Here is a 60,948-nt window from a genome sequence, read left to right as displayed (position 1 = left end):
TGGTTTTGGCTCAAAATTTGGAAGGTAACTATAGATCTAGAATCTGTGTACCAAATCTTATCTGTCTAGCTCTGTTCGTTTAGTAATTATCGTGTTAACTTATTTTCGAGCAGACGAACTTCGTCTTAATCACTCTCTTCCACAAAATTTACTCAAAAATTGATGGAAATCCGCACATTTCGTTTCAAGACCGTATTGTTACGAATCTGTGAGGCGGCTTCCCAGCATAGTCGGTTCCATAGGAGGTCCTAGAGCTTGGCGACCCTTTGGCGACGAATTTGGCGACTTTGGCGCCAAAATAGATTATACTCGAAACATCGAAAATTTTCCCGATCCATCCAGTAGGAACCGAGTTACGCCTCGAACGTTCCTGATTGGTTGAGAGGCTTCTAGCCCCGCCTCCTGAGACCTATAAAAGGAGCTGCAGCTGCCGGAGAGTCGACGGTGTATTGAGCAGTGGTGGACCAGTGTTGAATTGAGTAGTCGAAGAGTAGTCGGAACCGATGGTAAAGAACTGGCCTTCCAGAGAAAAGCGGAGCAGCGACGGAGTGAAGCTAGTGCTGCACTAATCTGTGTGCTACTGTCTGTAGTAGAGTCTGTTGTATGCTGCTGTGTATACTGTTGTATGCTGCACGTTTCGGCTGAAGATAATCGTCTTCTGTGCTGTATATAGTTGTCGTCTTTGTGCTGTCCTGTGTGTCTTCGTGTAAATAAACGTCGTTGTTTTATTTTCTACTGCCGCCTGGTGATTGAGCGTTCTTCACACCATATAACCCCCACTATCCAAACGAACCCCGGAAATTTCGCAACAGTATATTAAATTTCGACCGTCTAGTTCAAGCCGTTTTTGAGTTATCTTTGCCACACACAAACAGAAATTTTCCAAAAATGTGTTTTTCGAATTTAGGGAGATCTAAAACGTGGAAGTTCTTCAACATATTGAATTCGAATTTTTTGACGATTAACAGACTTTCACTACACTACATCTATAAGAAAGTAAAATTATCTTTTCTGTGATACCAAATTTTTAACAGACAAATTAAATTTTTATTTTTAATCATTTTTTTTTAATTTAAACAATTTTTCCAAAATTTTATTTCACACAAAATAAAAATAAAATTTAATAATCACGAGCACGTTCTGTGTGCATGGGAAAAAATTAGCCTTTATCAATGCGTTGCCATCACATTGACAAAAGCTCAAATTAAAACATTAAGCTAACTTCTATTGCAAATAAAACTTAGAAAAGTATAAGTTTCAACTTTCGTCTTTCAAAATAACAAATCAACACAAAATATAATATTTTCTTCAAACATAAATAAAAGAAAAACATTTCTGTGAATTTTTAAAACATTTATATTATTAATTCAATAATTCTGTAGTATTTAAGGCAATGTGAATTATATATATACAGGATGTTCATTCGAATCGGATCCCAAAACCTTATTTCTAAACAGTTAATATTAGGCATACACATCTAATAGAAACAATTGTCTAAGCGAAGTAAAGAATACTATTTTATGTAGTTTGAGTCATTAAATGTTCCAAAGAATTATGAATTTTATATTTTTATACAGATTCTCAGCCCTATGAGGCATAATCAGCAAAATAATCTTGAAATATTTTAAGAAAAAGAAAAATATAATTCTATTGCTATTAAAAATGAATGAGTAAATTTAAAATCATTATCAGTAATGAAAATTTAAATATCACTATTTTATAAAATCTCGCAATATTTAAAAGAAAAAGTGTTTAGTTTCAATAAACAAAAAAAAAGTCTTTGCATTTATTGAAGTAAAATTGTTTCCGCTTCAATTTAAAGCTCTTATTTTACCGGAACTGACAGAAAATTAGAGAGATATTTAGCACAATGAACAGAACGGCCTGATGCATCAGTAATACTACTAGTTAAATGACTTTCACAATTTAAAGCTTAAAAATATTTTTCTGAAGGATTCCTTATATAAAATATTTAAGCGAGCATTTTAACGAACATTAATGACGAAGAACTGGTTGGCAAAGGCATCTATTATTAACAAAGTCAATTAAAATTAATTTCCTGTTAATTTAAATATATATATTTATTTGAAAGAAATTTTCTAGAAAGGAGTATTTATAACTTAATAATCTGAAAAATACTTCTTAAATTCTCCATCCATTATGTATGTATGTATATGCCCAAAATATTTCGGATTTGCGTTGACTATAAACGAGCAAATAAATTAAATTTTTAATGTTTTAAAAATATTTTAAATTTTATTTCTGATTTCCGTGTTAAAGAAAAATATAATTTAGAGAGAAAGATACTATTTTAGAATTAAATGGTTTAGATTAGATGGCAACTGGAATCGTTTTCCGTTACGTCAAAATGACGTGTTTCCTGTCAATTCTATTTTGCAAAGGTGATAGTGCTACAATTTATGTTCAGTTTATGTTCTCTAAACGTAAATTGTTTTGGTTCAAAAGGTTTCGGTTTCTTCTGTATAAGATTAAAATAATTGCGGATTTTTAAATCTCACTATAAATGTTTATTGATTTTGATTAAATAAGATATAGTGAAATATGACAAAATACTTCGCTTGTTACCAGTAAAAAAATTCTAATATGAAAGAGATATATCTTGATTATATCTTGATGTAGATCATTAACCGATAATTATAAAAGAAGATTCTTACCAACAAACTTGAAATTTAGAGTGTGTCAGGCAATTTCAAAAGGTAGCTCGTCTCCTCATCCAATGTATGTTGATAACAATAAATATTGGCAACAGTAATCCTATGTAATTACTTTAATCTTTCCCCTTCTGAATTCTTGATACACCAGATGCGATCCAATGACAACTCTGTAACGTTCAGCCGTATCAAAGTAATCTATCTAAATGGACATGGTGAAGCGAAAAACAGGATAAGATATTTACTAATTTAAGTTAAAGCAACTTTTTTATTGTTTCAAAAAGTAATTTTTAAAATAAAAAAAAATCAGTTATCCTCATATTTGGATTTTTTAAACTTCACTTTGATAACTCATTTCTTCTCTAATTAAAAAAAAATTAAGAAAATATAATTATTTATACAGCTATTTATACAATATTTATATAACTGTTTCTAAAGAACTTTTTTTAGCAATATGAGTTTACCAATCGCTATCTTTACAACAGCCAGAAAACCCTTAATCAAATTATACCTTTAGAGTTAACTATTTTTTTTTCTGTTGTTGATAATAGCCAAGACGACGCAACCAAAGTACAAAATCTCTGAACTAGCAACTGTTATCTGTATTTGTGACGAACGACAATAACAAGTCTTTGCTTGTATTTTATTTTACAATCGTAAATCACATATTACTATGAATTTAGAGAATCGGAAACTAATATTTAGTTTCAGTTAGTTAGACTGTAAGGACTCTTGTACGGATTTTAGTTTGTCATTGTTGAAATTAATATTATAGCAAAAGTTAAAACAAGCGTTGTAAATCCTAAAATACTGCATTGAAAAAAGTAGCAGATACTACGTCTGAGGCGATTAATGGATTCATTTCTTGATTTCATCACAATAAATAAAAGAATCCAAAATAGCTGCCATCATGGTAAAGGCCAAACATAATTCTGCAATTATGATATTAAATCCTTTCTTACAGTAGAAACTTTCTTTCATTATTACAGAAAGATTGGATGTTAAAAAAGTCAAATTTAGAACATAGTATCAAATTTTAAATCTGAAAATATAAATCGAAATTATAGTATTCTTATTTGATCATATCATGAATTATGATTCTTTGACGTTTTTATCACTATATCAATGATTTCCACTATTATTTTCATCAAGAATTCTTAAGTTCCAACCTGTAGAATTTCGAACAGATGAGAAAGCATGACTTCCCCATTGTTTACTTCCGTGTAACTTTTATGTACATCAACAATAAATTGAGGAAAATTTTTTACCTACTTTCCTTTTAGTAAATTATCCATTTTAAAATATCCTCTTATCGTTAACAAGCAAAATTTTGACCTTCAAGATGGTGTGAAAATATATCTTGTGAGATAATTTGCACCGAAGTTACTATTGTAAAACGACGAAATTTCCATTAAATGTTATTTGATAAAATATTTAACTTTTACATTTTGAAAAGTTGATGCAATTCTTTCTCTTGTCTTAAGTGAACAAATTTTTGCTGAATTCAGCAAAATTACCTAGGTGGAATAGTGGAACATACATAAATAAATCGGTACTGAATATCGAAGAAATCAGCGCCTTATTTTATTCAAAAGTATTTCTAATAACGCAATTTACAATAATAAGGATGGAATTTTCAACTATCCTAATAGTTTAGTTGATTAAATGTTATCTAGATCATACTGCCTTATGGAAATCCACAAATTAAGCTGATATTTGCAACTTATTAAACACAATTTTGATACTTTTCAAGAATTGCAATTGGAATAGATGGCGCTGCATGTACTCGATTTCGCTGTATATGATCTCTTATATTGTAAAATAACTTCATGTCAACGCTGAAGTTATTTGATTGCCAATCTAGATAAGTAAATGTTTATTACCTATTGTTGCTAGTGATGAATGCCAAAATATGTTTACAAATTGACACTCTTTTCTTAAAGAAGTGAGTAATAAGATATGTCGGCTGTCTGTAGGGACTGAGTACCCTTTATAAAGTAGTCTTGCTTATAGTAGACAGTGTTCTAATTTGGAACAATAGAATGAAATCCCAAAAAATGAATACTACACAGGTCAATAAATTTCCGAGGATACATTTCAAAAGCGCCGCGCCAATTTAACTTTGGGATCTCATGAATTTTGTAGGCATCTAAAATATATAGTCTAATAGTCTGGATAACATCCAGTTGATTACATGTTATTTAGATTATATGCTCATTTAAGATTGTCAGTAACTGGAAGACCAAGCTTCGCACTCGGCAGTTATTTTTAAAAGTTTTTTTTTCAGAGATTCGGAGATAGAGTTACGAATCTCATCTTGATACATATGAATATTTTTCAATCTTACCTACACATGAACTGGTCATTTAAATAAAAAAAATGATGAATGCACTTAGTTTAATATGGTATTTGAAACAATCTGCCATATTATAGCATTTATTTTACATTTTATACATCGTTACTTACATTTTTTTAATTTAAACAGTTTTACCATAGTGAGATTGGGTCCTAGATGGTGCTATATGACATTGTCAGCATGAGAGCAAGTAGGAAAAAGGCTTCAATAGTCATAATTTGTGTGTGTGTGTGTGTATAATCGCGTTTTTTCAAGAAAGGCACCTATATCAATAAACTTAAAAAGTAATACCTTATTTAATTTTAAAATTTGATCCAAATCATAAAAGCCTTTTCCGAGATACACGAGATAAATTTATTTCAGAGGTGGCGGCAGAGATTTGCCGACGGGGGGGCAAGACAAATCCGACAGGGGGGCAAGCATAATATCTCTAAATTGGCCGCAAAATAACTCATAATAATTAATTTGACATTTAATTAAAGAAAATTAAATATTATTTAACTTCTTTTTTATTCAGATGCTGATCCTTTTTTTCATTGTTAAAGCTTTATAAAGGTATTTATATATATATATATATATAAAATGGTTCTCAGTTTCTTTTACTAACCATCAAAAAATTGTCAATATTTGAGTCTATTTTTTTATGAGTCTCTGGAGATTTAATTTCTCTGCGATCTAATTTTAGAAAAAATATTGTCACATTCCATTCTAGATTGTAGTATATAGATAGAAACACATATTGCAACAGAATGACGTGTCATGCTAAATGAACAAATGCATATTCTTACTATTTTATATCAGAAGCTATATAAAATAAATGTTGGAAACAAAAGTTTTATTTAAAAAAACTCTTTTAGAAATACTGAATAATAAATAAAAAATATTCGATCTTTTCGTCAAAAACCGAATTATCTGCTTAGTCCCCTACCTAAAATATTTGTTAAGTAAGGATTACAACAACGAGCAAGAATTAAGATGTGTTTCGAATCCCAAGAGAATAAGTGCGCGTACTTAACAAAAATTTACTATAGTTCGGACACGAACAATATAGAATGCAGAAAAGATACAATGTGTTGTTTTTTTAAGAAGGCCGGAGAAAATATTTTATAAATATATGTACAAACATACTATTTTATGTAAGATATGAAAAATATTTTTATGAAAAACGGAATGCTTAAACATTAGTTCCCTCTTGTATTTATTTTTCTATATTTATTTAATCTTAAAAAAACCATTGCATTTTATTTGAAAAAAAAAATTAGATCTTGAGCATGACTTCCCCTATCTCTATTTTTAGGCATGCATTCTTATGGTTAAGTACTTTCTTAATTCGAAGTTATTTCAAGTTAATATTCCTACCAAAAGGTGAGTTTCATTCCCTCAACTGCACGCATTGGTTTTTCTTAACCCCTTCGTATACAACGGCGAGTCTAACTCGGGTATAGAATTATTTTATTTTTAATTTTAAATCTGCAATGAAGTGAAAGTATTGAGTAATTTAAAACGCAAAAAACTTTTGAAAATGTATCATTACTTCAAATGCCCTTATGTTTTTCAGGGGATTAAGATAACAATAATTGTCACAAATAAGATCTGGCATCTAATTAGGAAATAAAATAAGTAAATTCGTATGTCAAGGGTTAATGTGTTATTTATGAATATTCTAAGAATAACTATTTTAATCATCTCTTTATCAAGACATCTTTATTCAAAGTCGATTGAAAATTTAGAAGCATCTGAAATTATATACTTTTTGCCGAGAATAGTAATTGAAAGAAAGGTATATATAAATGATACGTTCTCCGACTATATAGTCATAATATTCAATGCAGAGTCTGAAGCATTTAGGCAGTAATTTATTTTTTTTAAAAATTAGTGCATACTTGGATAAACTCTTTTAGTGTAACTAAGAAGCCACACCAAAAATATTTTTTTTTTGTCGTCAACTGCAGTCGGTAATATTTCTTTAGTGTAATAATTGTAGCCTAATAAATTAGATTGAAAAGAAAATAGATATTTTACTGTTAAATCGATTTAATTTACAGTTATGCAATCTACTTACTCTAGTGATTTATAATGAATTCGCATAGTTTGGCTGCAGCAAAAGAACTCTTCTTAGCATGCATACTCACAAGAGTGTCAAAAGAAAACAGTAATTTTTTTAAAATTTAGTTTAACCATTAACTAGATTTTAGTCAGGCAATTCTCATAGTGAAATGAATAAATAAATTTATCAATTCATTTCTCAGGAAGTAAAAATTATATGAAAAAGATGACGATTAATTTTAGAGCTTGGATTTGAATTATGAATTTTAGAAAACAACTCTATCGTTGGACTACAACTCTATCGTCTATCTAATATAAAAGCACCAACTTCTCTATTAAGGTAATCGAAGTGTCCGATGAAGACAATTTTTTTTTCCATAATTTATGATAAAATTTTAGCCAAAGGATAAAGATTGTTCGGTAAAAATGTGACGTCGTATTCAATTGCCAGATTATTGATTATTCTGCTAAACATAGTATAAATTATATTCTGAATAAACATTATGACATTTAAATAAAATGATTGAGAATTTGGACTCGTCGACATCCATTTGAATTCTTAGTAAACCGATCAAAATTTTTTGACAAAATGAGGCATGTATTATTTCTTATTCACATGTCGACTTGTGGGTTATATCGCGGAAAGTAGCGCAAATTAAAAGCTTCATGAACGACATTTGAATCAAATGTCTGAAAATCTGTGGATATAGTCTTCGACATTCATCACATTCAGTTCATAGTCGGTCACCCAAAAGTTATCGGCAGAATGCGGCATCTTATTCATTTGTCGGATATATTGCCAAATCCAGTGCAAATTATAAGCTAAGTGAACAACATTTCAATCGTCTGAAAATCTGCAATTGCTAGCAAAATGAGAATATCACTTCTTCGATATCTTATTCACTCGTTATCTTGTCGGTTATATTGCCAAAACTCGTACAAATTATAAGCTTAATGAAAGGCATTTGAATCAGATGTCTGAAAATCTGCGAACTTAACGTCTTCGACATCCATTGCATTCAGTTCTTAGATCGGTCTATCAAAAATTGCCCGCAAAATACGGCATATTATTGACCTACCACCCTATCGATTATTGACCTACTGTCCAATAGATTTTGCCAAATATTGCCAAAACGCTTTAACCATTACTTGGATATTTCGATTGTTTACAATACATTAACTTTAAGGTTTATTTTAAATAATCATATTCGATAATGTTCAACTCTCTACAACCATAATGAAATGGTGAACACTTTTGCCGACGAAACTCTGGATTTCTCGCCGACGGGGGGCAATTGCCCCCCTTGCCCCCCTGCTACCGCCGCCTCTGATTTATTTATATGCAAGAAAAAATTCAAAGATATAATAGATTCAGTTTTGACCACGCAATAAATATAAAAAGATTAGTGCTATTCTGCCGTGATTTTAATACAGCATTAAATTAAGTATCAACAACAAATTCTTTAAAGATAGTCCGAAATTTGTTATTATTCGTTGTTCCTGGTTTAAGCAGCACATGGGAGGTTTTACAAATAGCATTCTTTCTCCGTTTTACAATATTCTAAATAAACTGACGTAATTTTGCCTAGCAACTACTCCGCACACCTGTAGTCCTTCTTTTTAGAACTCGTTTATATCGAATATGTAATAATTTATCAACACATGTGCTCAAATTTCAGATTTATGCTAAATACTTTGTCTATCTATTATTATTAAATCTTTACCAAGGTTATCTATTTTGCAGGCACGCTTTCCAGATAAGAGACTTTGATTTGTAAAAGTTGCAGGTGTTACTATTTTATCACATTTTAAACACCTGGAAATATTCTTTAATACGGCACTTACAAAAGACAATACAGTTGGGGGTTCGAATTCGCTTCAGTTTTTAGTTGGCACCCAGGTCGATTTGTCAAAAGGTAAGTTGATCGTCATACCAAATTTTTTTCAATTGTCGCCATTACAATTTTAATAAAATTTTAAATATAAATGAATTAATCTATGTGTAACTGCAAAATAAAATCTACAAGGACTACAATAAAATTTCAATTTATCCAAAAATTTGACTTACGTATGTTGGCTGTAAAAATGATTCTGTCAAGCATTTTCCCACTCTCTTAATTTTAAAAAAAAATTTAATATTAAAAAATAATGAATAATTAATATTACGTATTATTATTATTACCATTATGCATATTGAATACTATTTTTACCATTAATTAAACAGCAAAAATATGAATAAATAATTTAATTAGTATAATTAAAAATTATTATAAAAATTTCAATAAAATAGCTTATTTATTAAAAACCATAAAGAAATTTTAAATATATATGTATTAATCTATGTGAAATTGTGAAACAAAGTAAAATCTACAACGGGGACTACAATAAAATTTAAATTTATTCAAAAATTTGACTTAGGTATGCTGGCTGTGAAAAGAATTCTGTCATGATTTTTTAAAACTCTATTAATTTATTTTTAATTTTCAAAGTTGCTTAATTTCTTTTAAGTAAAAAATAATACATAATTAATACTATTATGCATGTATTATTTTTACTATTGACTAAATAATAAAAATATGAATAAATAATTTATTTAATGTAAATAAAAATTATAACTATAATAATTTAAATTTCAATAAAAAGCCTATTAATTAAAAACAATATAGAAATTTTAAAAAAAAATAAATGGATTAATCTACGCGCAACTGTGAAACAAAGTAAAATCTACATTAAATCTACTACAATAAAATTTCAATTTATTCAAAAAATTAACTTATATTGGTTCTAAAAATGATTCTGCAATAATTTTTTTAACTCGTTTAATTTATTTTTAATTTTTAATAATAAAAAAATAATACATAATTATTACTATTATATATATTTAATAATATTTTTAGTATTAATTAAATGGCAAAAATAGGAATAAATATTTTATTTAATAGAATTTAAAATAATAACTACAATAATAAAAATTTCAATAAAAAAGCTTATTTATTAAAAAAACAGTATAGAATTTTTAAGTATAATACTATAGTAAATATTCAAAATAAACAATTTTACGCAATTCATATCAAACATAATTTTAAAAAAATTTTGGTAAGTTAAATTTTTTAACGCTTTTTTGTTGTTGTTCAATCCCCAAGTGAATTAAACGTCTTAAAACTTTCATTTACAATAGCTGAAGGTACAAATTATAATGTATTTAAATAAAAACAAAAAAAAATTAGAGACAATTTTTACTTTTAATTTTGGAAAAATAAATTCGAATCATATACGATATTTTAACAGTATTTAAACAAACTATCAAAACAATCGGTGAAAAATTGAAATACTGATGAATTCCAATAAAAAACATTGATATTAGCTGTTATTCCATAAAATACACTATTTATGCATAAAGAAAGGTTCATGTTTTTACATATGCATAAAATCAATATGAATCCATGAAACCCTCTAGATTCAAGTATCCCTGCATTGGGTGAAAACTTGACTTTATGGATTTAGGCGTAAAAATAACGATTCGAAAACAATTTGTAAGTAATTTTTTTTATATAAAAACTAAATTTCAAAAACATCTATTTTTGACATTTACATATTGATATTGATTGTTGATATTAATTGTTTGGATTACCACATTGGTGGTAATCATTGCATCTGAATATCGATCTCAATCATAAAATGCATTTCATTTATCTGGCAACATCAAAACTACAGTAAAATATCAACTCTTATTTTATAAAGCTTTTATTTTGTGGGGGTCAAGTTTCGCGCCAATATTTCTCTTCCAATAAAACATTTTCTTTCATTCTTTTTGAGAACGAAATGTTCATGCAGATATTGGGGGAGGGGAAAAACAAAAAAAAAATTGGAAGCATCAAACAAATATTGATGTACTGTGAGCTCTCGAGAAAAGAGAAGACGACTCATTTGATTGGAGGAAAAGAGTTGACTAGTAGACTAATGAAACATCCAATGTACATTAGAATAGCAAAGAATACATTTAATTTTTTTATTGATAAAGGATGTAATAAAATTAACGCAAGATTTGAATTTTCACAATTCGTGCAGTAAAGTGTTGGCAATCCTATTAAAAAGACCCCATGACAGTTGATAGTTTAGGGTTAGTAAAACTGGAACATTGCACGATAGAACAACATGTTAATGCAAGATTTGAATTAAATAAAAGACAATTTTTTTCCCTTTAAATTGCAATATTTTTATAGAATCGTAAAATACACAGGAAAAGACTATTTACGGAATAACACATAGGGCAAATGGCCTCAATAATTTTGCTGACACGTACGCACTCTTGTCGAAAATTTCCATTGACCATTTTGCATAAATGTGACTGTATTTCATTGATTCAGCGTTGAATTTCCTCTTTCAATGCAAGCGTGCGTGTGGACTTGTTGGCGACGACCTTTGACTCCAAATAATTCCATAAAAAGAAATCTAGTGGTGTTAAATCAAACGATTTAAGGGGCCAATTCTCAAATTTTCGAATTGAAGCTGCCAAATTATTATTATTTTTGAAATATTATGCAACTATGAAAACACGTTGTTCTATCGTGTAACGATCCATTTTTACTAATCCTAAACTATCAGCTGTCAAATGGTTTTTTTTAATACGGCTGTCAACACTTTACTGCACGAAGGATGGAAAATCCAAACCTTACGTTAATTTTGATTCACTCTTTATAATCGTAAATTTAAATCGTAATCGTAATAATTGTAATCCTTTATAATCGTAATCGTTATTTAAAAATTAGTCACTGGAATTCTTGAATCAATGTAAAAAATTTTATTATGCAAATAAGAATACGCAAAAGAAAATAGAGAAGAAATTAGCCTTTTACTGTGATGATTCAGACAGTCAAGGAGCATCGAGGTGGATTTTTCTGTTAGGGGATACTTCCTTCTTAGAATAAAATGATGAACATGCAATCAGCCTTCTGGAGAAATTTTGATGAAAAACAAGCATCCATAATAAGTCATGCGATGTTGTGCCTTGATAATTGAGCAGGGCCACTGCTTGACCTGCATAACTTCGACCGGGAAACGGTATGTTTCAGCATATGATCTAAAAATCGTCCCTTTTTTGTGAAATAAATCAGGGTGATATAATTCATTCTCTAGATTAAATGAAAATGTTTAAAAAAAATTCTACTATAAATATATAATATTAAAAAGCAGTATTATGGAAATATTCATCGTCATCCAAATTTACATGTTAGGCTCAAAGCAAAATAAATAAAAAATAATAATTTATCTTTGTATCATTTTATTCCTGATGATAATTAAAAAACAAACAATTATTATTCTTATTTAGATACAAATTAATTCCACATTTACTGGATGAAATTGTAGAATACCCTTTGCATTTAGGATATTTGCACCGGAGTGACCCACCTACTTTTGGTCGATCTTCAATGTCCCCTCTCTTCTAAATTTCTCTACAAAAATAACTTCAAATAAACATTTAATAAAAATTTTTTCACCATACATTAGAAGTGAAACAACTACATAGTGATGCAAATTTCTTTCACATGGTTTTAGGAAGATTATTTGGGGTATTCGACATAGATTGCACAGAAAATAAAAGAAACACACACAAAAAAAATTCCTTTTCCATTCATTATCGCATTTATTAACAAAAGAAATCTCAGATTAGTTACAAAAAATATTCAAGATATGGCACGTTTTTTCCAACCACAACAAACAGCGGAATGACAAGCTCACACCCACTATAATGATTGCAATATCGGTATACAGGTATACCGGGATACCGAATACCGGTATTTTAAGCCATTTGTACAATTTTGTAATACCGGTATTCACAAGTTTAAATACCGGTTTTTTGGTATTTACTAGAAATTTTTTAAATGGTCTCCACTATATGTTCAGGGAACGCGAACATAGCAAAATAGTATATGTTTTTGTTTTTATGTTTCCCTCACGAGCGAAATTAATTGCTTAAATCTAAATTAGCGAAACATGGATTATCCCTTATTGTATCCATAAAGACTAATGGAGCAATAGTTATGAAAAAAGTTGGAAAGTTGATTGGTGCGAATCAGCGATGGTTCTATGCTCATGGAATTCAATTAGTTGTAATAGATGTATTATACCAAAAAAACTAAAGAACAGAAGAATCCAAATACTGTGGATATAGAAACCTCGGATTCCGACATTGAAGAGAGTAAGAATGATATTGACAATGAAGATAGTGACAATGTAATTGTCGAAGAAGATATTGCTAATGAGGATGAAATATTAACCCATCAAGAATTGATTCCTGTAATTTATAAAGTTCGAAAATTTGTTAAGATATTTAAACGTTCCCCTACAAAAAATGCCATATTACAAAAATATATACTAACAGAATATATGTTAATAATAGATTCTAAGACACGTTGTAACAGTTTACTCCTAATGATGGAACGATTTTTGAAGAAATCCAATCAAAAAAGCAATATTCGACTTAAAACTGTAAAATAATTTTTCAGATAGTGAAATCGACTTACTATCTAGAACTATATCAGCTCTACTTCCAATAAAACTGACTATAGAGGCATTATGTCGGAGAGATTTTAATTTATTAACAGCTAATGCAACAATAAATTTCATGTTGCAGTCATGAAAGAACAGCATACATCATTATCTGAAGAATTATATATTACATTGAAAAATCACACAGAAGAAAGCCATACCGAAATAGAAAATATCTTATGGATATTTACATAATTATAATGATTTTAAAAATGAAAATGAGAAAGAAGAAAAGAAAATAACCGATTCAAATCTGATTAAATTTATAGTAAACTTTTAAAAAAATTTTTACCCACAAATCTATCCACATTCGGAAGAATTCGGTTCAGTTACCGAAGATTATGATGACACTAATGTCGATAGTGAAAAGGAATTGTCTCTTGAACAAAAATTAGAATTAGCGATAAATAAGAAAAATTCAACGAACCAAAATACAATACAGAAATCAGCTATATCCAAAACCATCCGACGAGAAATTGATTTATTTGAAGATGAAGGATTTAGAGGTAAATACTTGGAAAAAGTGTATCGCGCATTGCTAACATATCACAAATTAGCGTAGATGCCGAAAGAGCGTTTTCGGCAATTTTTACACAAAATTACTTTTCAGGCTCAATGACAGTACAATTGATGCATTATGTTTTTTAAGATCACATTTCAAAAATTTGTCATAGTACCACAGACTGAATAGTGATATTTACACTTTTTTTGTGAATGAAATAAATAAGTTGTTCCTTTACTTTTTTGTGATTCTTTATATACTGTTATAAGTTCCATATTATTTTTTGTGATATTTACACTCTCTTTTAAAACTGGCAAATAAAACAAAGAAACCCCTGTGTTTTCTTTCTTTTTCTAAAATTTCTAATACCGGTATTAAAACCGGTATCCCGGTATTAAGATCTAAAAAATACTGAATACCGGTATTGAAATTTTGGTCCGGTATTGCAATCCCTAATTGAGACATATGATTTTTTTCGACACTTATTACACAATAGTCATGACAAAAAGTTGCCAGCAATAACCAATTGACAGTACACCTATTTTGAGTTCAATTTTTGGTTCACTAAATGTTGTGGTGGAAATTTCCATCGTCATTCAAAGAAGGGTTAAATTACTTAGAAATAAGATGTTGCGAATCGAATTTTAATTCGAAATGTGGCAAAAAAACATGAGATTATTTTAATTTATCATATACATAAAAGTATAGTTCAAGATGACAAAAAAAAAAAAAAAAATTAAATATTTATTTTTGAACCTCAACACACATTATCTTTCTTCTCTTCCCCCACACCTTTCTGTCAAATATACACACTCATTCACACCATTTAAATTCCTTAAATAGGATGTTTACCATAATTTAGTCTTTTAGCTAAAAATTATTAAAAAACTTTTTTTATTTAGGTTTCAAGATGACGGCTGTGGCAATACCATTTTTGCTGTCCATGCTCTTGGGGAGGACAATTGACTTGACAACATACCACATCGGCGGGGAGATTTATGATCACAATGAATATGATGAGGTAAGCAAATAGGAAAGAAGATAATACCAATTTCTTTCTTTCTTTAACATCTTCATCGCCAAATCTATTTAATTTAGACTTTATTTTTATTTTTCATTTAGCCTACAATTAGGGATGACGAATATTTTACGCGCGGTTATTACGTAACCAATATCAAAAAGTCACAAATACAAGTGATCAATACTTTTCAAAGAGGAGTGTGATTCAAATCCTTGATACGATCTTACTGGTGATATTTCGATTACAGGTTTTGGATCACGATAGAAAGAACAATCGATACGATATCACTGAAATTTACCGGAGCGGTGACTTTGCTGGAAAGTAACAATTGATACGATCTGTCCAATGAAAGCTCTCGAACATAACAGAAAAGGAGAAATCTGTGAACGGACCGGTTATTGGAATCATCGTATCACTGAATTGCATATCACTGAAATTTATCAGAGCGGTGACTTCACTGGAAAGTGTGAAGTCGCCGCTCCACTTCATGAGAGTAACCGGTCTTACTGGTATTCGTATGTGTTGATGCACTGTTCCATCAAATCGTTCTTAATTGCTTGTAATTTGACTTTGCATATATTCCATTGACTGCTGGCGCCATCTATTGGTAGAATATAGAACTAAAGTAAACAATTTAAAGAAATGACATTTATATTTAATTCAAATTTTTCAGAAAATGGTTTACGCCAATACAGAAATTAAATAAATAGTTTTGAAAAAAAATCAAATTTAAGAAGTAAGCTGAAATAGATAAATTAATTCAATCACACGTTACTTAAATTAGTAAATTAAGTATTGATTACAATTAATAAATTTTATATTTAATATTAAATAATAATTTTAAATTAATAATATGATTGAAATAACAGATATTTGGAACAAATATTTAAAAATAACAATAGCAAAATTATTTGTTATTCAAAAAATCGTGGATTATGCATCTCTACCTACAATGTCTTGTTTCATTGGTATGCTAACAACCAAAGATCTATATAAAGTTGCGATAAGATTGCATGCATTATTTTATGATCTCCACATTAAAATGTATAAAGATAATATAAAGTGTCGTCAGTCAACAATTGCAGCTTGAAAGAAAAGTACAGTACTGATATCTGACCAATATGTCATGGACGCCTGAAATGCAATTTAGAGTGTTAATTTTTTTTTTATTAAGAAAAACCTACACATTTAAAGAATTTAATAATTTTTTTTTGTTCAAAATTTCAGTCACATAATGTCAATGCCACAATCTTATAAAATTAAATTTCTTTTCAATTACCAAGTAGAAATCTGAAAAGTTCTTCTAACAGTCCACAGAGAAGGAGAAATAGAGGTCTCTCAGTCACTAATAAAAATTCGTTTAACATGGCAATCCGCAAAGACTGCAGCGCAATCTTTGTAGCAATTGGACCCAATAGGAAATACGTCAATCTAACATAAAGTAATTCTGACATTATATTGTCGTGGTAACCATGCAGATAATAAGTTATTGCTTTTGTTTTATTTTTGAACAAATATTATAAAATTCAACAATACATCATTTCCCATGATCCATTTTTAATAGACCTGCACAATAAGTTCTGAAATAGTATTTTTATCAATTTATGTTCCATTCTCGACTAAATCATTTTCCTTTCTTAAAAAATTAATGATAGGTTTGGAATGAAGATAGAAAGGAAATAATGTAATCACATTTTTGTAAGATAGTTAAAAGATTTTTTATTACTTGTTAAGCATTTACAACTTTAATGTTTTTATAAGTAATTGAATTATGTTTACTCTTTTTGAAAAAGTTCTTTCAGATATTTTTTTAACTTCACGTAATCACTTTAATTACTTAAGTTAATATTATACTAATTATTAGTATATTATTTTAACGTAGAGTATTTAGTTTTTGATAAATTTATATTTACTTTTATATAAGCTGAAAATATATTAAAAGTTAATTTTTTTTTCAACTTTGAAAGTAAATTACACTTCTTAAATTAATCTTGTAGCATTCTATATTCCAAATAATGCCAACACTAAACTGAAATGATCACAATTATCTCTAATAACGTTATTCAACAAAAATAACAATTAACAAAATAAGGAAAATAAATAACATTTCTAAATACTTATATTTAAAAAAACATTTCTAAATTTTTATAAACATTTGTATCAAAAAAACATTTTAAAAATTTATATTAAAAAATATTTTTAATATTTCTAGAAATTCTATATGGCAAAGTCGTTTGTGAAGTTCATGCTTTTAGTTAAAGAATTTTGTTAAATATAGATAACAACTTTGCAAATAAAAGCTGTAATGAAAAGGTTCAATGTTCTTAACTTTTAGCTGATGCAAATTTTAGGAAACTGCAACTGTGTGATTCAATGCCCCCCCCCTCCTCCCCCCAAAAAATGAATAAGGGCATATTATGAAACTTCAGTTGCCTTTTATATAAGTTACATTCAAAATTCATCCCTATTATGAATTAATAAGCAATTAAAATTAGTATTATTCCATGACCAATAATTTAAAAGACATTCATTGATAAGCAATTTGTCTTCCAAATTTAAGATTTGTATTAATAAATTTATATTAAATGAAGCTCAAATTAGTACATTTTGTTCCTTTTAATGTAAGATATGTTACGAAAAATTAATCAACGTATTATTTGAAAATTTAATTGAGTATAAAATCATTGATGGTTAGAACGGATATGACAGTTTTTTGGAGTTCCCGTCTCGGCTCGAGGCTATCTCCATATAAAAATAATAGTGGTAAATAATAATATATAACACGAGCCTTTCTTATATCCAGATCAGATTGTCAGAATTAAATATTTCAATATAAATATTTTTTTTTAATCAATGAAAACATTAATGTTTGAAATATCCATTCATATGATGAAAATTTGTTAAAAATTATTATATAATAATATTTAGCAAAAATTAAAACGCCACAACTATTTGATACCAAATTCATTTTAAGCATATATTCTCTAATCTGAAAGTATCCTAAAAATATTCGTTCAAAATATTCACAAATAGAACATTTTGGTTTCTTAACGGCTTTTTCATATTCCAAACATTTTCACTCAGTATTCGCATTCATGGTTTTGAAAACAATCAAAGCAATACACAGAAAAAAAAGAGAAAAAAATAAGCAAATACAAAACAAATAATATTAAAATGCCAATTAGTATGCAAAATATATAATATTATGCTTACCACGTCATTTCTGAGCCAGGTTTGATACCAAAAATATGCCTGTGATGATTTCGGTCTATAGTACTGAGCGCAATGATCGTTTATCAAACTCCTGAGTGAAAACACTGTTTCGCTCTCTCACTGTTATAGCGTTTCTTTCATATTAATGTCACTGACAATCAATTCAAGAAACAGGAGCCTCACTGGTATTTTAGCCATATATCTAATACAATAAAGACACACATTTATATTTTGCAAATTCTTGCTGGATAAAATATCCAGCTTCTTGCTATGGGAAAGTGCAATTCAAGCAAAAGTAGCATAGAAACATTGTTATTTTATTTATTTCTAAAATTGTAACTTTTAAAAAAAGTGGTATTATTAGAAGGATTTTTTTTTCTTATTTAAAAAAAATGCATCGATCAAAAAGAATTAATTCTATGTTTATTTTTCACAAGCATCCAGAACTTTCATTATATTTTACCAATGTTATGCGATATTCATATAGCTTTCAATAACTGAGAAATAAGAAAATTCAACCTTTTGAGTGATAGCAGCATCCTATTTTAAGAAATAATAATTAAGCCTAAAGATTAAAAAGGTTTATATGAAGAATTTCGATATATAAAAATAATAAATTGTCCTTAATTTTAGAATTTTTTCTTGAATTTCATTCTAACAATGAAAACCATGTTACAAATTGAGCAACAGATCAAAATTTAAAAATTTATTGAAATTTATGAAAAAAAAAGCACATTAATCCTATTGGTATCGTTTAAAAGATTTATTTGATTGAATTTGTTGTGTAAAATTCAATTTAAAGAGTTATGTATAAGTCTTTTATATGTCGTAATATTTTCGGAACTATATAACCAAAGAATATAAAAATTTTAATTAATTTATAAGTTAATTAACTTTTCTAATTTTAAAAGCGGTTAATGATTTTCCTTTTATCTCGAAAAGTAAATACACCAAGTTTAGTTTTTTTTAGTTTTAGTTATATTAACGTCCCGTTTGAAGCAACACTAGGGCTATTTTGGGACGGATCTCGTAAATTTTGAACCGCGGTCAGATGACGAGGACGACACCTGAGCTGGCACCCCCCTCTCCACTCCACACCACACCACACCAGCGGGAGGACGTTTGGTCAGGACGGATTTAACGTGCAACAGACCCCCTTGCACGACGGTTCTTCGGTGGAATCGGGTCTCGAACCTGCAACCCTCCGGTTCCGAAGCCGAGACCTTACCACCACGCCACCGCGGCCCCAGTAAATACACCAAATTTCATCAACATCGGAAAAAAGTTGTTGATTTGCATAAAATAAAATGTAAACAAACATTATCTGTATGTGCAGAGATTTGAGAAAACGAACCATTTTGAAGAGCCTGACCTCTCAACGTCCTATTAAAAACGTCTCACAGTTTGGAAGTTCTATGTTAATAAAATCGTTTCTGCAACAAATACTACTGGATACATTTTAGATATGAATTAATAAATTTTATATATATTCACTTTAGGTATTTAATTTAAATTTTGTTTCAGACTCCTCGGCACTACCTAAACAGCACCTACACTGTTTTACAAGAGAATGTTTTCCCTTATTCTCACATTGGGCTTCCAGCCGATATTGTTCTCAGAATCAAGTCAGACGATCTTCATTCTGCCTCGGGAGCACTAGGTTTGGATGGATTGCTCAAAGAGACGTCATGGAAATCGAATAGTGTAGTCATAGCCGTGACTTCTGCGGTGCAGACAGTAAGTAATAAATATTAAGGGTATTCATATTTATACAGCTTATGATGTCGAGTTCTCATCGAATACAAAACTGAGTGGCATAGGAAAATTTAAAAAAAAAAAATGTGTCAGGAAATCTACAGGATTACAAAGAGAAATCCAAATGTTGATTGCATTTCTAAACTTGATTGGGGAAAACACAAGCAGAAGTATTACTTAAATTTGTTAAATTAATAACAGTAAGACGTGGGAAACCCAGCTTCGATAAACATTTTTTTGTAAAATTGTAAATAAAATCTTATTCTATGTCTCGTTTAATATTATAAGTGAAATCTAGTTGAACTGCAAACACAGAATCCAATATGAGAAGAAAAATGCATGGGAGTTCGAAGCCCTAGCCACTACTCCATCTCTGATAAACTTATGCAGGTCATATATAGCCACACTATGTCAATATTTAATATTAATTTTTTTATAAGATTGCCTTTTTTCAGGAAAGACACCTATATAGATAAACTTAAAAAGCAAAACCTTATCTAAATATAAAATTTGAACCAAATCGTTAGAACTATTTCCGAGATACACTAAATAAATTTATATATACATTGTGGCAACCTTGTGGTTCGCAGCCGAGTAACATGACCACAATACAAAAGCAATTGCTCGAGTAGCGTAGCTGTTAACTGGCTTATAAGCTTTCACCACAGACTCTCCCTCCAGTGAGTCGGAAGTGAGACGAACGATATGGCTGTTGAGTGGTGATGTATTAGCTGTTGATTCTAATGCGCCTGTACCCATTTGAGTAGCACCAAGCGTTATGGCGAGCGTGTGTGGGTGAGTGGTTGCTGATGCTGTTGCTGCGTCAAGTGAATCTGACGACTTTGGGTTACTGTGGGTAGATGACGCCACAACAGCTGTACGAAGGTTCATCGTCCAAGGTCACCAATGTGGCGAATTGTGATGAGCGAGGATAGAATCTGGGACCTTGTGGTTTGCAGCTGAGTAACATGACCACAATACAAAAGCAATTGCTTGGGTAGCGTTGCTGTTAACTGGCTTATAAGCTTTCACCACAACATACAAGAATTGCTCGTTTAAAGTTATAAGATATGAAAATGCTATATTGTCATAAAATCAGCAAAGTAAAATTAAATGAAAGTTTACTTGAAGGTTTTATTACAACTTTCACTTGCCTTGGTGGCATCTGATCTTAAATGCTATCTCTGTCAGGCCTTTCAAAAATTGCCTAAGACATACAAAGGTTTGAAAAAAGCTGTTGTCAATAAAACCCATGCCCTCTAGCAAAACCACACCTCTACCTGTTAACTGATCAAACAACTCTCCAATAAACTGATGCTACTCAGTCTCATTGATAATTTTTATAAAATAATGATGCACTTAATGCTAGTTCAATCAACATCCCAAAAAGAACATAATTTCCTCACTTGATAGTAGGATATTCCAAGTCTCATGTATTCGCCGATCAGAAGTTAAAAAACAACGACTTGCTAATGCCCTTTTTCTCTCTTTCTCTTTCTTTGCATGAGTGAATAGGATGCGAGATTATCAACTAATGACGACACTTTATTGTTCTTTTGCAGATAAATTGTCCCAATATAAAGGGCGATTCAAAAGTCCATTAATATTTGAAAATTCAATCATTTACACAATAATGTAGGTAGAAAGGTAAAGACACAAGTGTTTGAAATGACATGGGGTTTTATTAAAATCAAAAAGTGCAAAAAATGGCCAACAGATGGCGCTTTATAAAATAACAAAAGCAAATATTAGCATAACAATTGATTTTTAGCGAATGCTATGTTCTTTATGACAAATACTCAACATATTGGCAATCATTCACCAGCAATCCTTGTAGTCCGGGATAGTGTTGTGAACAGCACTAAATAGCATATCTGTAGGTGTGGTTACAAATTGCCGCTGGATGTTGCCTTTTAGTATCCTTAATGAGATTGGCCGATCGCAGTAGACTTACAATTTCAGATAACCTTACAATCAATAATCAAACGGATTGAGATCTGGGATCAGGGAGGCAAGTAGATCGGAAGTGGCGGATTAGCACGCAATCCTCACCAAACTATGTTGGCAAGAGATCTTTTACACGTGTAACAATATAGGTGGAGTCCTAACCTGCATGAAAATCGTACCTTCCAGCAGGTGAGCCAGGCCAGAGATAATGCAATTCTGTAACATTCTTTTTTCCTTTTGATTTCCATAAAACTCCATGTCATGTGAAGTATATGTGTCAATTTTTACCTCTCTTCGTACAATATTTCATGAATTATTGAATTTTCAAATGTTAATGGACTTTTGAATCACCCGATAGAGAGGATGTAATTAAGAAATAGTATCTGGCCTACCTTATGCTTCATCAATACATGTGGGAGTTTTAACACTGTGGATAACTTTACACTGTTAATGAAATCTGTTACACTAACTTATTATTGACCATTGCTGTAGGTGCTCCGAGAAATAAAGAAAGATGCCCCACTGTTGGACAACTGGACAACCCGTACTGATTCCAGCCAGACCCACTACGTACATGCACAGGCCTTCGGGGGGTGGAGCAGCATTCTCTATCGGTTTAAGTGCAAGCATTCAGGATTGGAAGAAAAAGTGAGAAAACTTCTGACTTCCGCCTTGGGAGTCAGTGGTCCAATGGACGAAAAAGCTGTTGGTAATAAAAATCAGAAATCCTTCTTTATTGAATGATTATCTTAAGAATCCATTGCATGTCTATAGTATCTATATTTTATGGCCAATACAATATTTACATATAACCAATTCGATATGCCAATGCAGTTTTTCATAGAAAATGAGTCACTTTTAGCAACCAGAAATATCAATTTGTTGTTTTGTTCAACTACATATTCCAAGATATATTGCCTAGTTTGCAAAAAAAATTGTCTATTTTAAAGTATTAAAATAGAATGAATTTGTTTAAAATTTCGCTGCATTTTACGAGACTGAAAAATAATTTTAGGAAAACTGTATAAATTACTAGACATAACTTAACAAATAAAAAGGGGATGTGAAGATCTTATTTCAAAGAAAGTGTTAAAAAAATTCTATATTTTAGCTTAATTTCAACTTAGGCAAAAACATGCGACTTAATGGGTTGATGAAACAAACAAATTAGTTTGAATTTCACCATAACAATAAATACGCTGTTACGAATTGGGTATCAAACCTAATTTTTAAAAAATATTAAAAAATTAAATTTAAAAAAATTAAAGAATTAAAAAAAATATATATTGGAGAAAAAGATGTAATATAATGCATTTGGTGTCATTTGGAAGGTTATTTCATGTGATGTAATGTTTTCGGAAAATATAACTGAAAAGCCTCGGAATAATTTTTTAATTAAATTAACATATATTTTAATTAACTCTAGGAATTTGAAAAGTTTAGAGTGACCATCCTCTTTTCTTGAAGAGTTCTTGGGCCAAATTATGTCAAGATTAGGCAAAAACTATAGATTTACATAAAGGATACACAATCTCTCATCTTCTTTTGGATATTTTATGGATATTTTATCTTTTTATTTTTTTGGATTTTGCTCTATTTCCTTCAAGTCTGCATAGGTGTTTCTTCTGCAACCTTATGCCGCTTCTTCTAGGACAATTTTGTATAATTTATATTTTTAGACTATAATTTCTTTATTAATATTTCTTTCTTCGTGGCCACAGCGAAGAAAGAAATAATTTCGGCTGGGAAAACGGAAAGGTCACGAAAAAAAAAAAGTCATCCAATTTTTATGACAAAAAAAGAAAAAAAAAAGCTGCTCCGTATAATAATTTTAAAATCCCTTGAAATTCAGAAGCATGCAGTTAGAAATAATGGAAGACTGAAAAATAATAATATGGCAATGCATATAATCGAATTGAGGGATTAAAACTTCTAATTACTGTTAAAAAAAACAGAGCCCTTCAGCAGATAAAAATTAATCTACTACTATTTGACCGAAACAGTGGTTCTACTAGTAGAAACAGCTTTCATTGAAATTAAAGAATATTAAATTTGATGAAATCTCAAAATAAAAAAAAATACTGCATTTATTAAAATATTTATTATTAGTTGATTTTTAAGTATCTTCGTAGGAGTAAGTAAAGAACTTCTGTAAAAATAATTGTTGTTGTCAGAAGGTTGTCGATTGCCATTAATCTAATCGTTAAATATTAATCTTATGGAATAAAATCACCAAGGATTCATTCAGATTGAAATTTACAATTTTAGCGTCTTACATAACTCAAATGTACTTTTATAAAACAGGAAATCCATTAGACTGCCGCTCTCGCCTAGCGAACCGGTTTCGAATTTAGAAACCATTGATACTGAAGCTAATATAAGAAGTTACATGTATGCATAAAGAAAGTCCGATTTTGGTTTTAAGAAATAACTTTTAACTGATTAATCTCATTTTTACTCTAACCGAGTGCAATTAAATTGAATTTTGATTTAGTATTAGGAGCACCAATGCAATGCAGAAAAATTATTTTTAAATGATTTCACGGTTAAAAAATATTTGTAAAGATAAATTATAAATCAGATGCTAGTGGAAATTTTGTAAACTAAAAAACATGTCTACTCTTAGAAAAAAAATGTATCATTAAAAGCTTTTTTTACTAACCCTTTAAAGGGCCATTTTTTTCTAGTCATATTATGTTAAAATATTTTTAGGCTTGAAATTAGAATAAGAAAAGGGATTCATTTAGCTTATTAGATAAATTTACTTTGATTAATTAATTAATTTGGTTAATTAATAATTAAATAACAAATCAAGACGCATCATTTTGTCTGAGATAAAGAACTGAAGCATCTAAGTTTCTGACTTACTAAAAAAATGTATCAGAACTTATGCCAACCTACATAAATTCATACAAAGATTGATAAATTTGCTGGGGAAGCATATTTCCCATGGGCCTAGAAAGGGTTAAATTGAATTTTCCTAAAAGTCAGTTTTATCTATACTTAATCAGATAGAAGTTCTGGAGATTGAAGTGTTGTGTTATGTTAGAGAGCATTACAATAATTTCAAAATTCACCCATAACCTCTACGTTTATTACTAAGCCGATTGATTGGTATAAATTACTGACATTCTTTTTTGTCCTACGGTCAGTCTTGAAGAAAGGAATAATCAAACCCATTAGGATGTATGAATTCTGCCTGACTAAAAGCAAACAAATAAGAAATAAAAGTAGTTTAGCTGCAAATAATAACCAAATTATTCACTTAAAAGTGATATTTTTAAAATCACTCTTATTTCCAGTATATGCCTCAGGTTTTTTACAAATTACATTATATTAAGTGACTTTAATGTCCTTTATATCACCATTCATAAAATTGTTCCATTTCTTCAGGTTTATGGCAAAGCGCCCTGGCAGCACTGAGACAAGACGAAGAATTGAAGGATAACGTCAATGTGGAAGTACATGTGTATTCCAGTGTTCCACATTCTGAAGATATCACCTCACCAGACTCTATACTCAAGGCCATCAAGAAGTTTCCTGAAGATGTGGGTAAATTAGGAAAGCCCCTGTACGTGGAGTTGAAACCTTTGCATGACTTGAATCACAAATTCCCTATCGTGAGACCTGATAAGTAAGTTCACAAGCTTTCTTCTATTTTGAAATGGGTCAATGAAAATTCACATAAGCTTTATGTCAACTTTAAATTTTTTTGCGATTGTTAATTGTAGTGCTTATTCCTACTGTTCATTCTCGGATTCGAAAACTTTCTGCGCTTTTGCGCATGCGTTTGGATGAGTTTATTTAGTCAAAATAGGGTGAGAGGGAAGATGGAAAGAAAAGATTGTTACATTTAACAATGAGGTGAACTGAGATTATACACAACTTAAAAGATGTAAAAAAAGTGGGTAAATTCGTAAAATTGTTGGGAAAAGGTAGTAATTCAGAATAAAATACTTTAGAGCATACGTTTGGATGAGTTTATTTAATCAAAATAGGGTGAGAGGGAAGATGGAAAGAAGAGATTGTTACATTTAACAATAAGGTGAACTGAGATTATACACAACTTAAAAGATGTAAAAAAAGTGGGTAAATTCGTAAAATTGTTGGGAAAAGGTAGTAATTCAGAATAAAATACTTTAGAGCATACGTTTGGATGAGTTTATTTAATCAAAATAGGGTGAGAGGCAAGATGGAAAGAAGAGATTGTTACATTTAACAATAAGGTGAACTGAGATTATACACAACTTAAAAGATGTAAAAAAAGTGGGTAAATTCGTAAAATTGTTGGGAAAAGGTAGTAATTCAGAATAAAATACTTTAGAGCATACGTTTGGATGAGTTTATTTAATCAAAATAGGGTGAGAGGCAAGATGGAAAGAAGAGATTGTTACATTTAACAATAAGGTGAACTGAGATTATACACAACTTAAAAGATGTAAAAAAAGTGGGTAAATTCGTAAAATTGTTGGGAAAAGGTAGTAATTCAGAATAAAATACTTTAGAGCATACGTTTGGATGAGTTTATTTAATCAAAATAGGGTGAGAGGCAAGATGGAAAGAAGAGATTGTTACATTTAACAATAAGGTGAACTGAGATTATACACAACTTAAAAGATGTAAAAAAAGTGGGTAAATTCGTAAAATTGTTGGGAAAAGGTAGTAATTCAGAATAAAATACTTTAGAGCATACGTTTGGATGAGTTTATTTAATCAAAATAGGGTGAGAGGCAAGATGGAAAGAAGAGATTGTTACATTTAACAATAAGGTGAACTGAGATTATACACAACTTAAAAGATGTAAAAAAAGTGGGTAAATTCGTAAAATTGTTGGGAAAAGGTAGTAATTCAGAATAAAATACTTTAGAGCATACGTTTGGATGAGTTTATTTAATCAAAATAGGGTGAGAGGCAAGATGGAAAGAAGAGATTGTTACATTTAACAATAAGGTGAACTGAGATTATACACAACTTAAAAGATGTAAAAAAAGTGGGTAAATTCGTAAAATTGTTGGGAAAAGGTAGTAATTCAGAATAAAATACTTTAGAGCATACGTTTGGATGAGTTTATTTAATCAAAATAGGGTGAGAGGCAAGATGGAAAGAAGAGATTGTTACATTTAACAATAAGGTGAACTGAGATTATACACAACTTAAAAGATGTAAAAAAAGTGGGTAAATTCGTAAAATTGTTGGGAAAAGGTAGTAATTCAGAATAAAATACTTTAGAGCATACGTTTGGATGAGTTTATTTAATCAAAATAGGGTGAGAGGCAAGATGGAAAGAAGAGATTGTTACATTTAACAATAAGGTGAACTGAGATTATACACAACTTAAAAGATGTAAAAAAAGTGGGTAAATTCGTAAAATTGTTGGGAAAAGGTAGTAATTCAGAATAAAATACTTTAGAGCATACGTTTGGATGAGTTTATTTAATCAAAATAGGGTGAGAGGCAAGATGGAAAGAAGAGATTGTTACATTTAACAATAAGGTGAACTGAGATTATACACAACTTAAAAGATGTAAAAAAAGTGGGTAAATTCGTAAAATTGTTGGGAAAAGGTAGTAATTCAGAATAAAATACTTTAGAGCATACGTTTGGATGAGTTTATTTAATCAAAATAGGGTGAGAGGCAAGATGGAAAGAAGAGATTGTTACATTTAACAATAAGGTGAACTGAGATTATACACAACTTAAAAGATGTAAAAAAAGTGGGTAAATTCGTAAAATTGTTGGGAAAAGGTAGTAATTCAGAATAAAATACTTTAGAGCATACGTTTGGATGAGTTTATTTAATCAAAATAGGGTGAGAGGCAAGATGGAAAGAAGAGATTGTTACATTTAACAATAAGGTGAACTGAGATTATACACAACTTAAAAGATGTAAAAAAAGTGGGTAAATTCGTAAAATTGTTGGGAAAAGGTAGTAATTCAGAATAAAATACTTTAGAGCATACGTTTGGATGAGTTTATTTAATCAAAATAGGGTGAGAGGCAAGATGGAAAGAAGAGATTGTTACATTTAACAATAAGGTGAACTGAGATTATACACAACTTAAAAGATGTAAAAAAAGTGGGTAAATTCGTAAAATTGTTGGGAAAAGGTAGTAATTCAGAATAAAATACTTTAGAGCATACGTTTGGATGAGTTTATTTAATCAAAATAGGGTGAGAGGCAAGATGGAAAGAAGAGATTGTTACATTTAACAATAAGGTGAACTGAGATTATACACAACTTAAAAGATGTAAAAAAAGTGGGTAAATTCGTAAAATTGTTGGGAAAAGGTAGTAATTCAGAATAAAATACTTTAGAGCATACGTTTGGATGAGTTTATTTAATCAAAATAGGGTGAGAGGCAAGATGGAAAGAAGAGATTGTTACATTTAACAATAAGGTGAACTGAGATTATACACAACTTAAAAGATGTAAAAAAAGTGGGTAAATTCGTAAAATTGTTGGGAAAAGGTAGTAATTCAGAATAAAATACTTTAGAGCATACGTTTGGATGAGTTTATTTAATCAAAATAGGGTGAGAGGCAAGATGGAAAGAAGAGATTGTTACATTTAACAATAAGGTGAACTGAGATTATACACAACTTAAAAGATGTAAAAAAAGTGGGTAAATTCGTAAAATTGTTGGGAAAAGGTAGTAATTCAGAATAAAATACTTTAGAGCATACGTTTGGATGAGTTTATTTAATCAAAATAGGGTGAGAGGCAAGATGGAAAGAAGAGATTGTTACATTTAACAATAAGGTGAACTGAGATTATACACAACTTAAAAGATGTAAAAAAAGTGGGTAAATTCGTAAAATTGTTGGGAAAAGGTAGTAATTCAGAATAAAATACTTTAGAGCATACGTTTGGATGAGTTTATTTAATCAAAATAGGGTGAGAGACAAGATGGAAAGAAGAGATTGTTACATTTAACAATAAGGTGAACTGAGATTATACACAACTTAAAAGATGTAAAGAAAGTGGGTAAATTCGTAAAATTGTTGGGAAAAGGTAGTAATTCAGAATAAAATACTTTAGAGCATACGTTTGGATGAGTTTATTTAATCAAAATAGGGTGAGAGGCAAGATGGAAAGAAGAGATTGTTACATTTAACAATAAGGTGAACTGAGATTATACACAACTTAAAAGATGTAAAAAAAGTGGGTAAATTCGTAAAATTGTTGGGAAAAGGTAGTAATTCAGAATAAAATACTTTAGAGCATACGTTTGGATGAGTTTATTTAATCAAAATAGGGTGAGAGGCAAGATGGAAAGAAGAGATTGTTACATTTAACAATAAGGTGAACTGAGATTATACACAACTTAAAAGATGTAAAAAAAGTGGGTAAATTCGTAAAATTGTTGGGAAAAGGTAGTAATTCAGAATAAAATACTTTAGAGCATACGTTTGGATGAGTTTATTTAATCAAAATAGGGTGAGAGGCAAGATGGAAAGAAGAGATTGTTACATTTAACAATAAGGTGAACTGAGATTATACACAACTTAAAAGATGTAAAAAAAGTGGGTAAATTCGTAAAATTGTTGGGAAAAGGTAGTAATTCAGAATAAAATACTTTAGAGCATACGTTTGGATGAGTTTATTTAATCAAAATAGGGTGAGAGGCAAGATGGAAAGAAGAGATTGTTACATTTAACAATAAGGTGAACTGAGATTATACACAACTTAAAAGATGTAAAAAAAGTGGGTAAATTCGTAAAATTGTTGGGAAAAGGTAGTAATTCAGAATAAAATACTTTAGAGCATACGTTTGGATGAGTTTATTTAATCAAAATAGGGTGAGAGGCAAGATGGAAAGAAGAGATTGTTACATTTAACAATAAGGTGAACTGAGATTATACACAACTTAAAAGATGTAAAAAAAGTGGGTAAATTCGTAAAATTGTTGGGAAAAGGTAGTAATTCAGAATAAAATACTTTAGAGCATACGTTTGGATGAGTTTATTTAATCAAAATAGGGTGAGAGGCAAGATGGAAAGAAGAGATTGTTACATTTAACAATAAGGTGAACTGAGATTATACACAACTTAAAAGATGTAAAAAAAGTGGGTAAATTCGTAAAATTGTTGGGAAAAGGTAGTAATTCAGAATAAAATACTTTAGAGCATACGTTTGGATGAGTTTATTTAATCAAAATAGGGTGAGAGGCAAGATGGAAAGAAGAGATTGTTACATTTAACAATAAGGTGAACTGAGATTATACACAACTTAAAAGATGTAAAAAAAGTGGGTAAATTCGTAAAATTGTTGGGAAAAGGTAGTAATTCAGAATAAAATACTTTAGAGCATACGTTTGGATGAGTTTATTTAATCAAAATAGGGTGAGAGGCAAGATGGAAAGAAGAGATTGTTACATTTAACAATAAGGTGAACTGAGATTATACACAACTTAAAAGATGTAAAAAAAGTGGGTAAATTCGTAAAATTGTTGGGAAAAGGTAGTAATTCAGAATAAAATACTTTAGAGCATACGTTTGGATGAGTTTATTTAATCAAAATAGGGTGAGAGGCAAGATGGAAAGAAGAGATTGTTACATTTAACAATAAGGTGAACTGAGATTATACACAACTTAAAAGATGTAAAAAAAGTGGGTAAATTCGTAAAATTGTTGGGAAAAGGTAGTAATTCAGAATAAAATACTTTAGAGCAATTTTTATTGACTGTAATAGGCTCTACATTAAATTATGATGGAAAAATTGAAAATTTATGTTCTTAAAATTCGTTTATTTTTTTACAAAATATTAATAGTTTTTTGTATGTTAATTGTTTTTTTTATTTGTTATTGAATTCTTTGATTATATTTTGAGATTAACAACGATATACAAACTCTCACATTTTATAATATGATGCAAAATATTCTTCGTGCCACTTCTGAAAGTTTTGTTTCCGTTTGAATCATTCATATAAGCAATCAATATCCAAGTTTGGTTTAAAATAAAATATTTCGGTCAAAAACGACATGATACTCGGATACACGTGGAGAAAAGAGAAATGAAACTGAATGAGAAAATATCTAATGGACAGAAATCAAGGTCAAAGGATGACGAAGAATTGCGCAAATGCGCTCATCTTTCGGCTCCTCATCCCTGAGCAAAGAAGAATCGTCGAAAAGTATAGTCTCGGAATATTGAAACGAAAAATACATAATTCCGTTTATATTGGATCAATCATCTGTCATAAAAGGAATCAATTTCTTTATCTGTTTGCAATATGAAGGTAAAATAGTCTTTTGGAATAGTAGCAGTGGCTGAGGAACCACTTAATTCGTTTTCTCCCCTTTTTTTAGACTGTCACGTGACTTCCCTTTCCAGTCAGCAATTTTTCCACAGTAAACTTAGCTTAAAATAACATTCATTGCTTGTATACATTGTTTTACGTTCATCATTTTTTTGTGATGTCAAGTGGTGTGACAGCAAAGCGAAGGGTCAGCCGGATCCACTGATAGTTTTGGAAGTATCGAGAAGAAAAAAACATTCCTTTCTTTGGCACCAATTTAAATTGATTTCGTTAATTTACTAAAGAATTCGTATTGCATCAATAGTGGGCATGTTGTGTCATGTCTAAGACAAGTTTTCTCTCTGAAAAACGTTAATATTTTTGAATTTTGACACATAAAAAATTATATGTGTTGTTTCTTATGGCACTTGCCATAGGCAAGGCCGCTGTTCGAAGACAGCGGATTTAGGCCTGGGGGGAGCGCCTCTTGTTTCAATAGTAGCGCCATCTAGGGCCAAGAGAAAGACTTAGCTACACACTCGTCACAACCCTTTTTACGGGGTTGATTTCATTCACGCATTTCACTCACTCAAACACAGATCGTAATTTAGACCTGAATCAGAGAACGATCACCCTTGATCCAGTGGTATTACTCTCGACATGGAGGACTTTGTGACCACGACAGATTTAACGCCCGTCAGCCACCAAGCACGCTGGGAATCTTCGGCCCGCGGGGTTCGAACTCGCAACCTAAGAGACGCGAATCCGACGCTCTACCAACCAGGCTATCCCGGCCTATTATATGTGTAATAACGAAAGGCCCGAGTCACACGCACAAAAAAAAGCATCTCATTAATCATAATAAAAGGAAGATTAATTATTACCAACATTAATTAAATGTTTTAATATTTAATTCGTGTTATTACAAACTAAAAAATCTCTCCTTGCTTTTAAAAGCAACGAAATGAATTGTTCTATCTATAAACAAAACATGAGATATAAGCAACTATCATCGCAATTCCGTGGAGACATACTACATGAATCTTAAAACATCGACATATTTAAACATCTGTTGATAAACAATTAGTGGTATATATTCTAATTTAAAACTCAAATTAATTGATGCAAATGTCCTATCAGCTTTGGGAAATTTCAAGTCGAAATTAATTATTACAATTATTTTTAACTTAGTGTTGTTAAAAAGTTTATTAATGCAATTCTTTTCATAAGTTAAATAACACCTTAATCAATATAACTGTAGATATTAGATTATGCTTGCTTGACACTAGTTTTATGAAAATTATAAAGTGTAAATTTGCAATGCGATATGCGAACATTTGAATGTCTTGGTTGGTGTATTTATTTATTTACTATAAGAATGTGTTACACCATTGTAATGTCTTGAGAAGGAAAATATAGTTTTAAAAACACACAAGACATTTATTCACAGACATAGACACAATTAAAATTAAACATAAATAAAAAACAGGTTTAACATTTTAAAATATCTGGGGTTTTTAAAACCAAACTAATTAAAAATCGCTAAATATAAAGAGAGTTCAGGATTCGGCCATCACATAGTGCAAAAACCAAAGTCTCTTTTCCCTGTCTCATCCTTTCTTTTTATATCATCGAAGCCCAGCTTACTTCAGTTGAAGTTCCAATAAGGCCGAAGAGATTCGAACAAATTCGGCTGCAGAGCGACTTGATTTCAATTGAGCGGAGGACGGTACACCATGCATTCAAGATATGACGGTTGGAAGTTCCTATAAGATTATACACCTCGATAACTCTAGTTCTATTAATTAATTTCAGACTATGGAATTTTCATGCATGTTATTAATCCTTTAATTAAAAATCTTTCGAAGAATATATATGTTTTTCGAAAACCTATCAGGAATAGCATTCAAAGTAAACTGCATCTTCCATATAATTCTATGGAGTTAACTTGATGTTTATAGCTTAATTATACAACAATAAAATTTCATCTAACACGTATCGAACCTCATTTGCTAACTTTCATTACATTGTGGTGAATAGCATATAAGCCAGTTAACAACTACACCGCAAGAGCAATTGCTTTTGCATAATGGTTATGTTACTGGACTGCGAACCACAAAGTACCAGGTTCTATCCTCAAATCCGCCGCACCGCGCCTGGGACCTTGTGGTTCGCAGTGCAGTAACATAACCAGGATACAAAAGCATAGGCTCGTGTAGCGTAGCTGTTAATCGGCTTATATCCTATTCACTACAGACACTTTGGTTGCGGGTAGATGGCGCCACAGCAGCTGTACGAAGGTTGAAGGTTCATCGTCCGAGGTCACCAATTTAGCAATATATGATGAGCGAGGATAGAACCTGGGACCTTGTGGTTCGCAGTCCAGTAACATAACCATTATGCAAAAGCAATTGTTCTTGCAGCGTAGTTGTTAACTGGCTTATATGCTATTCACCACAACATCTTCATTTAAAGTGCTGGAGGGAAAAATACTTTGACACTTGTCCTTGACGAAATTTCTAAATCAAGAAAATCTGTTCTTATTCAGGCGCTAATTTACGAAAGGTTGAAACTTTTCCATTTTCTCGTTCATAACAATATGTACATATGTAAAAAATCTAAAATTCCATCTAATAATGATTTTTTTTTTCTCATAGCAATTTAGAAGAATACTTTTTAAAATTGGACGAAATGTATGACGACGTGAGATCCACGAAGTTAGCTATACGAAAATGGATATTCACAAGTTACACAGAATTTACAGAGGAAGAAGAGGAAAAAGTACCATTTTTATTATTTTGAAATTTTATTTTATTTTTTTAACTAGCTAATATACCGTATGTTTCCCAGTTTAAAAATGGTTACTTGCCTTGATTAATAAGAAAGTAATTGTTAAATAAATTTTCGAGGAGCCTTTGCTAAAACATTTCTTATGTATCCTTTTGTCCCACGGCGGGGGTACATCGTAATTGAGTATGAAAAGCTTCAACATGTTGGTTGGTATTCGCCACCCTTGTGGGTACACGAAAAGATGGGATGTACTTCCTTAGGGAAGGGTTGTACCTTGATCGGTGATGGCCCTTAGGACTTAACCACAGTTCCCGTTATTGTGGTGGTCCGGTCATTCAAGTTTTTTTTCCCATATGCCTTCCGGTGGGTCGGAGTATTCAGTTTGTGATTATGCTTCCATTTTCTTTCAAATCCAATGACACGACATATCTTCCAGGGGAGGGGTTGTATCATAGCTGATAATGTCTATTGAAAATCTGGAACAGAACTTACCTGTTTATTGCTTTGGCAGGACGAATTAACTCCATTGTTTGTTTGTTATTTTCCACACATAATGTGGAAAATAACAAAAAAAATCTATTTAGATTATAATAAATTATTTGCTAAACTAAGCGCCTAATAAGAAAAAGCCTTAAAAAATTCATTTACAGTTTAAAAAAATACATAAACATATTTATGAGCAAATATGTACCGGCGTAAAGCTTTTAGCTTAGAATACAAAATCCATGAAATAACGACAGGTTCCCAATTACATTATTCAGTTGGAGTCAGTGAATAGTTTCAATAAATAGTTCGTCTAATGTAAAAAGAATTTATTATGAATATTAATTAAAATTATGTCACATTTGTTATGTTAAATTTAAACTATTAATTTTTGAAAACAATGCACAAAACCGAGAGAAGTATTTAACAGCAACATATTAGTTCTTGGTTTGCTCTTTACTGAAACTTCACAGTCCCAGAGGGCGCTGCTTCAGTTACTATGACTGTCAGCTGCCGTTAGTATTATTGGAAGGAATCACCAATTCTCTCATTGACTCTAATACGTAGCTCTTTGAATTTGACGTGAAGCATCAGTGCTGGAATTAAATTACCGCAATGAATTTATATCAAACATTTGTAAATTTCTCTCTCTGTTTTTAATTTTTCCCAATTTTTTTGCAGATTTCCCATTTGTTTGATCACGTCAGTGGATGTACGAATCTTTTTCATTCCATAGCTAGAGAAGCAAGTATTTACAAATCTATAGACAAAGTGGTCTACCATTCAGCCCAATACTTGTACAGGAAAGGCCTCGAAAAAGGAATCGCAAATTACAGACAGCAGTATCTTCGACTGAGGGAAGACACAGGTATAAAATAAAGTATACAGCTTTATATATACAGCTTTAAAATCCTAAGAGAGATGAACTTTTAAATATTTTTAAAAAATTATCCACTACCAATTAGATCTTAATTATCGATCATAATTAATTTTTTTTATATCACATATATTGTACTTTTTTTATATTATAAAACTACTATAATATTACATGAAACTTTAATAATTACAAATAGTATTTTACACTTTTATTAAACTATTAAAAAGTGGTAATAAATTTGATTTTACTTTTATAATTTATTACTATAAAAATTATGGAATTATTTCGTGGAAACAATTTTTTTCTCAAACAAGCTACAAGGTGGCACATCTCACGTAGAATCAAAATTTAATTAAATTACTCTATTAACTGATAAATAAGTTCTGATAATATTACAATAGTTTTGTGTCACCCACAATGCGTCAGCACATACAAATTTCGTAACTTTTGAACATCAAGATGTCAGTGAAAATTCGATTACATTACTCCATTTTTACAAACATGGAATAAGTAGAATTTAATAAAAGAATTAAAATGTAACAAAAGAAATCAATCTGATATTCAAACAATATTATTTATTTGAGAAAAGAATGTTCTTACGATCATCTTCAGTATTCAAAAGAATTCATTTGATGAGTTCTACATGAAAAGTTGGCTTTCTAGTAACAGTAGAAAAGAAAATTCAAAGGCAGACTTTTTTTATTTTTTCAACTTATACGTTGAATTATGGATAGCTTATAAATAATAGACAATAATAAAATTATTGATAAACAGAAAATGAAGACGTTGAAAATTAATACAGAAATTTCAAGATTAGAATGATGCAAAATTCTAATTTTATAGTGAGTGTGTTGCGATTTTCTTATGCTACACTACAGAATTTACAAACACACATAGAGAATTAGGTTAAAGTAAACAGTATGGTGGAGGCATTCCACCGTTTCCAACCGAAAGCATTCGGCGTTAGCGCAAGGGTTGCGCATAGGAAAAAGTCGACTTCAGGATGCAGGTCTCCCGTTCAACTGCTTGTCTGTAAACGCCACAAGGGGGCGCTCTCTGCTCAAGGGGAAAAAGAGGTGCTACAATTTAAGGTAATTATGCAGATATGGGAATCGGAAAAAAAAAAAAAAAAGATTTGAATATTTTATCACGAAATTTCGCAAATATTATATTCATGAATTTATTTGCTATAAGTTCGAAAACATTTTCTGTGTTTAATATAAAAATTTATTTTTAATAATTTGCAATTATTTTAACTCTTTCTGCAAAAGACCAATCACTTGATTAACATTTATTTTCTATAAATTTAAATCAATTTCATAACAAACACGACATCAAGAAATGCTTTATGTCCTGCCAATTTCTAGACTTGAAAAAAAAAAATCGAGAAAATATGACATAATTTCACACAAATATGGTTACCTTGAAAAGAAACAGGAGTTATTTCCATTCCTAATTTAAATATTATTGGAAATTGAAATCTCAAATGGAATTAAATCTGATCGATTTTGTTTGATACATAATGTATGTGTTCAACACCTACACCGTACTCTGTTTCAGAATGATTTTCGATTTTATTTTCTTGGATTCCTACCCATGTTTGTATCCAGGGAAGGAAAAACTCGATGCTGCTGCAAAATCTGCAAATTAATTTCATGTTCAGCCTCTTCTTTATGCTAATGTGCGAGCACATATTAGAAAATGGGTTTTTAAAAATTGGCAAAGTCAATTTCTAAGTCAAAAATCTAAGTACAGAAAATGAATAGTATAGTGTAAAACCTATAATAACATCATAAATTTCTCCGCTAAACGGCAGATACTTCATCCTAATCCGGTTAAGGATTGGTCATTCAAGGCTTAAAACAAAAATATCTACATTTCTCAGAACCTCTACCAACTTGTGGGGACATTTTAACTATACGACTTCGTTACGTTTTAAGTATTTTAATTATGATGACGTATATCATGACGACGTAATCATGATGACGTATATCAGCATCTTTGCATTCTAAAAACAAGTGAGTGTTTTACATGATATTTGATTTTATTCACATACTTTTTTTAACTTCATTTCTAGCTTTATTCCATCTATATTGTTTTTAATTCACTTTCTGAATAAATTATAATCTTGAGTATCGGCGCAATTTATCCTACAAAAGGATCCTGCGCTATAAACAATATGGTCATCTATTATTATTTCACTTCAATTTAAATTTACGAGTTATATGGAGCACCCGTCCCTTTCTTGAGGCTATCTCCTTCCTTGTAGCATAAGTCTTGACAATAGATGTGCCCTGTACTGAGTTGGTATGGTATATGGACTTCTACTCAATCTGGTCTTCAATTCAAATAAAATGTGTCATGAATTCAAACAGGAGAAATGTTTTTACTTAGTGGTAATATTGCGGTCTAATTTGAGCTTTTCGTTTTTAGTTACTCATTAATAAAATATTAATATTTTCAAAATATTCACGCAAATACTCAACGATTTGTCCCGCTTATTTTTATTCTTTTTTAAAAATCTAATTTGATTAAATTTACGTTTTTAAATGTGGAATTCTGTACATATACTGTTATAATATTTGACAATATACTGTTTTAATAAATTCGAAGCTACAGTATTAGCAAATGGATTTATTTAATCAGATTTTGGTATTGCGGTACAGTGCGAAACGGTGGTCCCTTTTTTGAATTTTTAATTAGAATTTTAATTATTAATTAAAAACTAACTTTCCCGACAAAACATCTTTTCATTTCCCCACCGCCAAATCAGTAAGGCTTCAGTTTTTTTCCCCCGCTAACGAGGATAGGCTTAATATATTTTCGGTCGATTATTTAAAACGATTCTGTTTTTCTTAGTGTTTGATGCATTTAAAATTAAACATTGTTAATTAAACGATCTTTCAGATTCATTCTGAAGTGCTTTTGAATTAAAATAAAACAGAATAAAGGAAATTAAAAATTTCTAATCTGCGTAGCGTTACACTAACTGACGTAGAAAGTTCACGCATTTGCAGTACCATAATTGGCGTTGAAAATTTAGACATGCGCATTGTGTTCTGATTGTTGACAACTATTTTCAACGGATACGTACTAGGTTTTGAAGACTTAACATGTTTCCGACCTATTATTTCAAACGACTTTGTTTATTTACTTAGAGTTTGATGCAATTAAAATTAAACATTGTTTTCAGTACTCATATTTAAAAAAAATGCTTCGTTTCAGTAAAAAATGTTCTTATATTAATTGCAATTCAACCATTTCCACTTTAATTTAAAGCAAAAATTCTACTGGAGCTAACAGAATTATAGAACAGAATAGAAAATTAGAGAAATACAGAAAATTAGAAAATATTACGTTATGGCTGAAGGCCTTTATAATATTATGAAAGAATTATATAAATATCAAAACTTGAAGCTTTAAAATATTTTGATGAAGAAGCTATTGAAATAGGAGCTACATAAAATGCATAATTATTGAAATTTGAACGAGCATTAAGATTAGCTAACCAGCTGGTCGCCAAAGGCGCTAGTTACTAAATAAAAACTAAAAAGCAGGAAATAATGAAATTAACCGATAAAAAAAAGTGTTCTTAACTGTAACCCTTATTATTGTTATTTGAAAATATTTTTTGGCCTTGAATTTTTAATCGATATATTACTATATTTCATGCAAATCAACGACCATTCAACAAATCATTTTATTAGACACTTGATTTTTAGCTATCTTTTAATTCATTACGAAAATGAAATTTTAATCGATTTAATTCTCTCTTTTAGATCCTGACTGCAAAAAGGACTTCAATGATAAAATAACAGGCATTCTGGTGGTTGCCGAAAACGAACGCATTGAAGCTGGTGAAATGAAAGAAGGGCTCGAAGGATGCAAGGCACTGTGCTTGAAAGAGCCGAAGTGCAGGTCTATTCGCTACGTTGAGAAACTGCCTGTCATAGTGGGAGATTCTGAAGCTGATAAAGACGTGCAGAATTCTAAAGCTAGACTCATTATGAAATGGAAGCAGTAAGTGATAAAAAATTGTTTTCTTTTTGTCTGTGTGAAATCGGTTTTTTTTAAGGTCAAATTCTCAAATTCATTAGTTTTTAATATTAGGAATTTTATCTGAACAACCAAGCTTCGCTCGGCAGGATTTTTTTAATAGCTACAAAAAAATGTAGTTTTTTGTGTGTATGAGTGTAAAATCGCATTATTTCAGGACAGATCTATACAGATAAACTTAAATAGCAAAAATATTAAATATAAATAAAAAAAAATAATAAACCAAAAAGCACGACTCGAACCGAGAACCCGCAACACACATACCATTCATGTTGTTCTGATTACTACTCTGCACTGTCCATATTTCGTTCGGATGTTGAATAAACTTATTCTATAGTCAGTTATAAAAAAAAAAATGTTTTCTTTTTGTGTGTGTAAAATCGCGTCTTTTTCAGGTCAAATTTGATCCAAATCATTAGAGCCGTTTCCGATAAGCACGAAATAAATTTATACGTTGTTGTTTCTTATGGCATTTGCCACGGACAACCCCGCTGTTCAAAGACAGCCGATTTAAGCCCAAGGGGGAGCGCGTCTTGTTTTTATGGTAGAGCCAACTTGGGCCAAGAGTACGACTTGACTACTCACGCATCACTCATTCGCTTGCCCAACCCCTTTTTACAAGAGGGCACATTCACACATCTCACAGATAGAACAGGAAGAACAACCATGCCAAACCGGGACTCGAACCCAGGACGCCCAGATCAAGGGGAAGATGCGCTACCCCTGTGCCAGGACGCCGGCAATAAATTTATATAAACGCAAGAATTGCTCGTTTAAAGTTTTAAGATTAAACTCTTATTAAAATCACTTTTAAGATAATAAATCTGTGCTAACTATTCCAAGTAATAGATGTTCCCTCTATAAATTATTTGAAGGTTTTTTTTTTTTTTTTAGTTTTTTTTTCACATGCAACTTAAAAATCGGACTTTAAACTGGATTCCTTTACAATTTTCTTATGTTAATTTGCTTGATTGTCTTATAACTAGGACCAAATTATCAAATGGATGATATATACTAAATGCCTAATGTCTCCTTAACCTTGGGAGCCTTCCATATATATTGTAGCCATTATTTTCCCATAAGAACATTACAAAAAATTCCTCTCGGCAAGTTTGAAGGCAAAAGTAGATTCCTTTATATCTAAGTTACAATCTGACAACATATATTGTTGGAATTAGAAACAGTTAAATTTAGGGCTTGAAAATCACATTTTAGCCTCTAACTTCTGAGATACTGTAGTTATCAAAAAAATTCAAATACAAAAGTTGTTCGCCTTAATGAGGCGCTAATTTGGCTAATTGGGTTTTTTTTATTTACAATATTAAGAAAGTTATAGCAAATAAAAATTTCAGTTCCCTTTGAGCTAGATGGGCCATTTACGAACTCTTCCGAGTTTTTTTACATCTCTAACAACATATTCCACGCCAATTAAAAATCCAAACAAAATTACTCAAGTCCCTCCTGTTTACAAGATAACATGGGTAAAGCGATATACGCATATATTTATACTATATAACTTTTGAACGAAGGGTGGTTTGGGGTTCTAAAAACCTGATCGGTGAAGAACTGAAGAAATTGCCCCAAAGTTTTGTCATAAGAACTATTAAAATAGGTAGTCTTCCTCTACGAATCTACCTAACAGTTGATTGACGTAATTATCGCTTCTCTGTCTTAATTTACAAATCTTGTTTTACAGTATTCTTAATAGCGTAACGAAACTTGTTCTAACGTGGCGCGGAATGATTGGCTCAGTGGTAAAATATTATGAACTGAAAGCGACAGTTCGCAAGTCGATATCTAACTGTAGTCATTTTGCCTAAGAATTGTTTTGTTATTGACTTACTTTCTATTATTTCTCGTTTATTCTAAAACGTTCTTATAATTTCTGTATCTTTGTAAAACTGGAAGATTCGAGTCATTTCGTCATGCGGATAAAAACAGATGTAAGGTTTAGTTCCTTGAATAAAGTCTCGAGTTCAGATTAGCCAGTGTTATCTTTGATTTTAGTTAACACACGGTTTATCTACGCTAACTTCATCTATGCGACAATGGTAACCATGGCTACGATTGCCAATTATTCCATCTGGTATGAATACATTAGATTGTAAGAAGTTATACTTCATTATTCTGAGTGCAAATCGAGTTAACTCTTTGGACAACAAATACCAACAATATCAATATACGGCTTCTGGCATTCCTCTTTTAAAATTACATAATCAATTAAGTGTATGGTATCACAATCGAGTAATAAATCAGAGTCATTATCTGGATAGCATACAGACCATATTTTGTTTTATTTATCTTAACTAATTTTTATTAATCTAGAACGAAAACACTTAACATTTTATATGACGTTTCTATACAACCAAAATGATGCACTATTGTTTAAAAAGGCAAAACGGAAGACTACCATTTGTCATGCCACTTACACAATTTTTTTTATTTAAGATAATTTAAAATTTTTAATATTTTGTGGTGAACCTTATAAGCCAGATAACAGCTACGCCACAGGGACAATTACTTTTTGTCTTGTGGTCTTGTTATTCGGCTGCGAACCACAAGGTCCCAGGTTCTATCCTCGCTCATTCAAATATGCTACAATTTATTGCAATTAAGTCTTAATAATAATGAATAATTATTTTATTTTGAAGTAATTATTCAACAGCCCTCCTTTAGTTTTATCATAGTTGCTAGTCATTTATATTATTTATATTTTTCTCCACAGGTGCTGGTTATATTTTAGGAGTTCTCGCACCGCCAAGGTGGTTTCAGAAGGACATTCGCAGTCCGGCATTTATGACCGAAAATGTTTTGAAACGGAACTTTATTGAATTTATATTAACAATAAATGACCTTATTTAGGAAATAATTTTGGAAATAAAGATAGTTTCCATCCCATTTACAGCTTCAACTAAGTTTTTTTTCGCATACTCTTTACATATGTTTTATTAGCCTTTTATGTATTATATATGTGTTTCGGATAAATAATTTCAAATCTTTCTAAATATTTCAAGCGTGATTAATTACAACTTTGTACAAAATGAAGATATGCCTCTAAATTTCGGAACGGCGATTTCAAATTATCATTTTTAATCGTAGTATCATAGCAATCATAGTTAAGAAAAGACAAAGTGCTCTCTCTACTTTCAAACGTTTAGAAGATTTGTGATCAGTTTTCCATCGACCGTGAAATTAACGATTCATGCCTTCTCTTATTAAAAATAAATACACTTTGTATGATACAATGAGACAGAGTACTAAAATTGTCTATTAGTTAATGAGGGACAAATATATTGGCCATAAATGATGCAGGACCTGTATGAAACAGTTGGGGGGAAAATGCACTTTTATCCAATACGTACTGATGATGATGTCGTGTCCGCGTTACCACGGAAAGGAGGTGCAGTAGCTTCTGAGAGTAAAGACTCCAGAGCACCGAGGGCAGAAGTCTGACTTCTAGCTCATATGAAGATGAAACTCACACATTCGCTTGCAGAACCCCTTTTTACAGGGGGGGGCACATTTACACACCTCACAGATAGAGCACAGACGAAGAACAACCATGCACGAACCAGGATTCGAACCCAGGAAGCCCAGATATCCCAATACGTACTGCCCTAAGAAATAAATGGACACTACATAGCTTTTTTGTAGTTATTAATTTAAAACTTTGAACTTTTATATGTATATAATTGGAATATAACTATTGTAATTTCCTGCGTATTATACGTGCTGGCGTGTATTCCACATGTGATATTTTTAACCCTGATAAAAAAAAGCAGCAAATTATCCGAATCCATGGCGGAAGATTATTAGTGAAGATTACAGCAACGATTTTCATATTTTTTTAACAGATAATACGCTGGTTATACACAGAAATTTATGGTATATGAAAAGTCTCCAAAATAACTTTATAAAACCAAATACAATTAAAATTTTCAGTACTAAAATTTTACTCAATTGTTTATTATTACAAGTAAAAAATACATTTCGAACAAAAGCTATATAATTTCATTTAAAGTTACATTTACTGGAACTATTATTAATTAATAACTAATTAAAAGCTAAAAAGGGTTTTTAAGTATCCAAATTATGTCAAAATCTGTCAAAGCTGCAAAAATTCCTCAATAATTTAATAAAGATCTTCAAAATAAATACCCTCAGAAATTAAAACCCTTAAACATTTTTAAAACACGAAAATATAAAAAGAAAATATTTTGAGGGAAGTAATTTAAAATATGATTACGATTCTCAAAATATTAGCCATTTAACAGTATACAGATTTCCAAACTTTTTTATTCAAATCAGCATATCAGAAGAAAAGAAATGTTAAAATTAAGATTCCGTTTTTCTGTTCACTTTTTGAAAATTAAAAGTTCATTTAAATAAATATTTGAAATAACTCTTTAAAGACTTTATATCTCTGGAGGTTTTTATAAAGTATTTTCTAAAGTGAAACACATGTAAATTTTACCATGACATTATTGTGAAAACATAAGTAAAATTGAAATGCCAATCTGATCAAAATCAAAATAAAATGCTCTCTTATTGTAAAGTTCTTACTGAGTTGAATATTCTTTTTATTCCTTAGTCGAATTTTTGTGAAAAGAATCTATAAAAACCTTCCATTTAAATATTTCAAAGCTATGATATGTGATAAAATAAAAGATCATCAGACGATGATATTATTAAGATATTTGGTACTTTTCTGTTAGCTGGAAGCAAGCGAAAAATGGCCAAATACTATAAAATTCCGCCAAATTTCGTACGCCAAATTCACGTTTGGTTCACAATCCGTTAGCCGGGCGCAAGCGAAAAATCGCCAAATACTGCAGAATTCCGCCAAATTTCGTAAGCCAAATTCTTGTTTGGTTCACAGGTGGCGACATTCGAGTCCGGCTAACGGAAAAGTACCAATAATTGTAACAATTGGAAAGAAAAAAGAGATAAAAAAATTTTACATATGAGAAAGAACGTTTTTATTTTAATTATTAGTTTGTTCGAAAATTTTCATTAATTTAAATTTACAGCACATAAAAAAAAATTAAAGCATTTTTTAATTTTATAAGTTCCACTTTCAAAACATTCTGCATAATCTGCTGGATCATTAACTAAAACTTACTGGATATAGTATATATTTCTGCAAACTGAATTTGAATTATTTAAAATTTAAAATCAGGACTTAATACTAAGTTGCCATTCTGTCCATCATGCCTCTTCTTTTTTATCAGTTTCTGTAATAATGTGTTCACTTGTTAGAAATGAATGTTACGACCTATTTTCACTTTTTTTATTCCCGTCTCTATTCCCCCCCCCCTTCTTTTTTAGTTCCAACTCATTTAACCTTATATTTAACATTACAACTCATATAACATTGTAGATTATAACATTCCCAATTTTAGAAAATGGAACTAACAAGAAATATATCACTCCATTCTAAAATGTCAAAAACCAAAACCAACTCCTGTTATCATGACAACTAAGATAATTAGATTCTGTTGTATTTTCAAGTTGTTGTTTTGCGAATATTATTATATTTAATAATAGAAAAAAATTTCTCATCCATTGTTATAAATTACCATCTACCATAAACCTTGAAGTATGAAATAACATATTTCTCATTAAACTGGCATTTTCTTTAATATAGAAATGGAAAGAAATTTCTTAATATCATTTTAAACATTAACGAATTATTTATTCTTGAATTTAATGTTTTGAATTCAATTTAAAACATTTCGAAAAAAATTTGAATGAATAATTTATAAAGTATTTTTTTAATCATTTAATTACGCTTGTTTTTTCAAGTAAAATGGTTTCAGAATTTAATTTTAGCTTTTACATTATCATTATATTGTATCTTTCAGAATATTTTCAAGCTCCAAAAATTAAATAATATTTAATAAATTATATTCACTCGTTTTCAGACTATTAAAATTAATTGAGAGAATGCATTTTGTATAGAACAAAAAAAAAAAAAAAAAAAAAAAAAATCATTTGAAAACTTAATTTTTCTGGATTATTTCAGCCTTAGCAACATATAATACACCTTTATTTGAATTTGCTGCAGCATTTTGAATAAATGCACTCAAAACAATATCTTATGACTTTAAAAACAAGAGATGTAAATTAAATAAGTTGAGGTAAATATAAACACCATTTCTACTGACAGAAGTTGTAACAATGACTGAATACTTGAAAGAATACAAAATTCCAAATAGAGACCGTTTATTTGAAATTTATTATTATTATATTTTTTTGTTAAAAATCATCAGCTTTTTGTCATGAATAATTATGATGAATGAAGCATTCAAACAAGAGAGCCTTTAATAAAAATTAATAACTACATTTCAGAAAAAATTATTAGGAATTAAATTAACACTCTTGTACCAAGTTCTATTTATTAAAACAGTTTCATATCCCTAATAAGCATTTAGATTATTTTCTTAATAAAGATCCTTCCTTCATGTTATTTGCACAAAGAAGCATGAATAAAATAGTTCAAATTTGTATCTGAAAAATCTTTATAAGAAAAATACTTTTTAAAATAAGCGGAATCTTCTTAAAATGAAATTGAAATTTCAATCCAAAATGAAATTTACATTTAATTACTATGAAATATTTCTTGCAATAAGATACATTAAAAAATTATGAAACTCACCTGTCAACAAAGATTTTTAATCCATTTTATTCTATTTCACAACTGGTTATTTTTAATTAGAAAGCTTTACAGACAATATAACTACATGTAATTAACTTCTATCACAAAATTACTTGATATGCATTAATTGCATATTAAATTTCCATATTATAAAATTTCCTTACAATCAGTTCTCAGAATCAAATCAATATAAAATTTTATTCTAGCATTTATAATTTAATTATAAATATATCAATAAAATAATAATTTATATTAACAATATATTGTGTATAAATATAAAATAACAATATATTTTTATATTAACAATATATTGTGTATAAATATAAAATAACAATATATTTTTATATTAACAATATATTGTGTATAAATATAAAATAACAATATATTTTTATACTAACAATACAATATAATAGAATTCTGAATGGAAATTAAAATAGCTCACAATATGTAACAATGTATGGCCATCAAAATGACAGTTATAATCACTTTTAGATCTTATGAATTCGAAATGGAAAAACCCAACAAAGAAAAAGATGAAAGAAATTAATCACTTCAAGTGCTGATTCAGAAAGAATAAAAGTACTATTAGACGATTCTGTGCAAAATGTAAGGAAAAAAAAAAATAAGTTTGATGAAATTTTATAAGATGTTTTATGCTTGGATTCATACAATATATATTAATCTGTGAAACAGTTTATTTATAAACTGTATCTGTTTATATCTGTAATTATAACTGCATGTATTTTATGTGTATAAAACCATATCTTTAATCATGTACAACTAAAATCCTCATAATAAATTATATTAATCTTCCAAAGTCTAACTCTTTAATTCATTTTTAAAAAAAATTATTTTTTAATTGTTACTCTTTAATTCATTTTATAAGTGTTACATGTCTTACACTTAATCATTACATATTAAAAATATATTATAAAAAATATAAAAGCATAACCATAGTAAATGAGATTCATACCCTGCATCTATATATCACAATACTTTTGTTAAGAAAGGAAAAACTCTAGTATTCACACATATATTTACTGCGAAAATGTTTTGTGTGAGGATTTCTTTGCAAAACAGGAGTGGATTGTTTACCTGTGAAAAGGAATGATTGTAGCTCCATCTATTTCCTTTGACATTAAATTTTTAAGCGATTGCAGCGCCCTAGTTCAGGTAATAATGATTAAACTGTCAGGGGATTTCTAAAAGTTTTATATTTTTTGAATAAACTCGGAAAGCAGTTGTAATCGTAGTAATTTCTGAGTGATTAAATGTAAATCTAAGAAAAAATCAGATATTAAACATGTTAAATATTGAATCAAAAAGAAAAAGAATTGATATGGGGTTTTGGTTTTGAGCGAAATGTGAAGAAAGAATTTAAACTTATTATGTGCTTAAACTTATGACGAAATACATTGTGCGCTGGTGTGATTTTGAAAATAAAAAAATTCCCAAATCCATTTTTTTTACTACGCTTAAAAAAAAAAAAAAAAAAGATTATCCGTAAAAAAAGATTCCACGTAGAGTGTAGCGCCACCTTTCATAAAGACCGAAATTAATAGAAAATGACAACAATGTAAACAATAAACTACTTTTTTGTTTTGCTTTTGGACAAATATAATAAAATTTACGAATATATAATTTCCTTGGAAATTTTTTTTTTTATTTTTCTATTTCCTACCCATGCTGTTCTTAAAAAGTATTTTTATTGATTCATATTCTCTGCTCATACAAGATACTTTTTTAAATAAAAAATTAATAGTAGATTTGGATTAGAAATTGATATATAAAATATAATGTAACATTTGTGTAATGCACCTACAATTTAAAAGACTTATTTGTAAAGCACTTTACAAATTTCATGTTTTTCAAATTATTCAATTACCTTTACACTTTTTTTAAAAAGTTCTTTCCGATTAAAAAAAAAAGTTTAACACAACTTAATCAGTAAAAATAATTATGTGAATATTATACTAACCCACCCAATTTTTTAAAAAAACTTCAGCATAATTAATTTTTAATACACTTTTCAGCTTAAATAAAAAATTTTAAAATTGTTTCTAAAAATCTTTATTTTTTCAAGACCTAAAGCTAACCATACTTTTAACTGGTCTTAATCCTACTCAAAATAATTCCAACAATCAAAAAAATTAAAATATTGTCGACTCTTTTCTTGAAACAATATATTTAATAAAATTCTGAATTAATCATTCTGAAATTAAATAATATATTTAATAAATAATATAAATTCTATAAAGAAAAACCATGTGTGAAGTTCATGCATTTAATAAAAGATGTTTGCTATGCATGGAGATAAAAAGATGAAACCATAAAAGATGAAATGGAAAATCAAGAGTTGGAAATAATGGAATAATGGAACTTATTTTTAAATAAATCTAATCTAATTTTAAAATTTTTTTTCATGTTCCATACGAATCCAGCAGCATCAGTTGTTTTATTTTTTATACTTTTAGTAGATGCATGGAAATTCAAGGCAGCTGCAATGCAATGTTTCAATAAATAAATAAATTTTGATTAAACTTACATTACGCAACGTCAGTTTTTTTTATATAAACACTACTCAATAATCTCATGCTTAATTATTATGAATAAATAAAGTTATTTAAATATTCATGACTCCACAGTTAATAATTGATAAGAAGTAATTTTTCTAGTTTAAATTTTCTTTTTAATAAATGTAGCTCAAATTAATCCATTTGGTCTTTTTAATAAGCTATCTGTCATAATATATTAATCAGCATGTTATTTAAAAATGTAATTGAGTATGAAGAGATTAATATTTGAAATATTTCTACCAAAATATAAAAAAAGTGAAATTTACTTAGACTTATTTGAAAAATAAGTTAGCAGCATATGTTTGAATGGCCCTTGGAGAAAATTTTTAAATATAATTTTAATAAATAAAAAATAATTAAAACAAATAATGTGAATTTCTTTACTTAGAACGCACATTCATTTTCTTGAAGTCTGCCGCATCAATGTATCATTTAGCTCATCTTTCACACTCCGGAAATTTCTAAAATCGAGCAAATTACAAATAATGTAACAGTAAATCTCTGTTGATACCTGATAAAAATGATAGCTTTTTAAAAAAAAGTTTTTTAAAACTTATTTTCATATTTGAAAGACTGGATGTTAAAACAAACTTCTCCTTAAGGTTTTTTTTTTTTTTTTTTTTTTTTTTTTTTTTTTTTTAATTTAACATATTTATGAAACAATAATGGCAATGCACTATTTTAACATTTGAAGAACTCAATTAAAATTAATTAACAGATCCTTATATATCAAGACAACTGGCAAATTGTTCTTTCAGAGGTCCATAATATTTATAATAATGAATTATAAATTAAAAACTGAATACACTTATAAAAAACTTGTGGGGGAGTACTGTGGGTATAAATGTATCACTACCCACTATGCTATCTGGCCGGCAAGAACTTAATATTTCTTTCTTAACGCGAGAGTGAGATAACTTCAACTTCTTCAGTTAATCTTTTTATTTCTTGTTTATATTGTATGAATAAATATATGCTTGTTCCTTGTTGAACATGCCGTTGCGTCGTTTCTTGAAGCTCTGAACATTTTAAGTGGAGGAATCATCCCCATTCCCCACAAGTGCCGGCCAGATTGCATAGTGGGTAGTGATACATTGATACCCACAAACTGAACTCAAAACTTATAAAAGCAAAATGCACATTTTACTGCAAGGTAATAAAAGCCTTTTTAAAAAAAATTTTTATTATGGGATATACATACAGGATGCCTAACAAGGTGTGCAGCGTCTAATATTTACAGTTTCGAATAGATCATGTCAAGACAGCCTAATTAAGGAGCGAAGCTTGTGTTATGAAAACTTCAAAACATGATAAAGAAAGAAAATAAAATGAAAATAAATATTTATTGAGAATTTCAGTACAACAGATTTTCGAAATCTCGGTCATTCGAACAAATGACATGACGAAGTTCGCAATTGTTTTCTGCGAAACATCTGTTCCAATTTCCTTGATCTCGGTTTCGATTCCTGCTCTCAAGTCGTCCAATGTTGAGGGCTGTGTGAGATGCACTGTGTCTTTCACACTTCCCCTTAAAAAAATAGCACGGATTAAAATCTGGGATGTCAGGTGGCCACTCTATACCACTGCCTGTTTGCGTGGTAATGAAATCCAACACGATCAGTATATCGTGAAAATGTTCCGCTGAGAGATCGAAATTTCGCTGAATGCGGTGAGGTACAGACCAATTTTGCATAAACTAATAATTGTTTATCTTGCTTATATGCATGGAAGAATGGGAATTATTACTCATATTGCGAATATTTGCTCATTTCCGCACCACAACGATTACGTACAATACACAGTAATTTCTAAGCGAATAACGCGTTACTCATTTTTTAGCAAAGCTGCTTTCGGTAAAATCCTAGATGGGCCCACCTCTTGGCGACTTATTTGAAATCTCGCCAAATTGACTACTAATTGAATATTTGTTATTATTTTTCAATTAAAAAACGATACTTGAAGGCCAGAAATAATAAATATAATAAATAAATAATAAAATAAAATAATAAATAAATAAAATAAGATAAATATTGTTACGAATCTGCGATGCGGCTTTCCAGCATGGTTGGTTCCATGGGAGGTCCCAGAGCTTGGCGACCATTTGGCGACTTGGCGACGAAGTTGGCGACTTTGGTGCCAAAATAGATTATACCCGAAACATCGAGAATTTTCCAGACCCGTCCAGTAGAAACGGAGATACGCCTCGAACGTTCCTGATTGGTTGAGAGGCCTATAAAAGGAAACACCCGCAGCTGCCGGGCAGTGGTGAATTGAGGAGAAGTCGGAAGCGACAGGGCAGAGCAGAGCAGAGTAGTAGTGAACCAGAGTCGTCGTCGTGAATTGAAGAGTCCTGGACCAGTGGAGTCGAAGAGTAGTTGGAAGCGACGGTGAAGAACTCGTCTTCCAGGGACTAGCGGAGCAGCGATGGAGTAGAGCTGCTGTGTATACTGTTGTATGCTGCACGTCTCGACTCAAGATAGTCGTCTTTGTGCTGCCCTGTGTGTCTTCGTGTAAATAAACGTCGTTGTTTATTTTCTACTGCCGCCTGGTGATTGAGCGTTCTTCACACCATATAACTTCCACTATCCAAACGAACCCGGAAATTTTGCAACAATATAATAAAATATAAAATAAATAAATAAAATTTAAAAAATCCGTCTAGGTTGATTATTTATTAATAAAATAAAATAATAAATAATAATAAAATAAATATAATATAAAATAGATAAATTAAAAATAAATAAATAAAAAATAAACATCCGTCTAGGTTGCCACATTCGCGACGTTATCGCCACTCGTTTGGCGAGAATTCAAAAAGACGCCCAGAGGTGGTCTGTGCTAGGATCCACCCCTGCTTTCTAGCCTTATATGCCATGGCGGAAATTTGCATATTCACTTGCAGACACGCTTTTTCTCTCATCGGTTGCCACCAATTTGCATAGTCACCTAAGGAAGTTCCCATGTTTTGCAATAGTCGTATGCATCTTAATTTGCAATACAAACTGGCGGATATATAATCAACGTTCTTCATGTAATTAAGCTATGACGCTATATTCGGGGACCCCAGATGTTATAAATCAAAATACTCGTCTTGACGTGTTCTATAAGAATCTGTAAATATTAGATGCTGCATACCCTATAATTCTTATATACAGACCGACAAATAGACCTTTGATGGATTTGATCGAAACTGTGAAACTCATCTACATTTCTAATGATGACACTAATTTTATCTTTCAATTTCGTTTTTGGGTTATCATGCATACAGATAGATAGGCAGGCTTATCTTAGACGCATTAGTTGAAAAATTTATAAAAATCTAACAATTCGTCTTTATGATCGCCCATAAAATTCCATTCCTCTTGCTCAATTTATTTTGAGATACCGAGTTTATACATAGAGTAATGCAATATGAATGTATGTTTTCGAGAGACTCGTATCTCAAAGTCTTTTTTTTTTTTTTTTTGTACGGTTACTATTTTAATTTAAATTCCTGTGCAAGCAATTTATCCATCTTTAAAAACCAACCTCATAGCGCAAAGAATTTATTCAATGTTTCGGCGTCTTCCAATCTGTAATTCTTATGAAAAGTGAATTATTATACTTAATATTTTCTCTGTGCTTTCTGGCGTCTATTAAATACCACTATAATTAAATACACATTTATTATTTATGTAATATTTGCTCCAATTTGTGTTTACGGTATACTTCATTTCGTACATCATTCCCGTGATCGGATAAAAGAACCTGATCTTTGTCAAACTTCATTGTATGGGGGAGGGAATGAAATTTTTGTAATGTGAGAACATTTTTTATGAATTGATTAAAGCTAGAAAGCGATATTTGAAACTCAGAATCGAAACGGAGATGTTTTGCGTTGAACGCTGACGGTAATGATTCAGAATCCAAATGGACACGTTCTGTGTTTGTTCAGTGTTGCGATTGAGAATCTGCAACACACTGCATACGTTTACGCTTTCTTCGATCCCGTTGTAGAGCTATTTTACGTTCATGTTTAATTCAATCAGCTTCTAATTAACAAAATTTTCATCATTCGTTTTTGTTGATTGAAGGTTTTGTCTCTGAAGGTTTGATTGAAAGCTTTGTTTCGGGCTCTGTTTGCTCTTTCGTTCCCTTTCTTTTTTTCTTTGCAAGGCTTCGTCGGGAGAAGGCTTAGGACGCCCCATTTATGATTTATTCATTGCCTACGGGATTCCGAGCTTCACCCCCTCCCCAACCAAAAAACATCGTGTTCTTTTTCTGTTCTCGCTGTTTCTCGGCACCTAATAACGTAAGCGAAGTAAATGTGGTATCGTTCGATATAGGACATCGAGTAGAGTGTGGCGATGCCAGTCGTAAAGACAGTTTTTGCAAAAACAAGGTCGAAAACCTCGCTCGAAAATTTAAATTTTTACAACTTTGAGAGTTCGTAACTCGCGAATCACTCGGAGGAGCAACTTGGAACTCGTATCGTTAGATGCATTTCGGTGAGCACTATCCAACGGTATGAACAAATGCAATGTAAATCTAATTTGTAAATTTCGAGATCAGAGTTTCGGTAAAAATGTCATTTGATTCTATTCATCGAGACGAATGTTTAGAAGGGTTGCACTCGTCTCTATGTTGCATATCCGAGATATAACAAATTCCGGTCTGACCGGAAGTTGACGTCATCGACATCCCAATATCCATAGGAACTCTATAATATCGATCCAACATTGATTTGACCAATATTAAGCAAAATCTGTACTACGCATGCGCAATGGATCCAAAATTTTGGGGTGTTTAGAGGACTCCCGGGGGTACTTCTAAGTAAAAACCCCATGTCTCTGACATATGTAGTTTACGAGATATAACGAAAACCATCTACGCATGCGCAGTAGATAAATCCATAGGGGGGGGTCTTCTATAGTCCCGTAGGATTACTATGGTGAAAACCCACTGTAACAGCAGGTCAACCTCTTGAAAACGCATCTGCTTTCAAAGAAGCATACATAGTAATAATGTAATACTGGTAAAAGCAGGTGAATATTGCCCTTTATGCTTTATTCATTGCCTACGTGATTTCTAGCATCAATTATTCGTTGCCTTCAATTATACAAAAACTCGTAACGAAAACATATTCTCACATGATAAAAAAATCGATGTTATATATTTTTCTTCCAGAAATATCTGTGCATAATTATTGAAAACACACCAATTATTGAAATCAAATTTATCTATTTTGGTCAAATTTTTATGCTGACAAAATGCATCAAATTCAGTAGTTTTAGTTAAAATGAGGAATTATTAAAATTTATTTAAGTATAATTTGGATGCTACACTTTTTTGGTATTTCCTGTCATATAATATGAGAAATTACATTAGAACGGGAAAAAAAAAAAGGAAAAAAAAAAGAGAAGAAATGATAAAGATCCGATTTTGAAAAATTTACTGAAAACGAAAGATAAAACGTGCAGCCATCATATATTCCCAGCTGTATTATATATAAAATTTGTAATTCGGATGGAAGCATATAGTTTTTTCGCTTATAAGTAAATATAAATCTACATCTATCGAGAGGACAACTATAGCTGAAACCTAAAAATCAGAAAAGCGTTCGTCATTCTCTCTCTTTTTCTTTTTAGTTTTCGAGCATAGTCCTAAAAGTCGTTAAGCATATACAAAAATTTTATCGAAGTTCTTAAACTCTATTCCATAATCTGGATAATTTTCATTGTAAAGCAAGACAATCAGATGCCAAATTCCTCGTCAAGACGAAAATATTCTAGCCAATCAAAACTAACCATATTAACTAATAAGAAATTAAGAAAAGAAATTTAACGACTTATTGTTTTAAAAGATCTTAATTTAACGCATTCACCGCCATGTACTTGCTTCTATGCCATCTTTGCAAATGGTTTCGAACATCTCTGATTTTCGCCCTTGAAAAAAATTATTCTCCCTAGTTCATTTCCTTCATTTACCTAGCCTCGTGCTGTCATCTGTTGAGTGATTTGTTAAAAAGGTGGATAATGCCATTTATTTGTTAGGCTATTTTTATTTAAAAAACATTTGTATCTTAAATGTAACGGATTTTAATATTTACATTAAAAAGAAATATAAAAGTTACTCCAATGCCTATTGTCGACAGACTTGTAACGCTTCTGAAATTCAGTTTTGTCTTTGCACCATCTTATTATTACCGTTTGGCAGAATTTTTATAACTATAGAGCAAAAAGAATATAATACGTTCATTATCAATTAAGTAATAAAAAGATTACTTTTTATTAATCCTTTACAATATTATGATAAAACGAAAGGCTGAGGGCTTGTTAACTGACATATACTATATTTCTTCTTTTTTTGGTATTTTATTTGTTTTATTTCTTCACCTCATGTGTTTCAAACGAGAATGTATAATTGCCAGTCTCTAGCTGAGAGAGACCGGTCAAGGATATTTGCCGATATATTTTATAATCGGTCTAAACTCAGTTTCACAAGCACCTCAGTCTTTTCGCTAAAAGATTGATTATTGAAACAATTTATAAGGAACCTGAAACAAAATAATCTATTCTAGTGGTAATTTAAACGAAACTTGCACAATTTTTTTACACTGATGGAATAGTTTGTTTATTTGTTATTTATATTTCTTATTGTTGAATTTTTGTATATGCAATATTTCTAATAAAAAAATTACTCATATTGTGAAACATTATATCATTCTTAATTAGATTTATTATTATTATTATTTGCACAATCAAGATTTTATTGAGTGTTAGATTTATCGGTGCGACCACTGAGCTTATTGGGATTAAGATGACCAAATAATCTTGGAAGATGTTCTGAAAAATTGATGATGTAAAAAAAAAAAATCATGAATAAAAGCAAGTAAGAAAGGTAAAGTAATTTTTTGCTACGTCTTTTTGACGACCATTTGGTTCGCCGACAAATTAATCAATTCTGTTTTTTTTTTTTTTTTTTTTTTTAATCAGCTGAATCTTTAAGGCATTCATTAAGCTCATGACTGTTTCAATATTGTATTTTTGAGTATCAATTTCTATAGAAAATAAAGTCATGTTATTTTAAATGGTAAAATCCTAGATGGATCCACCTCTTGGCGACTTATTTGAAATCTCGCCAAGTTGACTACTAATTGAATATTTGAAAATTGAATATTCAATTAAAAAACGAAGGCCAGAAAGAATAATAAATATAATAATAATATAATAAATATATAAATATAATAATAAAATAAAATAAATATAAAAAATAAAATAAAAAAATCCATCTAGGTTGATTATTTACTAATAAAATAAAATAATAAATAATAAAAAATAAAAAAAATCCGTCTAGGTTGACACATTGGCGACGTTATCGCCACTCGTTTGGCGAGAATTAAAAAAACGCCAAGAGGTGGGCTGTGCCAAGATCCACCCTTTTAAATTGTCTTGAATATATTCTATTTATTAAGTATATGAATCTTCTGAAAAGAGTCACATTCCATGATATAACAGAGTCATTAAAATCGAAATTGTCATTTTATTCAATTTCTTGATTGCATATTGTCTTTCGTGGTGCTTTAATTATATATATATATATTTTTTTATTCTTCATATATAAATAGCGCAAATAATAAACCGAAGTTTTCTATCCTAACTTTCAACAAAGGAAAAAAATTATGGGATTAAATATTTGAAGCAATTTTCCTTTACAACAATTTTTTAAAAAAAGCTACTGAAAATTAGGTAAAAAATATATATTTAAAATAAAAGTGATGTATATTAATAATTTTATTAATAGTTTGAAAATATCGCTATTTGACAAAGAAATTTTCATTTGAAGTTGCTGAACATAATGTATCGTTATTTTTGAGAAAAACTATAGAAAAATTGGAAGATTCAAACAAATGACTACGATAAAAAAATTTTAAACGCACTTAAAAAAAATGTGAACTTTTAAGTGAGGTTTTAGAAGTAAAAATTAATTCGTAAATGAAAATAAATTCAACCATTTTCATGCAATCAGAATTTAAAAGAATCTTTAGAGGTGCATCAATTCACAATTCAACATTACACAACAGTTATACAAGATCCGTAATTGACAGAATTCTAGATTAATGCAGTTTTCCGTTATTAATTTATATTAGTTTTTTCATTATATTATTGAAAATTTTTTTAATGAAATTCAGTTTCAGATAAGCAAGGCATAAAAATAAAAAAGTTATTCGAAATAAACAAAAGGACAACAATCTTTATAACTTGAACCATTAATGGAAAATATTAAAAAGATGATCGTATGCAATCAGAAAATATTTATACATTTATGACATAAAATGTTTGTTTAAAATATCTAAATAATATTTCAATATTTCATCATATATTATGATCTCTGATTTTCTAATAGAATTTTTTAGTGAATATTTCTATGTATAATTTGAAACGAAATTAAAGACTGAGATATAATTTTACAAAAGATTGCATGTTTTAAAGTTTCATATCCCAAGATAAATTCATAAAAAATTAAAATTTTCATGGAAAAAAAAAAAAACTTTTTCTGGTAATGAAAGAGGTACAAAATGTTTTCTCTTCATTCTTTTCTCTGTCTTTTATATCTTATTTTATATTATATTTTTCAAGCTTTCGCCTCGCAAGCGGAATACGTAAAAATATTTTCCTTAATAACCTTAGCTGCAGATTATGGTAGTTAAAAAATTTAAAAATCAGATTAAATGCCATAAAATGATTTAATCATTATTATTTATATTTCAATATAAAGTAACAATAATAATTGTGAAATAATTTCGCTGAAAGTTAATGAATAAAAATCAATATTTTACTCAATCTTTAAGTAAGCAAAATTTGACTAAGTTTCAAGAAAAGGGCTACATTTTGCAAATTCTTTGAATCCAAATTACATCGGGGCCGAATTTGTTAGCTCTAACAGTCAGCCAACTTTTTTAGTAATATACATTTTATATGATTTCTTCAGAAATTAAGATCATTGGAGAATTTCATAAGCATGCAAAGCTTTTAAAGTAAAATTAAAAAAAAATAATAATAAAGAATAGCTATATGTCTGAGTCCTGAATTATTCACTACATTCAGCAATGCAAATTTTGGGTGGATCCTAGCACAGCCCACCTCTTGGCGTCTTTTTGAATTCTCGCCAAACGAGTGGCTATAACGTCACCAATGTGGCAACCTAGACGGATTTTTTTAATTAATTTTATTTTTATTATATTTATTATTTATTTATTTATTATTTTATTATTATCTATTTATTATTTTATTTTATTAATAAATAATCAACCTAGACGGATTTCTTTTATTTTTCTTTTATTTTTTATAATATTTCTTTTATTTTATTTATTTATTATTTTATTATTTATTTATTATTTTATTTATTATTATTTCTGGCCTTTAAGTATCGTTTTTTAATTGAAGAATAATAACAAATATTCCATCAGTAGTCAACTTGGCGAGATTTCAAATAAGTCGCCAAGAGGTGGGCCCATCTAGGATTTTACTCAAATTTTAATGGCATTCCATTCAAATATCTGCTACAGAGAATAAAAAAGTTAATCACATTTACTTTGCATATAAATTGCTCTACCAAATTTTGGCCGATATCACGAGAATATCTGCCCATACATATGTGAAGACGAGGAAAACATGCGAGAAAAAAATGTAAAGGCTCTATAGATAAAATTCAATAAACAGCTTTATCATCAGAATTGAAAATATGCATTCAAACCTCGCATAACGAGCATAAAATGTAAAGTCTTTTAACGACTGATGTTTCACATAACAAGTGGCAAAGAGATGTCGTGACGTCACAAACAGGATCTCTCCCGTTTCTCTTGGTTTGATCTTTGGGGCTTGCTCCCTGATGTTTTCATTTTTACTTTCTCACAGTAGTATAAAGAAAGAATAGCAATCGTCAAAAAATTTGAATTCGAGATTTTAACGAACTTTTACGTTTTAGATATCTCTGAATTCGAAAAATACATTTTTGGAAATTGTCCGCCTGTCATCTACACTAAAGGTTTTAATCTGCGTACCGAATTTTATCAATTTAGCTCTCTTCGTTTTGTAATTATGGTGTTAACATAAATATTAGCAATCGGACAGACGAACATCCTCTGGGCATATTTTACTCAAAATTTGATAAAGATATGCAAATTTGGTTCAAGACTGTATACCAAATTTCAAGCGTATGGGAGGAAAGGCTCCCCCGTACGCGCCGTTCTTAATAGGCTTTCTAAGACTCGCATTTTTGCTTCCAGTTCGTCATATAAAGCCAATAAGTCTGTTTTAAAGTGCCCAGCGGCCGCATTTTTCATCACCACTGTCAGAAGATCTCTTAAACCGCGTTCCGACGGCCTGTGTGCATTTTGCGATTGACGCATTTTGCCCTCTTTCCCCTCTCTTGTGGTTTTCCGGGGTTCTTGGATGTCTGTTCATTTTACCGATAATTTGCGGTAAGCACCGGACCAACGTCCACAGGCGGGGGTGGTCCAACAATGAATATATCTGTAAATGCCACAGGCCACCGGAACGCGGCTTTACATAGATAGATCTGCACCAATAGGTCGTCTCTTCCAAAGCTGGGAAATATCCTTCAGATAATTATCCGCCGAGGCTGGGAAGCTTTCAACTACACGAGCTTATAGAAGATGGAATTTATCTCCGTTCGGAAGAACTGCATCTTCGTGAATTTTTGTAAATTGGCTCTAAAAGGCCAAGTAATCTTTAGCATATCTGTCAATATAGCTTTTACGATACTTTTCCGCCGACAAAAAGTCCTCTTCATACGCCACCTTGTCATTTTTATCCTACAAAATCAGACGAGAAATACTATCTTGGCATGATTCCAAGCGTGTAAATTTTTCATATATCTGCGATTTTAAAATTGAAAGTTGTCGGAGATCTGGAGCATCTTTTTTAAGCTCATCATTAATCTTATTATTCGATACTGTAAAAGAGATAAGGAATGATTTTCTCTGTGTTAAATCCATTGTCAATTTCTAAGTTCAGTTCCAATATCAAAAGTATTTCAAATCCAAAGTACCCGCAATCCCGCCGAAAGGTAAACACTATGTTCAAGAAAATAATATTCAAATTATTAAATTTTGAAGTCATTTGTTTTTCATTTACACGATGCTGGGTACTTTGGACAAATAAGATTAGAAAACTTTTCAAAAACATTTATTAACAAAGGAGAACACAAACACAGAGTATACCAGATTTCAAGTTCTGCTTTCATATATTCTGACGTCACAGTGCCACCTATCGGCGATTATATTTCTCGTCTCTTCACAACAATAATTAAATGAGAATTTTGAACGTTGATTATAGCAATAATAATAAAACTAAAGTTGCATAATATGCGGTTTTTAATTTTTTATTTATATAAGTACCGAGTCACTCCGTTACAACTATATAAATATCTATCTGTAGAAAGTTTGCAAAGAAAAGCACTTGAAACTGCCAAATTTGTGTAAAAGCCGGACATATTGCTTGAATCACTTAATTGATAAAACTCTAAAACATGAAAAGTAAAAAAAGAAAAAAAAAATGTGTTTTTCAAAGGACGGCTTTTACGTTGCATTGAGAGAAATTTTTATTTCTTGGATTGAGAAATGGCAATTGAGATCAAATATTTTAAAATACAAAATTACGCTTGTTTGCAAAAATGGGCAGAAGCTTATTTTATAAACTTGAATTGGAAAACTCTAAATAATCATAATAAAATTGCAATTTATACTAACAAATCGTTTCAGACAAGAACTTGTGGTAAAAACATTTTCTTTTGAAAGACAACATGGGAGATTGAGAGACCAACCAGATGCCAACGAGTTATGCCATACTATTCATGGTTATAATCATTAGTTTCTTAAAACAATTCAGTAATAAGAACTGTCAGGATTATAGTACTTATGCCTTAATAAATTTGGGTGGATCCTAGCACAGTCCACCTCTTGGCGTCTTTTTGAATACTCGACAAACGAGGTGCGATGACGTCGCCAATGTGGCAACCAAGACGGATTTTTTAAAATTATTTTTATTTTATTTTTTATTATATTTATTTTATTTTTTATTATTATTTATTTATTATTTTATTTTTTTATTATTATTTATTTTTTATTTTATTTATTATTTATTTATTTTATTTATTATTATTTCTGGCCTTCAAGTATCGTTGTTTAATTGAAAAATAATAATAA

The 60,948-nt window shown here is 30.1% G+C and overlaps 1 protein-coding gene across 1 annotated transcript; it reads left to right on the top strand.

Annotated features, from left to right (window-relative positions):
- Positions 1-8,886: 8,886 nt before the first annotated feature.
- Positions 8,887-42,404, top strand: LOC129956447 (uncharacterized). Its single transcript, XM_056068329.1, has 9 exons — positions 8,887-8,990; positions 15,028-15,146; positions 19,884-20,096; positions 22,554-22,770; positions 25,455-25,695; positions 33,958-34,081; positions 35,255-35,441; positions 39,230-39,470; positions 42,232-42,404. Exons 2-9 carry the CDS (start codon positions 15,036-15,038, stop codon positions 42,335-42,337), a joined length of 1,440 nt encoding a protein of 479 aa, XP_055924304.1. The 5' UTR covers positions 8,887-8,990; positions 15,028-15,035; the 3' UTR covers positions 42,338-42,404.
- Positions 42,405-60,948: the final 18,544 nt, after the last annotated feature.

The sequence above is a fragment of the Argiope bruennichi genome, chromosome 11 (genome assembly GCF_947563725.1).
Source record: "Argiope bruennichi chromosome 11, qqArgBrue1.1, whole genome shotgun sequence".
Lineage (NCBI taxonomy): Eukaryota > Metazoa > Arthropoda > Arachnida > Araneae > Araneidae > Argiope > Argiope bruennichi.
The sequence above is the reverse complement of the archived record's forward strand: the minus strand, read 5'-3'. Positions and strand labels throughout refer to the sequence as shown.

Coding starts and splice junctions, on each gene's coding strand:
- LOC129956447 (XM_056068329.1), top strand. CDS start 15,036: ATGACGGCTGTGGCAATACCATTTTTGCTGTCCATGCTCTTGGGGAGG. Junction 34,082..35,254: donor CAGAGGAAGAAGAGGAAAAA/GTACCATTTTTA, acceptor ATTTTTTTGCAG/ATTTCCCATTTGTTTGATCA. Junction 35,442..39,229: donor TCGACTGAGGGAAGACACAG/GTATAAAATAAA, acceptor TCTCTCTTTTAG/ATCCTGACTGCAAAAAGGAC.